This window comes from Zea mays, chromosome 2 (assembly GCF_902167145.1).
Source record: "Zea mays cultivar B73 chromosome 2, Zm-B73-REFERENCE-NAM-5.0, whole genome shotgun sequence".
In the NCBI taxonomy this organism is placed as follows: domain Eukaryota; kingdom Viridiplantae; phylum Streptophyta; class Magnoliopsida; order Poales; family Poaceae; genus Zea; species Zea mays.
This window is the reverse complement of record NC_050097.1, coordinates 38254256-38325579: the sequence shown is the minus strand read 5'-3', so window position 1 is coordinate 38325579 and position 71324 is coordinate 38254256. Positions and strand designations below refer to the sequence as shown.

At 47.1% G+C, this 71324-nt stretch overlaps 2 protein-coding genes across 6 annotated transcripts; one reads left to right on the top strand and one right to left on the bottom strand.

The window, feature by feature from the left end:
* The first annotated feature begins 41319 nt into the window (after positions 1-41319).
* On the top strand, positions 41320-45879 carry LOC103646299 (Steroid nuclear receptor ligand-binding). 3 transcript variants are annotated; one of them, XM_035965246.1, is made up of 11 exons: positions 41320-41696; positions 42029-42265; positions 42878-42986; positions 43086-43278; positions 43381-43517; positions 43788-44076; positions 44246-44352; positions 44430-44586; positions 44735-44933; positions 45057-45297; positions 45404-45879. In XM_035965246.1, exons 2-11 carry the CDS (start codon positions 42172-42174, stop codon positions 45651-45653), a joined length of 1776 nt encoding a protein of 591 aa, XP_035821139.1. In that variant the 5' UTR covers positions 41320-41696; positions 42029-42171; the 3' UTR covers positions 45654-45879. The 3 variants fall into 3 exon arrangements, with proteins under 3 accessions (XP_035821139.1, XP_008669252.1, XP_008669251.1); XM_008671030.4 differs by having other exon boundaries at positions 41320-41972; positions 42046-42265; XM_008671029.4 differs by having other exon boundaries at positions 41320-41972.
* LOC100383247 (uncharacterized) lies at positions 45718-56674 on the bottom strand. 3 transcript variants are annotated; one of them, XM_008670171.4, is made up of 7 exons: positions 56397-56674; positions 56247-56314; positions 52106-52367; positions 50643-51665; positions 47476-50250; positions 46708-46768; positions 45718-46166 (listed from the first exon to the last, which is right to left on the bottom strand). In XM_008670171.4, exons 1-7 carry the CDS (start codon positions 56629-56631, stop codon positions 46013-46015), a joined length of 4578 nt encoding a protein of 1525 aa, XP_008668393.1. In that variant the 5' UTR covers positions 56632-56674; the 3' UTR covers positions 45718-46012. The 3 variants fall into 3 exon arrangements, with proteins under 3 accessions (XP_008668393.1, XP_035821138.1, XP_035821137.1); XM_035965245.1 differs by having other exon boundaries at positions 56247-56309; positions 56397-56596; XM_035965244.1 differs by lacking the exon at positions 45718-46166 and adding an exon at positions 46180-46274.
* Between the last annotated feature and the right edge of the window lie 14650 nt (positions 56675-71324).

Sequence of the window (71324 nt, the reverse complement as noted above, 5' to 3'; positions counted from 1 at the left end):
TCGGTGTGTCCGTCGGTTCCCATTGGTGTCTTTGCGGGCTTGGCGTCCTTCATCCCAAACCGCTTGATCAAGTCTTGCGTGTACTTCGTTTGGGAGATGAAGGTCCCGTCCTTGAGTTGCCTCACTTGGAACCCAAGGAAATAGCTTAACTCGCCCATCATCGACATCTCAAACTTTTGAGTCATCACCCTACTAAACTCTTCACAAGACTTTTGATTAGTAGAACCAAATATTATGTCATCGACATAAATTTGGCACACAAAAAGATCATCATCACAAGTCTTAGTAAAAAGAGTTGGATCGGCTTTCCCAACCTTGAAAGCATTAGCAATTAAAAAGTCTCTCAGGCATTCATACCATGCTCTTGGGGCTTGCTTAAGTCCATAGAGCGCCTTAGAGAGCTTACACACGTGGTTGGGGTGCCGTTCATCCTCAAAGTCAGGGGGTTGCTCCACGTACACCTCCTCCTTGATTGGCCCGTTGAGGAAAGCGCTCTTCACATCCATTTGGAACAACCTTAAAGAATGGTGAGCGGCATATGCTAGCAAAATGCGAATGGACTCTAGCCTAGCCACAGGAGCAAAAGTCTCCTCAAAGTCCAAACTTGCGACTTGGGCATAACCTTTTGCCACAAGTCTAGCCTTGTTCCTTGTCACCACCCCGTGCTCGTCTTGTTTGTTGCGAAACACCCACTTGGTTCCCACAACATTTTGCTTGGGACGAGGCACCAGTGTCCAAACTTCATTTCTCTTGAAGTTATTGAGCTCCTCTTGCAACACCCAGTCCGGATCTAGCAAGGCCTCCTCTACCCTGAAAGGCTCAATAGAAGAGACAAAAGAGTAATGCTCACAAAAATTAACTAATCGAGATCGAGTAGTTACTCCCTTGCTAATGTCACCCAATATTTGGTCGACGGGATGATCCCTTTGAATCATCGCTCGGACTTGAGTTGGAGGTGCCGGTTGTGCTTCTTCCTCCATTACTTGATCATCTTGTGCTCCCCCCTTGATCACACGCCTCCTCTTGATGAACCTGTTCATCTTCCTGAGTTGGGGGATGTACCATTGTTGAGGAAGAAGGTTTATCTTGCTCCTTTTGTTCCATTGGCCTCACATCTCCAATCGTCATGGTGCGCATTGCGGCCGTTGGAACGTCTTCTTCATCTACATCATCAAGATCAACAACTTGCTCTCTTGGAGAGCCATTAGTCTCATCAAATACAACGTCGCTAGAGACTTCAACCAAACCCGATGATTTGTTGAAGACCCTATACGCCTTTGTATTTGAGTCATAACCTAACAAAAACCCTTCTACGGCTTTGGGAGCAAATTTGGAATTCCTACTCTTCTTCACTAGAATGTAGCATTTACTCCCAAAAACTCGAAAATACGAAACATTGGGTTTGTTACCGGTTAGTAGCTCATACGAAGTCTTCTTGAGGAGGCGATGAAGGTAGACCCGGTTGATGGCGTGGCAGGCCGTGTTCACGGCTTCCGACCAAAAGCGCTCGGGGGTTTTGAACTCTCCAAGCATCGTCCTCGCTATGTCTATAAGAGTCCTGTTCTTCCTCTCTACCACACCATTTTGCTGTGGTGTGTAGGGAGCGGAAAACTCGTGCTTGATTCCTTCCTCCTCAAGATACTCCTCCACCTGAAGGTTCTTGAATTCGGACCCATTGTCGCTCCTTACCTTCTTCACCTTGAGCTCAAACTCGTTTTGAGCTCTCCTTAGGAAGCGCTTTAGAGTCCCTTGGGTTTTAGATTTATCCTGCAAAAAGAATACCCAAGTGAAGCGGGAAAAATCATCAACTATAACAAGACCATACTTACTTCCTCCTATGCTTAGATAGGCGACGGGTCCGAAGAGGTCCATATGAAGTAACTCCAGGGGTCTTGATGTTGTCATCACATTTTTGGCATGATGAGAGCTTCCCACCTGTTTCCCTGCTTGACAAGCTGCACAAGGTCTATCTTTTTCGAAAGTAACATTAGTTAGACCTATCACGTGTTCTCCCTTTAGAAGCTTGTGAAAGTTCTTCATCCCCACATGTGCTAAGCGGCGATGCCACAGCCAGCCCATGCTAGTCTTAGCAATTAAGCATGCATCTAGACCGGCCTCCTCTTTTGCAAAATCAACTAAATAAAGTTTACCGTCTAATACACCTTTAAAAGCTAATGAACCATCACTTCTTCTAAAGACAAACACATCTACATTTGTGAATAAACAGTTGTTGGGGACTTGTTCTCAAATGCTATGAGTTAAGAACAAGGCAACATAAAAAATGTTAGTCGATTAAGTCCTTCGTCCTTCGGAGCATTATTCCCCTTAGGATATAATACTTTTCGGACGAAGGTTATAAAATGGGTACCTTCATAGATACACTACACAGTGACGAAGGATGAATTGTAAGAAATATAAAAGACAACATAAACAATTATATATTATTGTCATGTATGAACAGAAATAACGTTGAATTACAAATGTACCTTCAACTTGAAGGAGATGAAAGTACAAGCGTGACGCAAAAGCGAATGCCAGATCAGCGTGAACAGTACGGGGGTACTGTTCACCTATTTATAGGCACAGGACACAACCTATGCAAAATTACATTCATGCCCTTTACATTTGATAATAATTCTATTGTAATCTGTCGAGGTCTGAATAGCCTTTTCATCTCTAAGTCGGTTTCATTTTGTTGCTATCATGCCGAAGCTTTCCTGCTCACACCTTCGGCGCTGTACCAACCTTCGTAATATTCTGGTCTGCTGTGATACCGCCTTGAGTCCGAAGATGCCTGTTCACACATTAAACTCCAGAAATACTGTTAAAACCTGTTTTTTGAGGACCTTCGTAAGCCGAAGGCCCCCAACAGTAGCCCCTCGCAATATTAATTTATTTAAAATAATAAATTTAGATTGCGATATGGACGAAGGCTTTACGCCGAAGGTCCGAAAAAACACCTTCCCTTTGCTAGAATAGCAACATTCACTGACAAGCGGGGTCTTTCAATTTTCAACGCACTGGGTGTATAAATACGGTCATACCGCAAACTCATTTGGCACGCTCTCTTGCCACCTGCTCTTGCTCACTTTATTTTTAGCTTTTGTGCACTTAAGATTTGCTGAGCTTTTAGTTTTAAAGCTTCGGCTTTGAAAACAGTTTTTTAGTTTTTCCAAAGATGTCTGGAGATAAGAAGGCTTCTGCTGAGATGAAGCTGAGTCTTGACGAAGAGAAAAACTTGGGGTTTCTTATAGCGATGTCGAAGACCAACACAGAAAAAATCACCAAGGAGATTCTAGAAGGTTTATCTGAGGATACTGGTGACAGCGACAGTTATGATGTGGACAGCGGTGGTGAAGACTCCGAAGATCGTCCCTGGCGACCAAGCCATTCAGTTTATGGTAAATCAACTATCAAAGAGAATCATCTTATTAACATGAGAGGAAGGTATTTCCGGGATTTGTCCGTTGTGAGGGCCGACGAAGGGGAGAAGACTTGTCCACACCCTGAAGAGAATGAAGTTGTAGTGTTCCGAAGCTTTTTGAAAGCTGGACTAAGGTTTCCCCTGAGCAGCTTCGTTGTAGAGGTGTTGAAAATATTCGAAGTCTATCTCCACCAACTTACCCCCGAGGCAATTATAAGGCTGAATATCTTCGTGTGGTCCGTGAGAAGCCAAGGTCTGAAGCCTGATGCAAAAAGTTTCTGCAATATACACGAATTATCATACGAAACAAAACCTTGGGGTAAGGAACAGTATCACAATAATTTTGGCTGCTATAGTTTCGTTTCTCGGTCCGGGTCAAGCTGCCCCGTGCCAACCTTTCGGAAAAGATGGCCCGACGATTGGATGACAGAATGGTTTTATGTGAAAAATGATTTGAAAACACGAGAAGATATCAAAGGTATAATTATGCGCCCTATTTGGCAAAGCTTCGGCCTTCGGAGGCCGAAGGTTGAAATGAATGAAACTGCCGAAGAATGCCAGAGAGCCTTCGGTGTTATCTGTTCTTTTATTGGAACTAGAGATTTAGTACAAGAGCATATTGCCTTCAGGGTATGGCCGCTCGCGGAGAAGTGGGAAATGCCACAGGAAACCATAAAGGAGGCCGACGAAAGTGGACTTATCAGGCTAAAGTACACTTTTAAGTTCGGAGATAAATTCGTTGAGCCAGATGATGACTGGTTAAAAAGTATTGAAAATTTAAGTGATGAACTTCTTGAGGCTTATTCGAAGGCCGAAGATACTGCAATGTCAGCAGCCTTCGGAGGCCGAAAAAAGAAGAGGCTGAATCGGGTATTTGATGCAATCGGGTTTGTCTACCCTGACTATTGCTATCCCATTCGAAGGCTGAAGCGTCCCGATCCTCTGGGACTCAAATGTGATACAATTACTAGTCCCAGGAGGCTAGTAAACACATTTATACATCAGATGATTCCAGATCTGCTTAAACGAGACAAACCTATAAAGGTGGCGATCAACTTTAAGAGTTGGTCCACAACTCGGGACATATCATCAGAGTGGGGCTGAAGCAGCCCGATATACGCAGTGAAGCAAATCAGCGGTCCAACAGCCACAGGCAAGGTTGGGAACAGTCGTAACTCTTACCCGATCTCCTTTTTCTGAAAAACAACAAATAAGCAAGGGTGAGTACAAACGTACTCAGCAGCCCACCTTCACCCGCGGAATGGGGAAATCAGATATAATGCATGGAATATATGGAGCTCAGGATATTTTGCAGAAACAGCAATATTTTATGCAGAGTTGTTTTGAAAAACATTTTGTATTTTTGCAAAGCGCATCCTCTCCAAAAGGAGCAGGAAGTTTTTCAGTATTATAACAAAATCCCCTGGACTAAACCATCCAGGTATCTCAGCAGTTTCCCACTGGTTTTCCTTTTCAAAAACAACTACTGGACTTCCCGTCCACCATAGCTCACGGCTCAACCGCCGAACCTTTTTTAAAAACCACTTTTCAAAAGCATCTCTTTTTTTGGAAAACAAAACATTAATTGCCATACCATACCAGACTCGTCCATTCCTGTGGACACAGACTATTCGAATAGGTTTTCAAACTCTGCGCAGAGGTGTACACTTTACCCACTAGTTCGGCTCTGCGATCCCATGGCCAATGAGACCCGAATCCGACTCTCTTTCTTTCCCCGCACATCCTAACCTTAACGGTTATCCGGAAGGAGTCAGGCCACCACCATGTCCAAACCGGACAAAACTTTCCCCCTCCTTATCCTCCCGGTGCTCCCCAGCCTTCATAACCCTGGGGTTGGACCGTACGAGTTCAGATTGAGTGACTGCCCACACAGTCTCGAGTGGTTGTACTATTAAAGAGTACAGGTAGTGAAGATGACAAACCGGTCCTTATACGAGGGGATAATCCTTCTGCTCACGCCTAAACCAGCTGAGACATCACCTTAGGCCCTCCCCTAAACCAGGGAGTCCCTGATTATCCCACTCACAAGGTGATAAGGGTGAAAACCCTTTATCATACACATTTTGAAAAGCATTTTCTTTTGAAAACTCACACCCTTTCTCAAATCATTTGTAACAAATATATTAAGGAGTGATTGCGGCAAGCGGCTTGGGTGGCCATAATAACTTGTCACAAAATCATATCATGCATAAAATAACAGGCTGAGGGTTGTGGTTGAAAAACATAGGTAATTTATGCATCAAAGGGATCCAGTGAGCTTGCCGTGCTTATTCGGCTAAGGGGGAAGGGGAGCTCGCGGAACTGGCTTCTAGCTCCACTGCCTGGCGTAGACTTGCAGATCTGGCCTCCACGAGACGACACGAACGCTTCGATAACTATGCAACATGAACAAGCAAACATACAAACCAGCAAGTATACCAACAAATATTTAGTATAGTGGTCAGAATAGCGATATATGGATGGGTAGAGTCTTGAGTAGAATCTGTGTCATGTGGTGTTGTGATATTACTGGTGGTGGAGTGGAGGTGCTTACCAGGAGAGTGGACTGGAGGCGAAGCGACACTATGCGTGTAGCCGACAGAGCAGAGTAACTGAGTGGGTGGGGTGTTTGCCTTGGCTGAGGGTGTTGAGTGTGTGTGGAGAGGGAGAGGGTAGCTGGGTGTATTTATAGATGGGTGTATGTGGTGTAGCACAGTGAAGTTCACTGTTGGTGAGAATAGTGACGAATGAATCGTCTAACTTAGTATGAACAGGAGAGTTATAGGCAGAATATGGGACAAGAGTATTTTGGGAGTTTTCTGGAATATGGACCATGCTTAAGGGATGACATGGTTGGGTAGAGAATAGTTTGATAAGAATTTAGAAACGAGATTTATTGGAATATGAGTTTGGGAGCCTGGTTCGAAGGATTCTCAAAGTTAAGCGTGCTCAACTTGGAGAAACCTAGGATGGGTGACCAGATGGGAAGTTCCCTACTGGAAGAAAAATCACAGTCACCGGAGTTCGTATGACTGGAATATGGGTCTGGCTGGTCTTAGGTGGACTGGACAACATGATGGATGAGTAGTTGAAATTTGGGATAACTAGATGACCGATGAATAGTAATGATGATTAGTAACGATGAATAGTGGCGACGGAAAAGTAATTATAGATATCATCGATGAATAGTAACGATGATGAATAGTAATGGTAAATAGTAACGATGGTGAATAGTGTATGTGAATAGTAACGGTGAATAGTAACGATGAATAGTAACGGTGAATAGTGATAGTGAATAGTTCGTATGAACGAACGATGAATAGGAACTATGAACAAACGATGAACGATGAATAGGGAACTATGAACGAACGATGAACGATCGAATGATCGAACGAACGAACGATCAGAATTTCGGCAGCATAACGGCATGACAAAGATTATCTGGAAGAACGATGAATAGGGACTATGAACGAACGATGAACGATGAATAGGGACTATGAACGAACGATGAACGATCGAATGATCGAACAAACGAACGATCGGAATTTCGGCAGCATAACGGCAGGAAAAAGATTATTTGGATGAACGAACGGACGAACGATCGAACGATCGGACGAACGAACCATGAACGATCGGACGAACGATCGAACGATCGGACGAACGAACGAACAAACTAAGAACAGGGGGACGAACGATCGAAGAACAATCGAACGATCCTTGTGCTAGTGTGTGCTTGTGTGGAACATGGAGTGGGTGTGTGTGGGGGGGGAGAGAGTTGCCATGAAATGGCTTGGGGTGGGAAGAGAGGAGGCCCTTGCCCCTCTATTTATAGCCATGGTGGGGGGATTAGGGGGAGGGATGAGAGGATTAGTGGGAGGATGAGAGGATTAGTGGGAGGTTAGCATGTATTTGTCTTGTATAAGTGTAATTAGCTTGTAGAGCTCACCGTATGACACTGGAGGCATACGTATACGTATGGGCATGAGGAAAGTTATGAAGAAAATATTTGTAGGGTCTTGAAAAATGATTCTGAAGGTATTTCTCAAGAGGAAAATATCTAGAGATATATCTGTAGAATATTTGGGCAGTATTTCTGGAAAGAACTTGAAGAGGATCACTAGGGAAATATCTGGGCAGTATTTCTGTAAACAATTTGAGGGGGATCACTGGGGAAATATTTGTAGGATATTTTGAGGAGGATTTTAGAGAGAATATAGACCACTATACTTTATTTGTTGATATCAACTCGCAAACAAACATTTTGAAATGAAATTTGAAATTCATTTTGAATTTAGGGCGAGTTTGAGAAAATTTCAGAATTTGAATTTTTGGGATGCTACAAATCTACCCCACTTAAAAGGAATCTCGTCCTCGAGATTCGGTTTAGAAGGGTTATGGGTATAGCTTTACTTCAGCTACATATCTTCACTTTGCAACTCTTCGAGGAGATGAAACTTCAACAAAGTCTGGCCTTTGAGGAACATCTGGTTGCTGATTGAAAACACTGATTCTGGCTACTCAAAGATCATCTTCAGGCTTCTAGCTTTCGCTTGGCAGCTTGCTTATTGAAGGAGCATAGATGCCAACACACAAACCTTTCTCTTGCGAACTCCCACATGGATTCCTTCCTTGATTGTTCTTCTGGTGCTTCATCAACGGAACTTGGGTGACCACTTCTCATACAGAAACTTATAAGCTTTGGTGATCTGGTCCTCCACAAGCTTGCTACATGCCTTCTTATTTTTCTCCATGACAGGAACCTTATTGGAACACTACCCCACTTAAAATGAATGAGGGTAGATCTCTTGAATCTTGGGGATTTGAACTCCTTGAAGTACCTCATAACAAAGGTGTTACGGGGCCTTCTTCTCCTGTTGCTGCTTGAGCAGGCTGCGGAGAAATGACTGACACAGGGTTGATTCTGGGACAACCTTCTTCTCATCTTCTCTTCACTATCTTCTTTTCTCTTCTCACTTTTCACTTTTCACTGCCTCTTTCTTTCTCTTTGCTCTTCCCACTCGAGGATTCTATCAAAGAGTATTACCATCATACAGAGGAGGAAACCGAAGATGTTGAACCATATACAACAGTCTTCAACCCAAGAATCACCAAGCATTGTGATCTTAGGGGCGAGGGAGTGGAAAAATGGAGTTGCTTGCGATTTGGCATAGGGGATTTATCTGGAGTGTGCTTTTGCTTTGAGCGAGATGGGAGTTGAGGGAGATGGTGGGGGGGGGTTTTATAGGCGAGCGGGGGTGTTCGGTTGCGGAGCAATGGTGATGGAGTAGGTGCTACGCGGCAGCGGGTGCGATAAGGGGAGGGGGGCCTGGTGTTGCCGGCGATGATGGTGGCGGTGGGTGCGCTGCAAAGGTGGCGTGGGCGGCGGTAGTGCGCTGCAAAGGGGGGCGTGGGGCGGTGGTAGTGCGCATGGAGGCGGGCACGCGTGGGGGGGCACGGGTGAGTGGTGGGGTCGATGACCCTGATGTTTGTGGTCTCTGGTTCCAAGAATCTTTGCCTCTGTGTATGGTAATAACTCCTTCTGTCCTCTTTTCCTATTTACTTTGACTCAGGGGCAGTGCTTTGATTCTCACGGTCGGTCCTTTTGACTGAGCGGCTGGACTGACTTCTTCTGTAGCTTGTTCCAGGCTTCAAGGGTAAGCTTCCCGGTATCTTCTTGGGTAAGGCACTTTTTTCTTGAGATGGGTTAAGATGAGAATGGAAGCATAAGGTGAGGATTAGATCTAATTTGTGATCTATGTTTTTTAGAGAAAACCTTTCTTAAAAAACACACAAGCTCAGCAATGATAAGCACAAACAAATCGAATGTTTTGAATAAGGGAAGAATAGAGTTTTTCCAAAGCACGGACTACTCAGATTCGGGGGCTAAGCATAACTACTATTGCTTGGCTCCTGAATTGAGAACTATGCTAAATGCAACTTATGAGCACTAACGTTAAAGCATCACATATGCACTCAAATGGGAGGAAAACATCAAGCGAAATTCATTTTGAAATGCCCTAGGGGGCAACACAAATAGAGTTTTTTCAAAGCACGGGACTACACGATTAACTCTCATACATGCAGGGCTCTAGCCAAAGTGAAGAAAAACTCCACTACCCAATGCATGCAGAGGACTGGGCATACTAACTTCAGACCAGACAACTTCTCTTCTGGCAGGGCTGGCACACAACTTCAATCTGAGACATCTCCTGGATGGGTCAAGAGGGAGCTGACGTTGATGACTTCTTCTGGCGGCGACTGAGATGGCAGGACAGGGTCGAACTCTTCTTCAAGCGGGACCGACTCTTGTAGCTCCTCTGAGGGCGACGGTGCTGGCGGGGTGCTTGCAGCTTCTTCCTTGACCTCAAGGGATGGTGCTGGAATCTTCTTCATGGTGAGGGGCTCAAACAACTCTGGCGGGGGATCTTGGGAGGATTCAGGGTGCTCTTGCTTATCCATAGCCTGAGGGGAGACTGGAATTCCTTCCAAGACTATGGCTCCTTCCGGGAGTTCCCAAGCCTTCTTTTCTCCTCTGATAGAGACCGGGTGACCTTCAAGAATCTGGGGGTCTTCAGCTCTCCTGGGTTGAACTGGGTTGGATGGAGCAGGCTCTTGGATCCGCAGGGCTCTACGTTGGTTATGGGTTACCAAGTAGGCCTCCATCAACTTCTGGATGTGCTCATCCTTGGCTTGCTTTAGGGCTTCAACAACAATGACTTCACGACTTTCCAAGGCAGCTACACGGGCTTGAGCTGTGGTGAGATCCACATGGAGCTTACGGTTGAGCTTCTCTGCATCTTCTGCTCGAGCAATCATCTGACGGTAGTGCCGAGCCAAGAAATCATATTGTGCATCCAAGGTGAGCAGGTATGCAGTGAGGTACACGACTGTGGGGTCATCCTCAAGCAGCTGCTGCCCTTCCAATGCACGCATCCTGGCCATCCAAGCGGGACGGTTTCTTTGAAAGGGCGGAAAGAATCTGAGCGGAGTGTCAGCCACTTCTTCTTCATAGATCTGACACAGGGCCCTCAATGCCTTGCGAGCGACGACTTGGCAGGTGTCTTTGAATCTGTGCCCAGCAGCAGTGACACTCCATTCCACATGGTGTGGACTGGATCCAATGTATACAGTCATGACACACTTCTCTGTGCCATGCTCGACGAACTCACGACCATCATACTCTGGCTGGCTCCTGATTCCGAGGCGGACTGTGCATGCTCTCAGCAACTTGGGGAAACCATCTTCATTCTGGCAGAAGCTGGTTTGGCACTGAACCTCCATCTGACTTCTGAGAGAAGGAAAGGGGGAAAACATTTTTGAAATGAAGGGATGCGAGCAAGAATTTTTTTTAAGAAAATAGTTTGGACTCAAAAACTTTTGGATCAGGCTAAGGGTTACGTCCTGCGGCCAACCTAACAGCTCTGATACCACCTGAAGCGTCCCGATCCTCTGGGACTCAAATGTGATACAATTACTAGTCCCAGGAGGCTAGTAAACACATTTATACATCAGATGATTCCAGATCTGCTTAAACGAGACAAACCTATAAAGGTGGCGATCAACTTTAAGAGTTGGTCCACAACTCGGGACATATCATCAGAGTGGGGCTGAAGCAGCCTGATATACGCAGTGAAGCAAATCAGCGGTCCAACAGCCACAGACAAGGTTGGGAACAGTCGTAACTCTTACCCGATCTCCTTTTTCTGAAAAACAACAAATAAGCAAGGGTGAGTACAAACGTACTCAGCAGCCCACCTTCACCCGCGGAATGGGGAAATCAGATATAATGCATGGAATATATGGAGCTCAGGATATTTTGCAGAAACAGCAATATTTTATGCAGAGTTGTTTTGAAAAACATTTTGTATTTTTGCAAAGCGCATCCTCTCCAAAAGGAGCAGGAAGTTTTTCAGTATTATAACAAAATCCCCTGGACTAAACCATCCAGGTATCTCAGCAGTTTCCCACTGGTTTTCCTTTTCAAAAACAGCTACTGGACTTCCCGTCCACCATAGCTCACGGCTCAACCGCCGAACCTTTTTTAAAAACCACTTTTCAAAAGCATCTCTTTTTTTTGGAAAACAAAACATTAATTGCCATACCATACCAGACTCGTCCATTCCTGTGGACACAGACTATTCGAATAGGTTTTCAAACTTTGCGCAGAGGTGTACACTTTACCCACTAGTTCGGCTCTGCGATCCCATGGCCAATGAGACCCGAATCCGACTCTCTTTCTTTCCCCGCACATCCTAACCTTAACGGTTATCCGGAAGGAGTCAGGCCACCACCATGTCCAAACCGGACAAAACTTTCCCCCCTCCTTATCCTCCCGGTGCTCCCCAGCCTTCATAACCCTGGGGTTGGACCGTACGAGTTCAGATTGAGTGACTGCCCACACAGTCTCGAGTGGTTGTACTATTAAAGAGTACAGGTAGTGAAGATGACAAACCGGTCCTTATACGAGGGGATAATCCTTCTGCTCACGCCTAAACCAGCTGAGCCATCACCTTAGGCCCTCCCCTAAACCAGGGAGTCCCTGATTATCCCACTCACAAGGTGATAAGGGTGAAAACCCTTCATCATACACATTTTGAAAAGCATTTTCTTTTGAAAACTCACACCCTTTCTCAAATCATTTGTAACAAATATATTAAGGAGTGATTGCGGCAAGCGGCTTGGGTGGCCATAATAACTTGTCACAAAATCATATCATGCATAAAATAACAGGCTGAGGGTTGTGGTTGAAAAACATAGGTAATTTATGCATCAAAGGGATCCAGTGAGCTTGCCGTGCTTATTCGGCGAAGGGGGAAGGGGAGCTCGCGGAACTGGCTTCTAGCTCCACTGCCTGGCGTAGACTTGCAGATCTGGCCTCCACGAGACGACACGAACGCTTCGATAACTATGCAACATGAACAAGCAAACATACAAACCAGCAAGTATACCAACAAATATTTAGTATAGTGGTCAGAATAGCGATATATGGATGGGTAGAGTCTTGAGTAGAATCTGTGTCATGTGGTGTTGTGATATTACTGGTGGTGGAGTGGAGGTGCTTACCAGGAGAGTGGACTGGAGGCGAAGCGACACTATGCGTGTAGCCGACAGAGCAGAGTAACTGAGTGGGTGGGGTGTTTGCCTTGGCTGAGGGTGTTGAGTGTGTGTGGAGAGGGAGAGGGTAGCTGGGTGTATTTATAGCTGGGTGTATGTGGTGTAGCACAGTGAAGTTCACTGTTGGTGAGAATAGTGACGAATGAATCGTCTAACTTAGTATGAACAGGAGAGTTATAGGCAGAATATGGGACAAGAGTATTTTGGGAGTTTTCTGGAATATGGACCATGCTTAAGGGATGACATGGTTGGGTAGAGAATAGTTTGATAAGAATTTAGAAACGAGATTTATTGGAATCTGAGTTTGGGAGCCTGGTTCGAAGGATTCTCAAAGTTAAGCGTGCTCAACTTGGAGAAACCTAGGATGGGTGACCAGATGGGAAGTTCCCTACTGGAAGAAAAATCACAGTCACCGGAGTTCGTATGACTGGAATATGGGTCTGGCTGGTCTTAGGTGGACTGGACAACATGATGGATGAGTAGTTGAAATTTGGGATAACTAGATGACCGATGAATAGTAATGATGATTAGTAACGATGAATAGTGGCGACGGAAAAGTAATTATAGATATCATCGATGAATAGTAACGATGATGAATAGTAATGGTAAATAGTAACGATGGTGAATAGTGTATGTGAATAGTAACGGTGAATAGTAACGATGAATAGTAACGGTGAATAGTGATAGTGAATAGTTCGTATGAACGAACGATGAATAGGAAATATGAACGAACGATGAACGATGAATAGGGAACTATGAACGAACGATGAACGATCGAATGATCGAACGAACGAACGATCGGAATTTCGGCAGCATAACGACATGACAAAGATTATCTGGAAGAACGATGAATAGGGACTATGAACGAACGATGAACGATGAATAGGGACTATGAACGAACGATGAACGATCGAATGATCGAACAAACGAACGATCGGAATTTCGGCAGCATAACGGCAGGAAAAAGATTATTTGGACGAACGAACGGACGAACGATCGAACGATCGGACGAACGGACGAACGAACCATGAACGATCGGACGAACGATCGAACGATCGGACGAACGAACGAACAAACTAAGAACAGGGGGACGAACGATCGAAGAACGATCGAACGATCCTTGTGCTAGTGTGTGCTTGTGTGGAACATGGAGTGGGTGTGTGTGGGGGGGGGGGGGGGAGAGAGTTGCCATGAAATGGCTTGGGGTGGGAAGAGAGGAGGCCCTTGCCCCTCTATTTATAGCCATGGTGGGGGGATTAGGGGGAGGGATGAGAGGATTAGTGGGAGGATGAGAGGATTAGTGGGAGGTTAGCATGTATTTGTCTTGTATAAGTGTAATTAGCTTGTAGAGCTCACCGTATGACACTGGAGGCATACGTATACGTATGGGCATGAGGAAAGTTATGAAGAAAATATTTGTAGGGTCTTGAAAAATGATTCTGAAGGTATTTCTCAAGAGGAAAATATCTAGAGATATATCTGTAGAATATTTGGGCAGTATTTCTGGAAAGAACTTGAAGAGGATCACTAGGGAAATATCTGGGCAGTATTTCTGTAAACAATTTGAGGGGGATCATTGGGGAAATATTTGTAGGATATTTTGAGGAGGATTTTAGAGGGAATATAGACCACTATACTTTATTTGTTGATATCAACTCGCAAACAAACATTTTGAAATGAAATTTGAAATTCATTTTGAATTTAGGGCGAGTTTGAGAAAATTTCAGAATTTGAATTTTTGGGATGCTACAAAGGCAGAAGAGAAAAAACACAACCTCTGCAAAAGAAGAAGATGTAACTGCTCCTAGCGAGCCAGAACCGAAAAGAAAGAAGATAAAGGTCCTCACACATCGGCCGCGCCATATTGAACCAGCTTCGGTGCCTGAGTTTACCGGAGAAACTTCTTCGGCCACCGAGGCTAAAAAGCCAACCAAACCAACCTTGCTGCCAGAAGTTGCAGAAATGGCCGAAGCGCCAAAAAGGATAGAATTGGAAGAACCGAAGATTTTGCTACCAGAAACCGAAGAAATGACCGAAGCGCCATCCACAGAAAAAAATGGAAGAAGTGAAAAAACCAACTGAAGAAAAAACATCAGAAGTTGTGAGTCCTGCAGCAAATGTTGAGACAGTAAAAAATCAAAAAGTGCCAGCAGTGACTCCAAAAAGAAAGAGAATGGCTAATGTGCTAGATGTACTGGAAACAATCAAATCCTCAAGCACACCTCCGAAGAAGGCTGCTGCCATTCCTGAAACAACAACTGAAATTTCTGATACTAAAGCTCCAGAGCTAGAAACTGAAGCCGAAGCTGGGTCCTCAGAGCCCGCGAAGATAAAATCCTTGGAAACTGAGGAAGAAAAAATAACAAAGCCAACTTTTGAAGAAATCGGTGTCATTACCCCCGAAGCATCCTCCAAAGTCCGTGATTATATTGTTCGTCATGCTTCGGGGAAAAAGCTATCAGAAAAAGAAGAACAAGAGGCCCAGCGCTACGCCCAAAAACTGAAGTATCCAAAGGGGGCATTAATATTCAATGGTAGTGGAGAAGAAGACTTTTTGTATTGTCTCCCTGACAGCAAGGAGATTTCTGTCTGCCGGGAGATGAGCAAGAGCTTCGGATTCCCAACTTTAGAAGACGGGCTCTCGGTGCTGTCGAAGAACGATCTGGCCGACAGCCTGGCTTATAATAGCTTAAAGGTGCGACAAATGGGATCCTTATATTTTTTGTTGAGACCAAAATTTTTCGTTTGTTTAAATCTATTAACACACACAAATTTCTCTCTACAGAGCCTGATACTTAGCAATGCCCTCAGGGCACAGAAGGATGCTGAAGACGAAGGGTGTGCTATAGCCCTGAGCAACCTTCGTTTCGAAGTAATTGAACTGAGGAACGAAGGCCTCGGAAAAGATAAAATATTACACTCATTGATAAATAAAATAAAGGAAGACGAAGCTGCTTTTAAAGGTCAAGCTGAAGCTCAGAAGCGCGAAATGGAAGATCTTCGGAAACAACTGGCCAGAGCCAAGGAAGAACACATACTTGAAGAAACAAGGCGAGAACTCAACGACCAATGGGCAGATCACTTAGAAGGAACTGTTGAAGAGCTTCGTTCGTCCAAGAAGAGATGTTATAACAAATCTATAGAGTGTGTTAAGAAATTAAAAGCTAGCTTCGCCAAAGTCGGCGCATTCTCAAGCGAAGAGAACTTCACAAGAGGCAATCCCGAAGGTCCCATCGAATGGATCGACCACGAAGCTGAGGCCTTCGAGGAAATTTTAAATAGCCGCGGAGATATATGCGCTTTCTCGGGTGCCAGAGGGATTGCCACCATTTTAGAGAAAAAGGGCTGCGAACACGTAAAGATTCTAGCGCAATCCGAAGCTGCTTTGTCCTTCGAAGATGCAAAGGATCCTTCGGCCGAAGCTAGCTTGATCGGTGGAAAATTTTTCACCGATATCTGGGATAATGGTGGCCGAGAAATGGCCGGAGAAATTATTCGAAAAAGTCAAAAGGGCATTCATGATGCTAGAGAAATAGCTGAGGCTGCTGAGAAGAGCGCAAAACCCGAAGGTCAATTAGGTATTAACTAATAGTTTTTATTGTGTTGTAATTTTAGGTTTTAAGATTCGTTTGCAATTTGTAACAGCAAAGTAGCCGTATCCTGTCCTACTTCAGATCCTACTAAAGCGTCTTCGGGCCCTCAGCCGAAAGGAGACGACGAAATTAAAAAGATGGTTGAAGGTATTATGGACGAAGTCGTCAATCGGCTCCTGAACGAGGCTGCAGAAGTCGTGTTGAGAGAAGATTAAGTATTTATTGTAACAACTTCTAAAATGTAATATATTGTAACATCTTGTAACCTTGAATGTAATATACCTGTTTTTATTGCTCAATTCTTTACGATGCATGAAACTTTACACGTACCGCTTTTGAGTCTTTGACGAAAAAACACCTTCCCTTCTTTTCATGCTTCGTGAAGAAGAATTTTTCTTTGTCACAACAATATTCAGTGTTCTGATGAATAATATCCAAGCTTCGTGAAGATATTTTCCGAAGCTATACTTCCGAAGATCAATAATGTATCTCCTTGTGACATTATGATTTTTCCCTTTTCTCAAAACGTTCTTCTGTAGATTAATATTGTGTCCACCTCTTGTGCCATATGCAACATGATGTATGATGCTTATGCTATGCGAAATGATGCAATGATGTTATGTTATGTGAGGTAATGTTTACTCCGAAGATGCACACGCATCCCTGCAATAAAACAGTCTTTTTACTATAAGCCTCCCTTAGGAGCTTCTTCGCCTTTTACTTCAGCGGAATCAGCGTTTATTTTTCGCTGTAAGCCTCCCTTAGGAGCTTCTTCGCCTTTTACTTTCAGCGGTATTCACGTTGACTTTTCGCGCTTCGCCTTTTACTTAGGCGGTATTAGCGTTGACTTTTCGCTGTATGCTCTGCATTCCCTTTGGAACGACTTTGGAGCAGAAAACTTACACTGCGCTCCCTTTGGAACGACTTTTTTGTGACTTCGGCAAACTTACTCTGCGTTCCTTAGAACGACTTTTTGTTGCTTCGAAGAATTTTCGATAGTTCGAAGGTCCTTTTTGTTATCACAAGTCTTTCAACAATTTAAGCCTGTGAAGAAAATATATTTTCCTTGTGGGAATCAACGAAACTATTTACATGAAACCTGAACAATGTCCTTTATTACAGAAAATAAAACTGAATGAAAAAGATTGCTATTAGGGTAGGATATTTGTCAATAGATGTGCTTTGACTCTGGCACAGTGGTGTTGACTGTGCGAGCTTCGGACTGTTCTCTGAAGTCCCTTCGGTGTGGAGCATATTGGCTCCCTTCTGGCTGCTGGCCTTGTTGCAGCGGTGGTGGAGGCGGAGGTTGTTGCCAAGAAGCCTGAGGTTGACTCGCCGAAGCAACAGAAACTGCAGGGTGATTGCCTACATACTCTGGGATGTAAGGCGAATGACACGAAGCAGTGTGCATGACCTGCTTCGGCTGAGCCTGTTGTGCTGCCGCTTCGGCTATTTCTTTTTGCTTCTGGATGGTAACATGGCACATCCTGGTGGTATGACCTTTGTTCTCACCACAGAATAAGCAAAAGATTCTTCTCGGTTGATCGCCAAATCTTCCTCCGAAGCCCCTAGCGCCTCTGCCTCTTGGAGCTGGTGGTCGGAAGGAGCCTTGCTGTTGCCCCGAAGCCTGTGAGGAACATTGTGGCCTTTGCTGTTGGCTCCCTCTATCATCATTTTGTGTAGAGTTATGAATTGATCTAACGTGCCTCGGGTAGAACCTCCCTCCGAAGCCCCTGGTCATTTCAGAAAACCTGAAAGCCTCCTCCCTTCTTTGGCGAAAATCATTATCGGCGCGAATGTATTCGTCCATCTTCTGGAGCAGCTTCTCCAAAGTTTGAGGAGGCTTCCTAGCGAAGTACTGAGCTGACGGTCCTGGCCGAAGCCCCTTGATCATGGCCTCAATGACAATTTCATTGGGCACCGTTGGTGCCTGTGCCCTTAAACGCAAGAACCTCCGGACATACGCCTGAAGGTATTCTTCGTGATCCTGGGTGCACTGGAACAGGGCTTGAGCAGTAACCGGCTTCGTCTGAAACCCTTGGAAGCTAGTTAACAACAAGTCCTTCAGCTTCTGCCATGAAGTGATCGTTCCTGGTCGAAGGGAGGAATACCAGGTTTGGGCAACACTCCTGACAGCCATAACAAAAGATTTGGCCATGACTGCAGCATTGCCACCATACGAAGATACTGTTGCTTCGTAGCTCATCAAAAACTGCTTCGGGTCTGAGTGGCCATCGAATACGGGAAGCTGAGGCGGCTTGTAGGACAGAGGCCAAGGTGTAGCCTGCAGCTCAGCGGACAGAGGAGAAGCATCATCAAAAACAAAATTCCCATGATGGAAATTGTCATACCAGTCATCTTCGTTGGGAAAACCCTCCTGATGAAGATCTTGGTACTGAGGCCTTCGGTGTTGCTCATCCTGGGTAAGATGACGAACTTCTTCAGAGGCTTCGTCTATCTGCCTCTGTAGTTCAGCTAGCCTGGCCATCTTTTCTTTCTTCCTCTGCACTTGTTGATGAAGCATCTCCATATCTCTGATTTCTTGATCTATCTCGTCCTCTGGTGGTGTCGGGCTGACAGCCTTCCTTTTCTGGCTTCGGGCCTCCCGAAGGGAGACTGTCTCCTGATTGTGGTCCAGCGGTTGCAGAGTTGCAGCCCCAGTCGCGGAAGCTTTCTTCGGCGCCATAACGAAGGTTTATGATCGCCGAAGGTGTTCAGAAAACTCAAAGAGTGGAAGTGAGTTCACCGGAGGTGGGCGCCAATGTTGGGGACTTGTTCTCAAATGCTATGAGTTAAGAACAAGGCAACATAAAAAATGTTAGTCGATTAAGTCATTCGTCCTTCGGAGCATTATTCCCCTTAGGATATAATATTTTTCGGACGAAGGTTATAAAATGCGTACCTTCATAGATACACTACACAGTGACGAAGGATGAATTGTAAGAAATATAAAAGACAACATAAACAATTATATATTATTGTCATGTATGAACAGAAATAACGTTGAATTACAAATGTACCTTCAACTTGAAGGAGATGAAAGTACAAGCGTGACGCAAAAGCGAATGCCAGATCAGCGTGAACAGTACGGGGGTACTGTTCACCTATTTATAGGCACAGGACACAACCTATGCAAAATTACATTCATGCCCTTTACATTTGATAATAATTCTATTGTAATCTGTCGAGGTCTGAATAGCCTTTTCATCTCTAAGTCGGTTTCATTTTGTTGCTATCATGCCGAAGCTTTCCTGCTCACACCTTCGGCGCTGTACCAACCTTCGTAATATTCTGGTCTGCTGTGATACCGCCTTGAGTCCGAAGATGCCTGTTCACACATTAAACTCCAGAAATACTGTTAAAACCTGTTTTTTGAGGACCTTCGTAAGCCGAAGGCCCCCAACAACAGTTATATCCCATATTGCAAAGTTGACTAACAGACAACAAGTTATATCCAAGCGACTTAACTAAAAACACATTAGAAATAGAGTGCTCGGAAGAAATAGCAATTTTTCCTAACCCTTTCACCTTGCCTTGGTTCCCATCACCGAATATGATTGAGTCTTGGGGATCCTTGTTCTTGACGTAGGAAGAGAACATCCTCTTTTCCCCGTCATGTGGTTTGTGCATCCACTGTCGATAATCCAGCTTGAGCCCCCGGATGCATAAACCTGCAAGGCAAATTTAGGCTTGGGTCTTAGGTACCCAACTCATGTTGGGTCCTACAAGGTTAGTACAAATTGCCTTAGGGACCCAAATGCAAGTTTTATCTCCCTTGCATTTTGCCCCTAATTTTCTAGCAACTACTTTCATATCCTTTCTACAAATAGCAAAGGAAGCATTTAAAGCATGATATATTGTATAAGGTTCATTCATAACTTTCCTAGGAACATGAACAATATTCTTTCTAGGCACATGATGAATATTTTTCCTAGGCATATCTCTACCATGCACAACATGGGAACTAGAAGCAGTCATATCATAAGCATGTGAAACAACATTATTGCAATGAACATTCCTAGAATATTTCCTATCATTGTATAAGAAAGCATAGTTCTTTTGCACACTATTTGCCATAGGGGCCTTCCCTTTCTCCTTGATGGAGATGGATGCCTTATGGTTTGTTAAGTTCTTGGCCTCCCTTTTGAAGCCAAGTCCATCCTTAATTGAGGGGTGTCTACCAATTGTGTAGGCATCCCTTGCAAATTTTAGCTTATCGAATTCACTTTTGCTAGTCTTAAGTTAGGCATTGAGACTAGCCACTTCATCATTTAATTTAGAAATTGAAGCTAGGTGTTTGCTACAAGCATCGATATCAAAATCTTTACACCTAGTGCAAGTTACAACATTTTCTACATACGATGTTGATTTACTAGCTATTTCTAACTTAGCATTCAAATTATCATTTATGCTCCTTAAACTAGAAATTGTCTCATGGCAAGTAGATAGTTCACAAGAAAGCATTTCATTCCTTTTAACTTCTAAAGCATGAGATTTTTGAGCCACTACGAATTTATCATGTTCTTCATACAACAAATCCTCTTGCTTTTCTGATAACTTATTCTTATCATTCAAGGCATCAATTAATTCATTAATTTTATCAACATTGGTTCTATCTAGGCCCTTGAATAAACATGAATAGTCTATTTCATCATCATCACTAGACTCGTCCTCACTTGAAGAAGCATAAGTAGTATTTCGAGTACATACCTTTTTCTCCCTCGCCATGTGTGGGGGATAGATATCCCCCGGGTCCACTGAAAGGGTAAAAGACCTCACAAAAGGCCCAAGGGCCCAATAAATCATAAGGTCATTCTTTCGTGGGCCTGGGGAGAGACAACCAGCAAAGCAGAGCGACACGAGGCCGGACTGGAGCAAACCCGGACGACCCACAACGTCGAGCGAGAGACCGCAACAGAGATCCGACTTTCCCGCGCTGGAGCCCCCATGCAACGGAGCCGTGCGGGGATAAGTCGGCAGGGTTACATGGAGATAAACTCAAGCAGTTCACTATCTTTTAGCTACTCGTTGTTATCATATCCACATGTATTGCCCCACGATCGAGTATATAAGGCCTAGGGGGCCCCCCTTCAGATCGATCGACACTATTACTTAGCCACCCATATCAACTCTCTGCACTCTCAATTCAGGGAGCTCTCTTGTAATATTGCCCACCAAGCACACTCACCAGGACGTAGGGTGTTATGCATCACTAAGCGGCCCGAACCTGTAAATCTTGCCCACTGTCCCTCGTGCAATCGGCACGAACCATTTTGCTACAGTTGTCGACACTGTCCTACTCCTAAAAACACCTTGAGGGGCAACCACGGGTGTGCGGTCGGACCCAAAACACCGACAGCTGGCGCGCCAGGTAGGGGGTGTGTCGACGATCCAAGCTAGCTCAATGGCCGTCACCTTCTACAGCAAGATCACCCTGCGTCCCGGATCCGTATTCTGCTTCGGAACAATCTCATCCGTAGCGGATGAAGAGGGAACCCTACACCGCATTGCGGATCCGACGGAAAAGAAGTCTCCTCCAACAAACTCCAAAAATGCTGGAGAAGCGCAGCCTCCGACTTTCCGGAAAAAGATCGTCTCCGGAAAGTCAGGGACCGAGGGCCCGCTGACCCGGAGAACTCCACTGTCTACTTCCCCGACAAAAGAATGGACACAGATCACGAGGAGGAAGGAGACCAAGGGGAAGCAAGTCGTTCTTTCCGTTCCTCCGCCCTCAAAGGAGAACGGAAAGAAAGTCGCCGCGACGACAGTACCATTCTACCCCGACGTCCTCTTCATCGGGAGAGTGGAGTTGCCTACCGTCTCCGACGACGAGCCGACCGCACCCGGAGAAGAACCGCCTCAACGAGAATCCCGCCGATGGAGGAACCGACGCAGGAACATTCGACGACATCACGCAGCCGGAGAACGGGATCTGGAGCAGCCTGTCTCGTGAGACGAGGTCTCAAAGATAGGAGAGACTCCGGAAGAGCGCGTCTTCAGAGAACGAAGGAACTCCCGACGACGTGATCGCCGCCGGGCTCAGGAGCAAGCCGAGCAAGATGCAAGGCAACGCCGGGAGAATCCATTCTTCGGGCGCAACCTGAATCCCGACTTCGCCCGAGCTATGAACACGCCGAGCGAAATCGGAGGGGTACTAGCTCGGATAGCTGATGGACTCCCTCGGACTCCCGATGCTGAGGGCTACCGACGACTGTTCACCCAGGCGGCCAACCATCTTCTACCGCTCGCTCACCCGCCGAACGATCTACGACACGCCATCAACAGTCGCCGAGACGCGCGAAGCTCCATCAATGCTTCACGCGAACGTCGGCATGAGAACGAGATCCGCCGCCGGGAGGAATACGACAGGGATCATGGCATCCCAGCTCAAAGCCAGGCCACCAGAACCGAGTTGGCAACGGCCTCAACTGGCGGCACCACCCGGGGGCGGTCGAGGAACCACAACCACTACTCCCCTCCCCGGGACAGACATCATCCCCGACGACAGGAGGACACGTGCGGAGTGTCTGCTCTTACCCCGCGCCTTAGGGCCATCCAATGGCCTCCCAACTTCAAGGTATCCAATGTCGACAAATATGAACCTAAGCAAGATCCAGGGGGTTGGCTAGCCGTCTACACCATCGCTGCTCGAGCTGCTGGAGCGTCCGAAGACGTGATGACCGCATACTTACCCATTGTCCTTGGGCAAGACGCGCTGCAATGGCTGCGGCATCTACCCCGACACTGCATCGACGACTGGGGCGACTTTAGTCGACGCTTCACCGCCAAGTTCCAGTCCCTCTCCAACAAGCCGGCGCAACCGTGGGACCTCAAATCCATCAAGCGCCGGGGGGACGAGACTCTTCGGTCGTACCTCAAAAGGTTTCAGACCATGAGAAATTGTATCCCCGAGGTCACGGAGGCGGCCGTGATCGAGGACTTCTACAGAGGATCCAATGACTCGGCTTTCGTCCGAGCCATACTACAGAAGGCGCCGACTACCTCCGAGGAGCTGTTCCGGGAAGCCGACCTCTACATCACCGCCGACGAGCGGGCCTAGGACCTCATCGGAGGAGCAAAGCCCGCACCGGCAGCACCACGACGCAACGCGAACCAGCAACCTGACAAACGATGGGAGAAGAGGCCTCGCGAAGAAGTACACGCCGCCGGACCACCTGCCTCTCACGCCCGAGGAGGACCTCGTGGAGGCGAACGCACGCTGGACGACATCCTCGACGCCCAGTGCCCGTACCACAAGGACATGCGCCACACTCTTCGTAACTGCCGGGACTTCAAGCATTCCGTCGGACACGGCCGACCCTTCCAACCTCTACCTCCTCCTCCGCCGAGGGGAAGACCAGATGAACCACGACAACCCCATCAGCAGGAGGAGGGAGGAGGAGGAGGAGCTTTCCCACGCATCGACAGGGAGGTCAACGTCATCTTCGGCGGACATGGGTCGCAGGAGAACAAAAGGCAACAAAAGCTCAACGACCGCCAGATACTGGTGGCAACCACCGGTCCTCCCGCCCCATACCGGTGGTCGGAACACCCGATCACTTTCACTCGGGAGGATCAATGGCTCAACTTTGACCACCTAGGCAAATACCCGCTCCTCGTCGATCCGGTGATCCGAGAGAGCCGGGTAAAGAAGGTGCTAGTGGACGGGGGGAGCAGCATCAATGTCACCTTCCCCCGAACACTCCAAGGCTTGGGAGTTCACCTCAAAGAGCTCCACGAGTCGGACACCCCTTTCTTCGGCATCGTGCCGACGGAAGGAGAATACCCGCTGGGCCACATCTACTTGCCAGTCACCTTCGGAACTCCGGAGAACTACAGAACCGAATTCCTGAGGTTTGAAGTGGCGAACTTCGACTGTGGGTACAACGCCATCATCGGGAGGCCGGGGCTGGCCAAATTCATGGCTATCCCTCATTACACGTACATTATACTGAAGATGCCAGGACCGCAAGGAATCATAACTGTGCGCGCCGACTTCCAAGGCGCCGCAGAGTGTTTCCGAGTGGCCATCCAAGCAGCCCTCACCACCAAGCCGTCGACGGTTTCTTCAGCACAGACGAACTCTAAGCCTGAGGAGGACCTTACAGTACCGGCAAACGAAGCTCAGGCCGCGACCTCTATGCGGCCGACCGAAGAAACCAAGAGGATCAACCTGGGGTTCGCTGATGAACGCAAGACTGCCATCATCAGCTCCAGCCTGGACGACAAATAGGAAAGCGCGCTCGTCCAGTTTCTACAAGATAACCGAGATGTATTCGCATGGCAACCTGCGGATATGCCGGGAGTCCCGAGAGAACTGGCCGAGCACAAACTGAAGGTCTATCCCCAGGCAAGGCCGATTCGGCAAAAGCTACGTCGTTTCACGCCCGACAAGAGAGAGGCCATTCGCGCCGAGTTAGCTCGCTTGGTCGCGGCTGGATTTATTAGAGAGGTGTTACACCCCGAGTGGTTAGCCAACCCTGTTCTTGTACTCAAAAAGAATAAAGTGGATTGGCGCATGTGCGTCGACTATACTGATCTCAACAAACACTGTCCGAAGGATCCCTTCGGGCTCCCAAGGATAGATCAGGTGGTGGACTCCACCGCTGGATGTTCTGTGCTGTCTTTCTTGGATTGCTATTCCGGATACCACCAGATTAGTTTGGCGAAGGAAGATGAGGAAAAACAGCGTTCATCACTCCGTTTGGTGCTTTCTGTTATACCTCCATGTCGTTCGGCCTCAAAAACGCTGGAGCGACTTATCAGAGAGCCATCCAAACGTGCTTAGCCGATCACTGGGGCAAGCGTGTGGAGGCCTACGTAGATGATGTGGTAATCAAAACGGAGAATTCGGAAAACTTCATCGAAGACTTACAGCTGGTTTTCAACAGTCTGAGACGGTATAGATGGAAGCTTAATCCCGAAAAATGTGTTTTCGGAGTACCAGCAGGAAAGCTACTCGGATTCATCGTCAGCCACCGAGGAATTGAGGCTAATCCGGATAAGATTGAAGCTATCATGAAGATGGAAGCGCCTCGATCACAAAAGAAAGTTCAGCGACTTACTGGATGCATGGCAGCTCTGAGCAGATTTATATCCAGGCTGGGGGAAAAAGGTTTGCCATTTTACAAGCTACTCAAGAAGGTGGATAAGTTTCAGTGGACTTCAGAAGCACAGGAAGCTCTAGATGCGCTGAAGAAATTTTTGACAACGCCACCAGTACTGAAGCCACCCCAACGGGCTACGTCAACTCAACCAGCTGAAGATCTGCTACTGTATATCTCTTGCACGACTCATGTGGTGAGCATCGCGTTGGTAGTCGAGCGAGTAGAAGAAGGACATGCCTACCCAGTGCAACATCCTGTTTACTTCATCAGTGAAGTTCTAGGCCCCTCAAAGAAAAAGTATCCTCAAGTTCAGAAGCTATTATATGCAGTACTTCTAACTGCCCGCAAGCTACGTCACTACTTTGACGACCACAAAGTCATAGTAGTCACCGGTTTTCCAATAGGGGATATTCTTCATAACAAGGAGGCCATTGGCTGGATAGCCAAATGGGCTTGTGAATTGGGATCTCATGACATCGAGTTCCGACCTCGCACCGCCATCAAAACTCAAGCACTGGTTGATTTCGTATCAGAATGGACTGAACAGCAAGTACCAGATAACCCAGAGACTGCAGAAGTATGGCAAATGTATTTTGATGGCTCGCTGAGGTTGCAGGGAGCAGGAGCAGGAATTCACTTCACCGCACCTGGAGGCGAGCACCTCAAGTATGCCCTCCAGCTGCTATTTCCGGCCTCCAATAATGCAGCCGAGTATGAAGCTTTGATCCATGGATTGAACATCGCCATATCATTGGGCATCAAGAGATTGATGGTATACGGAGACTCTCTGGTAGTCATTAGACAGATAAACAAAGAGTGGGATTGTTCAAGCGATTCAATGGGAAAATACTGTACTGCCGTCCGAAAGTTGGAAAACAAGTTTGAGGGTCTGGAATTTCATCATGTAGAAAGAGATCGGAACACAGCAACCGATGTACTATCCAAGTTAGGATCCAGTCGAACTCAAGTCCCACCCAGAGTCTTTGTGCAAGAAATACTACAGCCGAGTATCTCAATGGATCAAACAGAGGAGTGCAACATTATACATCAACCCGAGCCCTGCACAGATGACTGGAGAAGGTCGATCATCAAGTATATAAAGAATGAGGAAGAACCAGACGACAAGAACTCGGCAGAGCGCATTGCCAGACAGTCGGCTCACTATACACTCATTGGGGAGACCTTGTACAGAAGGGGTGCGTCAGGCGTCCTCATGAAGTGCATTATCCCATCCACTGGGAAGCAACTTCTGGAGGAGGTCCATGCTGGGCAATGTGGAATACATGCAGCTTCCAGAACACTAGTCGGGAAGGTCTTCAGATCAGGATTCTATTGGCCAACAGCAAAGAATGACGCAGTCGAGTTAGTTCAGAGGTGCGAAGCTTGCCAATACTTGTCAAAACAACAACATCTGCCAGCACAGCAACTGCAGACCATACCAGTAACATGGCCTTTCGCATGCTGGGGACTGGATATGATTGGACCTTTCAAGAAAGCTCAAGGGGGATACACTCATGTATTGGTAGTAATCGACAAATTCACTAAATGGATAGAATTCAAGCCCATTGCTTCTTTAACCTCTGCTAAGGCCGTGGAATTCATACAAGACATAATATTCAGATTCGGGATACCAAACAGCATCATAACCGACTTAGGATCCAACTTCACGAGTTCAGAGTTCTTCGACTTCTGCGAGCAAAAGAGCATTCAGATCAAGTATGCGTCTGTAGCACATCCAAGGGCCAACGGGCAGGTTGAGCGAGCCAACGGGATGATACTGGAGGCACTCAGGAAAAAGGTCTTTGACAAGAATGAAAAGTTCGCAGGAAAGTGGATAAGGGAATTGCCCTATGTCGTTTGGAGCCTAAGAACCCAACCCAGCCGAGCTTTGCATGGAAACACTCCTTTCTTCATGGTCTATGGGTCAGAGGCAGTGCTACCCGCCGATCTCAAGTTCGGGGCGCCAAGGTTGATCTTCGAAAACATAGCAGAAGCTGAAGCCACCAGGCTGGAGGACATTGATGTACTTGAAGAAGAACGCCTAAACACGGTAATCCAATCAGCACGGTATCAGCAGACTCTAAGGCGCTATCACGACAAGGCTGTGCGACAACGATCCTTCTCAATAGGAGATCTCGTCCTCCGCCGAATTCTAACGGGGGAGGAACGACACAAGTTATCACCCTTATGGGAAGGACCTTTCATGGTAGCAGAAGTCACTCGGCCCGGATCGTATCGTCTCACTCAGATGGATGGCACAGAAGTTGGGAACTCATGGAACATAGAACACCTCAGGAAGTTTTATCCCTAGCTGTATTTCAAAAACTGCTGTGATGACGATGTACTCTGTAAAGTGGAAATATGTCGTCAATAAAAAAGATGTTTCAAAGATACTCAGTTCGTTTACGATTGACTTGCACGCTTACTTAACTCGGGGTGACCACTATGCCCTACTAACGGAGCAATCGACTTAAGTTGGCAGCAACTTAAGGCGGTGCAACATGCTCACGCTTACTTAACTCGGGGTGACCACTATGCCCTACTAACGGAGCAATCGACTTAAGTTGGCAGCAACTTAAGTCGGTGAAACATGCTCACACTTACTTAACTCGGGGTGACCACTATGCCCTACTAACGGAGCAATCGACTTAAGTCGGCAGCGACTTAAGGCGGTGCAACATGCTCACGCTTACTTAACTCGGGGTGACCACTATGCCCTACTAACGGAGCAATCGACTTAAGTCGGCAGCGACTTAAGGCGGTGCAACATGCTCACGCTTACTCAGCTCGGGGTGACCACTATGCCCTACTAATGGAGCAATCGGCTAAAGTCAGTGGCGACTTAAGCCGGTGCAACATGCTCATGCCTATGCAATTCAGGGGATGACTTCTATATCCCGCAAACAAATTTCATAATCATCGCGCGTCATTTCACCACTGCAAATCTACGAACTGATAAATTCTGAGACAATAAGAGAGTAATTATATCATTCGAATACTAAACTGATGTCCTCTAACAAATAATCAATCATGCTAACCGCGCACTCGAAGCACGCAAAATGTTTCTCTATTTCGCAATGTCTTTCTCAGGAGCGACCGACGAAGAAGGGTGACTCGAGGAATCAGGGGCAGCATTCACATCAGCCCTTATGTCTTCAGGAACAACCACGCCGGGTCTCCTCATCAAGATTCGTCCCGCCCGAATAGCCTTGTCCATGGCTCTGTCGCGCTGAGCTTTGAGAGTAACAGAAGTTTCTTCAGCAACTTTAGCAGCCAGTCGAGCAGTTTCTAACTCCTGGACAATGGATTTTTTGGAAGCTCGGAGTTCTTTGATGGTAGCATCTTTTGCTGATATCAATTGCTTGAGGCGGGTCACTTCGTCCGCAGATTCCTGCAGCTTACGGCGTTGATTGTCCAATTCCTCCATTATAAAGCGGTGACTCCTCTCCAAGATGGTCAGCGAGTTGCTAGAATCACGATACAATCTGTCAAGACTGTCACGAGAGGCAGCGAGAATACGTTTTTCTTCCTGCGAGCAAAAATCAACTCCTTCAAAAACCAAGCAAGTAATAGGAACACAGCAAGGCAAAGCACAGTTTTGTAAATTACCTTTTCAGAATCGAGCTGAGCATGAAGAGAAGAACTCAGTGCATTGGCGTCATCCAAAGCAGTAGAGACTTGACCCAGTTCAGTTTGGCTCTGAGAGTACTTCTCCTCGAAGTCAGCACACCGTTGGACCAATTCAGCCTGATCTCGGGAATGTTTTTCCTCAAGAGTTGAAATCCGCCGAGTCATTCCTAGCAAGAGATAATCAAACAAAATGGGGTCAGAAGGTAAAGCAGTCCACAGTGAAAGCAAAAAGAAGCAAAAAGGCACTAACCAGCGTTGGTTGCCTCCAATTCAGAGACGCGACGTTGAAGTGATATTGGATTCCAACATGCAAGAGATGAAGCTACTTCTGGGACGGAAGCACCCTGTAGCCTCAGCTGGCTAGCCATCCCGTCCACCAAAGCCTGATGAGGAAAACAGATGAGTGTAATGACAGCAGTTCATACAATGTGAAAATCAAGCTAAAATACATCACAGTACCTGGAGGTTGGAAAAGAACGAAGAGATTCCCAAATCAGGAGAGATCAGTTGATAATCAGGCGTGAGGCCACCACCCGAAGCAGCTTGCAATGAACCAGTAGGAATCAGCTTGGTGCCTTCAACAGAGCCAAACACTCGATCAGCGGGGATGCTGCCCTCTAAAGCGACTCCCTGGTCCATGGTTTGGGCTACCACCATACAGCCAGAATGTGGAGGAGATCCCGCATGAACATCCATGGAAGTACAGGAAGGAGACCCTGCCCGGGCACCCTCTGGGGCTGGGTCATAGTTTGCACTGCCCACTTGAGCCGGATCATCCCCGGCAGTACCCTCGGGGGCTGGGCAATGGCTTACACTCTTCACCTGAGCCAAGTCATCCCCGGCGACATCCTCGGGGGCTGGGCATGTGTCAGCACCATTCTTGAGGTCCAAGCTCTCTGCAATAACCACCTCTAAGGTTGACGGGCCCTCAGTTACTTCCATAGGACCAGGACGATCCAAGTCAGTCTCCCGACCCTCGAGATCGCGCTCTAAGGTCGACGAGGCACGGGATGACCTCAACCCAGCATCAGGCACGTCAGCGCAGGCTTCCATTGCACCATCATCTACTGGCTCCGATAACAAATCCTCTGGGACCATATCCTCAAGAGTCTGATCAAAGTTGGCCAGTGACAGTTCTTGCAGACCAATGAGGGCAGACAAAGCAGGAGAGGGAACTCCACTACTTTCACCACTGGCAATGAACTGCCGACTGTTTTTCCGAGTCAAAGGAACTTCATCTTCCTCCTCCTCGTCGTCCACGTTAGCAACACATGCAGCACACCCATTGGGATCAACAACAGATGGAGCACCCACATTAGGATCAGCAACAGAAGGGGCACACCCATTGGGATCAGCAGCAGATTGGGTACACCCATTGGGGTCAGCGTCAGTAAATTCAGTCACCGGCACTTCTTCAGCAGCAGGAACCGATGTACCAACGTCCCGATCCAAACTGGATACTCGCCGGAGGCGTCTCTTTTTCTTTTTCTGCTCATCAGCAGAAGGATCAGGTTGATTGGCTCGGCAAGGGCGCCTCGGGCGAGTACTGGTAGGCTTCTGAGTATCCAAAGTTGTATCAGCCTCTGGGAGGGGCGCCACTACCAACGCCCCAGCAGGAGCAGCGTCAGAAGAGTCCTCGGCCAGCAAATCAAGCATAGCGCTTATCTCTGCATCACTAGGGTTCAGGGGCACCTCAAAGTGGACTTGCCGTTCATCATCAGGAATCTCCCCGAGCGAGGCAACCAAGACACTAACTTCTTCAGCAGAGGGTCGCACTCTAAGACCCAAGCTGCCATCAGTGGCAGGTGGATTCGACACAAAAAAGGTGAAGGCTTTGGAAGGAGGCAGGTTCCAGGCCGAGTACGCCACTGGAGCACCAACATTTGACACTTTACCCCTAAGGATCATCTCTAGTCGACTCACCAAGTCTGCAGAAGGAATTCTTCTGTTAGTAACCCGAGTTGAGTCGGCTAGCCCTCGATACAGATAAGCTGGGTAGGCCCTGTCTTTCAATGGCTGAATATTCTTGAAAACAAAATCAGTGACCACAGCTTCAGCAGTCAGACCCCTCTCTTTCAGCAGTCCAACTTCAGCTAGCAACACACCTGCCTCATCTACCTCCTGATCTGTGGGAGACTCGGTCCAGCTTGGGGTGCGAACGTCCGGCTGTCTTCCCGACCGGGAGGGGAGAGAATTCCCATAATTCTCAACCATGAACCACTCCAGGCGCCATCCCTTAATACTGTCCTTGAGAGGGATCTCGAGATATTCAGTTTTCCTCCCGCGGCGCATCTCCAAGCTGGCACCTCCGACCAACTGATGTTGACCCCCGACCATCCCAGGGCGACAATGGTACAAGTATTTCCACAGACCGAAATGCGGCAGCACGCCAAGAAAGGCCTCGCATAAATGAACGAAAATGGAGATTTGCAGGATAGAATTGGGATTCAGATGGGTCAAGTTGAGGTGGTAGAAATCAAGGAGGCAGCGGAAAAAGGGAGAAATAGGAAGGCCAAGACCGCGGAGAAGGAAAGGAGCATAAACAACGGACTCATGGGTATCCTCAGTCGGGACAGTAACCCCATGGCAAATCCGCCAAGAGCAGAGTTCTCGCGGAGGAAGAACCCCGATGGACACGAGATGGAGGAGCTCGGGCTCAGAGATGACGGACATGTGGTTACCTGCGAAAGGCAGTTGGCTGTTGGGGTCGATTGGAGGAATCACCACAGCAGACGAACTCGAGGCTTTCCTTTTGGGCGCCATCTCGATTCTACCGGCGAGCAGAGTGGGAGGCGAATTGCAGAGGGGATTCGGAAGCGAGAAAGCAAGAACTAGGGCACGGAAAGCAAAGGCGGCTAAAAGCACAGCACTTATGGGATATTCTCGAGCCAGATACCGTTTCAAAAAGTGCCCAGTCAGCACCCGGCGGTTATTTCCAAAACACCGGCGTGCCACGTGATCACCCGGCAGTTATTTCCAGAACACTGGTGCGCCACCTCATCACTCGTCTATCATCCTCAAAGTGGCCCATGCAGCCTGCTATCACTCGGCGTTACCTCTAAAACGCCGACATCGTGTCAAGTCACTCGGCATTACCTCTAAAATGCTGACGTCACCCTCTAGTCACTCGGCGTTGTCTCTAAAACGCTGATATCGTGTTCAGCCGCTCGGCATTACCTCTAAAATGCTGACATCGCCCTCAAGTCGCTCGGCGCCGACATCGTGTCAAGTCACTCGGCATTACCTCTAAAATGCTGACGTCACCCTCTAGTCACTCGGCGTTGCCTCTAAAACGCTGATATCGTATTCAGTCGTTCGGCAGTTATCTCTAAAACTCCGATATTGTGTTCAATCACTCAGCAGTTACTCTAAAAAGCGCCGACACCATCTACAAAGTTACTCGGCGGCTATTCCTAAAAGCATCAGTTTGATGTCCGAGTTATTCATTTACTGTCTCAAAAGAATCAACTTCACAAACGAGCAATACAAGTCATAAAGGAGAAGCCAACATCATTCTTTCATTAAAAGGGAAGATAACGCACTTACAAATCAACTCTTTACGAGCTGATACTTCCCTACTACTACTACATTACATTACTACTACTACTACTGCTACACTACACTATACTATTCTACATTACTACTACATTATTCTAACTATATTATACTAATATCTAAAAAACCAGTGGCATCTAGCCACTGGCCCTGTTGCTGCCGCCGCCGCTGCCACCCCTGGTGCTGCCCCTGCTGCTGCCGCCCCGGTTGCTGCCCCTACTGTCACCGCCATCACCGTCCTTGCTGCCGCCGCCGTTGCCCCTGCCGCTGCCACTGCCGCCACCGTCACCGTCGCCATCGTCGTCGTCGTCGCCGTCGTCGTCGTCGTCGTCGTCCTCGTCCTCGCCGCCGCCGTCCGAGTCCTCCTCATCCGAGGAGTACTCCGACTCATCCGAGCCCTCGAGCCCGGAGCGCTCGACGGCCCGGATGTACGTCCAGACCTCCGCCGCGAGCCCCTGGGAGTCGTCTGAGTCATCAGACGACTCACGCAGGGGGACGGGAGCCAGAGACCCCTCCGACTCAGAGGAGAACTCCTCCTCTGAGTACTCCGAGTCACCAAACTCCTCCGATGGAGGAGTTGGCTCACGCTTGCGCTTGTTGTTCTTGCCCATGGTGGAAGCAGAAGGGAGAGAAGAGAGGGAAGCAGCAGAGAACAGCGAAGAGATGTGAAAAAGCCAGAGAGACAACGTCGTTATTTATAGAAGGAGAAGGCAACCGCTCACCTCCAACTACGGTCACTGAACAGTCGCAAAGCATTCAATAAGCACTTCAACCCGTCTGAAGACACGTCAGGCGGCTGACGCCGTTTCACGCAAACACAACACCCATTGGGACTCCAGTCAACAGCGCGGAAGATATGATTACACCCGCCGTCGCATCACATTACTACTCAGAAGCAGCCGGCTAAAACACTCAGCGTACCAAGTCGTCCCTTGCCCACACCCATTGGGGGGGACGCCCAGGAATTATCAGTATATTTTTCAAAACGGTCACATCTGTGCAGGGCATGCAGTGAATACCTCAAGACAAAAATGAGATATCAGTAAGGATCAGAGGAAAGCTAAATATAGCCAGTAAAGTACAAAGTATGGCCGACAGAAGCGATGTGAAGACTAGACAGAGAACGTCCATCAAACGTCCAATCAGTCGCAGAGCAAATAAATTGCACTACCTAGCAGGATATGGATGGATTGCGAACTCGGCTGCTAAAGACAAAATATATGCTAACCTCTGAAGCAAAATATTGATGACATAATGCTGACCTCCAAAGCATAATGCGAATAGCCTCATGACAATTTCTACAAACAGAAAGGATAATTTTCAGCAAAGAGACACAAAAGGAAGACCTTCGAATGGATTATCCTCAAAAATCCATTTGAAGGTCGGGGGCTACACCCATTGGGTGCACCTCCGGTGCACCCCATGGATTATCATCCCAAGCCAAGATAGTGCCGACTTCTAAGGCGTGGGACAAGATTAAAAGGCCAGCCCTCAACCAAAACGCAGGAGCACAAATGGAAATAATTTCTGGGGAAGACCTTCGAGTAGATTATTTTCTAAAATCTACTCGAAGCTCGGGGGCTACACCAATGAAGTTTAGAATCCCACGAATTGAAATGCCGACCTCTAAGGCACAAGCACGAAACTAGGCCTTGGTCTACGAGTGATCAAAGCAGGAGAAGACAACAGGAAGTCATTTTCTTCAAATCACCTACAAGCTGGACCTAGGATCTTTGGGCTGATTACCTCTAAATTAACCCAAAGATCGGGGGCTTGTGGGGGATAGATATCCCCCGGGTCCACTGAAAGGGTAAAAGACCTCACAAAAGGCCCAAGGGCCCAATAAATCGTAAGGTCATTCTTTCGTGGGCCTGGGGAGAGACAACCAGCAAAGCAGAGCGACACGAGGCTGGACTGGAGCAAACCCGGACGGCCCACAACGTCGAGCGAGAGACCGCAACAGAGATCCGACTTTCCCGCGCTGGAGCCCCCATGCAACGGAGCCGTGCGGGGATAAGTCGGCAGGGTTACGTGGAGATAAACTCAAGCAGTTCACTATCTTTTAGCTACTCGTTGTTATCATATCCACATGTATTGCCCCACGGTCGAGTATATAAGGCCTATGGGCCCCCTTCAGATCGATCGACACTATTACTTAGCCACCTATATCAACTCTCTGCACTCTCAATTCAGGGAGCTCTCTTGTAATATTGCCCACCAAGCACACTCACCAGGACGTAGGGTGTTACGCATCTCTAAGCGGCCCGAACCTGTAAATCTTGCCCACTGTCCCTCGTGCAATCGGCACGAACCATTTTGCTACAGTTGTCGACACCGTCCTACTCCTAAAAACACCTTGAGGGGCAACCCCGGGTGTGCGGTCGGACCCAAAACACCGACACCATGAGGCATGTATGACGCTCGTTAGGGAAGAGGGCCGATTTGTTGAAGGCGGTGGCGGCGAGTCCTTCGTTGTCGGAGTCGGACGACGAACAATCCGAGTCCCACTCCTTGCCAAGGTGTGCCTCGCCCTTAGCCTTCTTGTAAGCTTTCTTCTTTTCCCTCTTGTTCCCTTGTTCCTGGTCACTATCATTATCGGGACAGTTAGCGATAAAATGACCAATCTTACCACATTTGAAGCATGAGTGCTTCCCCTTCGTCTTGTTTTTGTAAGGCTGTCCTTTGTGTTCCTTAAGCGCCGTCTTGAAGCGCTTGATGATGAGGGCCATCTCTTCATCATTGAGCCCGGCCGCCTCAACTTGTGCTACCTTGCTAGGTAGTGCCTCCTTGCTTCTTGTTGCCTTGAGAGCAATGGGTTGAGGCTCATGACTTGGACCGTTCAACGCGTCGTCCACGTATCTCACTTCCTTGATCATCATCCGCCCGCTTACGAACTTTCCAAGGATCTCCTCGGGCGTCATCTTCGTGTACCTAGGATTCTCACGAATATTGTTCACAAGATGTGGATCAAGGACGGTAAAGGACCTTAGCATTAGGCGGACGACGTCGTGGTCCGTCCATCGCGTGCTTCCATAGCTCCTTATCTTGTTGATGAGGGTTTTGAGCCTGTTGTACGTTTGAGTTGGCTCCTCCCCTCTTATCATCGCGAATCTCTCGAGTTCGCCTTCCACCAACTCCATTTTGGTGAGCATGGTGACGTCGTTCCCCTCGTGTGAGATCTTGAGGGTGTCCCAGATCTGCTTGGCATTGTCCAAGCCGCTCACCTTATGGTACTCGTCCCTGCACAATGAGGCTAGCAACACAGTGGTAGCTTGTGCATTTTTATGAATCTGTTCATTTATAAATAAAGGACTATCCGAGCTATCAAATTTCATTCCACTCTCTACTATCTCCCATATACTAGGATGGAGAGAGAACAAGTGACTACGCATTTTGTGACTCCAAAATCCGTAGTCCTCCCCATCAAAGTGTGGAGGTTTGCCAAGAGGAATGGAAAGCAAATGTGCATTTGAGCTATGCGGAATACGAGAATAATCAAAAGAGAAGTTTGAGTTAACCGTCTTCTTTTTCTCGTAGTCATTGTCGTCGTCCTTTTGGGAAGAAGAGGATTCATCGTTGTCGTCGTAGTAGACAATCTCCTTGATACGCCTTATTTTCTTCTTCCTCCCATCTCTTCTTTTGTGGATCGAGCCCGAGTCAGTGGGCTTGTCCTCCTTTGGATCATTGACAAAGGACTCCTTCTCCTTATCGTTGACCACCATCCCCTTGCCCTTAGGATCCATCTCTTCGGGCGATTAGTCCCTTTCTTGAAGAGAACGGCTCCGATACCAATTGAGAGCACCTAGAGGGGGGGTGAATAGGTGATCTTGTAAAACTTAAAACTTAACACCACAAACTTGATTAAGAGTTAGTATAATGAAATCAAGTGAGTAGAGAGGAGAGCTCTTGTGAAGCACGATAGACAAGATAAGGACAAGCACAAGAGACACGAGGATTTTATCCCGTGGTTCGGCCAAGTACAAAACTTGCCTACTCCACGTTGTGGCGTCCCAACGGATGAGAGTTGCACTCAACTCCTCTCAAGTGATCCAATGATCAACTTGAATACCACGGTGTTCTTTTCACTTTGCTCTTTTCCCGTTTGCGAGGAATCTCCACAACTTGGAGTCTCTCGCCCTTACAATAAGAATCAATATGAAGCACAAGAGTAAGGGAGGGAAGCAACACACTCAAAACAACAGCAAATACGCACACCCACGATCAAGACATGAGCTTAAGACAATATCTCAAGGTTCTCACTAGAACAGAGCCCAAATCACTAAGAATGACGAACTAGTGCGCAAGAGTGAAGTGTGAATGATCAACAATGCTCAAAGGTTGCTTGGTGTCTTCCTCCATGCGCCTAGGGGTCCCTTTTATAGCCCCTAGGCAGCTAGGAGCCGTTGAGTGCATTCCAGGAAGGCAAATCTTGCCTTCTGTTGCCTGGCGCACCGGACAGTCCGGTGCACCACCGGACACTGTCCGGTGCGGATTTCTTTCCTTCTTTGGCGAAGCCGACCGTTGGCGCACCGGGCACTGTCCGGTGCCCCCTTCCGACCGTTGGCTCGGCCACGTGTCTCGCGCGGATCGCGCGGCCGACCTTTGGCCCGGCCGACCGTTGGCTCACCGGACAGTTCGGTGAATTTTAGTCGTACGCCGTTAATCACTTTCCGAGAGCAGCGAGTTTGCCTGAGCCAGCCTGGCGCACCGGACACTGTCCGGTGCACCACCGGACAGTCCGGTGCACCCAGACAGAGCTGACTATGGCTGAACAAAACCATCTTTAATTCCAACTTGATTTTTCCTGTTTCCAGCACTTAGACACAATACATTAGTCTCTAAAACAATGCACTAAGTCTGAGAAACATACCTTTATACTTGGTTTGTACTTTGTCCACCATTTAACACTTAGGCACTTGTGTTGGACACTAAATCACCAAAATACTTAGAAATGGCCCAAGGGCACATTTCCCTTTCAATGGGTAAGGTAAATATAGGTAGGGTTGGAGAATTGTTCCTATAACCTAAAAAAATGTTTTGCTGTTTTTTTTGTTTTTTTCTATTTTTAATTTGCCGAGTGTTTTGCAAAGTCTTTACCGAGTGTCCGAAAAAAGTACTCGGTAAAGAACCCTTTGTTGATAAAATATTTGCCGAGTGTAAAATAAACTTTGCCGAGTGTCTTAGACACTCGGCAAAGAACGCGATTCCGGTAGTGTTGAGAGCGGACAACAACCATGACTGTGTCCAACCATTCCCCATTTATATACTTTTCTATTGTATTTTACTATATCTCTTAAAAGATACTCCTCCTTACATATAGATCATCTTCAATTATTTCTGCCATACACCCACCACACACACATATACCAGTTATTTGATATCTTTAAATCATTTTTTTAATTTAAAAACATATAATATTTGTATTACTATAATACGTATAGATGGCTAAGTGGAGCGTGCTAAATAGATCGACACTAAGGATGCCACGGTCCATAGTGCTTCGGCACGACACGAGCACGATTCATATAGTGCCAGTGCCGCCATGACATGAGTCTAGTGTCACGATTAGACCGCCACCCCAGCATGATGGGCTGGCACGTGCTGTGGTCAGTACGATTAGGCACGACTTAGACCAACCGATGTGATTGTAATGTGTGCATGTGAATGTGAATTATGGTTTGTTATGATTTTAAACAAAAAATCACTTTATAATGATATAAATGTTCAATTTTTAAAATTATATATATAATCTTAAAGATCTTCTATATTTTTAAGCTCTTAAAATAAAATAGTGTATGGGTTGACATGTGTGTTAGTGTCTTATAGTGCCGGCACGACACGATTAGGCACTATAGTATAGTTTCTGGTCCGATAGTTAGGTGCTAGTGTTAGTGTCATACCGAACGGTCCGTTTGGTCATCTATAGATAATATGTTTTATTATCATGTTATAGAGCTTAAACCTGATTATTACCGTAAAAACTATATAATTAAAATATAAAGAAAGTATATTGCTCACCCTAGATAGAGTTTTAGGGTGGTCTCAACCGTTGCCGCTACGAGCCCCTCCTACCTCTGCCTACATAGGAGCCCGTAGCTAGCAGCGCCTTTAGAAGCCACCTGCCCAACTGGTATGTGCTCACTCTAGCAAATGATATTTTATGGTTATAGTGGAGTATAAAAAAGAATTTAGATAAAACCGCTGCATAAGATAAAAAAAGTAGGAGATGTCATTATGATGACATGGCGTAAAAGTGTGATATAGGGGTCCAAATTTAGAGGAATCGCTAAAGACAAGCTTATCTATCTTCCTCGGTGAAGCTTTGAGGTTGGACAGAATTTCTTCCAAGTCCTGCTACGTCTGGTGAGGTGCGCGTGGCTCGGGGTTAGACTTTAAAGTTTGGCCCAGACTATTTAAGACCGACACGACACAGTACAAAAATAAAGTCAAAAGCATGGTCCAAATAGTTATAAAAAAACTAGCGTTGAAATAGTTATTTTATGCTATGTTATTTTTTCTGTTCACAAAAGTTATAGAAATGCGTTGAAATATATTGTATGTGTAGTGGGCAAACAGATATATCCGTGGATATCCATTACCCGCGGGTAACAGATGTGAATACTATTTTTTTATTCGTAGCGGGTAACGGGTATGAGTTCGGATATCGGATATAAGTCGCGGATCTGGATGTCCAGAAACACTATCCACGATAGTTTCCTACTCACATCCAGCAAAGTTGAAGGCCCATATGAATTGAAGAAAAATGAATAGGATCAAAGATACTGGTAGTGGTAGGTGTTCTTTCTGTCTCGGTCGCTGCATGCGACTGGCTAACAAAGGAAGATGACAGCGCTGAAGACAGCTCTCAAAGAGGCCCAGGTATTCCGCTAAGGCCATGTTCGTTTTTATCAAATCTACGGGGATTGAGAGGGATTGAATCCCCTACAAGTTAAAATCCCACTCAATCCACTCCAATCCCCCTCAATCTCTATGGATTAGGGATGAAACGAATAAAGCCTAAACTGATGTGTGCTGTCTTGCGCCGGGATGCATACATGAGTACGTAGCCACGGTTGATCGATAATGACGCGACATCCGATCAGAAACATCTAGACTGCTGTACGGTTGTTCAGCTGCCTGCCTCTGATGCATCGCAAATGGATGCGAAAACGACGGTAACGGGTGCGCGGACCGTGCGTGCATGGGAAAAGGGCGGGAAGGAGACGACGACGCGGAGAGGCCGCGTTTCTGCCTCTTCTTTCCTGCGTTGCGGCCTTGCCAGAAAAGAGAAACAGTGGTGTACGGTTAATTAGTACCGAAGCACATGAAAATATCAAAATAAAAAATAGCGTCTTTAAATTATAGAATAAATCTAAAAAACATATGAAGTCGTAGATTGTTTGACGTCTTATGTTTCACACGAACATATATGATACATAACGTTGTCTCCGTTTTCTTTTCTTTTTCAAAAAATGGTCAATATACTAATGAGGTATTTAGGATGACTCCAGGTTTGAGCTTTAGTGTGGAGCTGTAGTATTATACTAATTTAAATGGTTTTAAAAAATATTTTTATTTTAAAAATTAATTAAAATGACTTATTTAAATATATTCATAGTCAAAATTAAATCATATCATAGTCAAAATTGAACAGAAAAATGATTTAATTCTCTCCAACTCCGTTTTGAATCGGTCTAACCGAATAAGTTCTAAATGTAGTTATATGAGTACAAACTTTATGTACAAACTATACGACTTGATGATATCTAAACTTTGCAGTTTTCAACTTTTTAATTTGAGTTTGTTTAAGGACCCCGAATTCACATTTTTTTATGTTATCGAATTTTGAAATTCGAATTTCACAAACAAAATTAATGATTTTGGATGGAGACATGCTACGTACCAAAGTTGGAGTGCTCAACACGAGCTAAAACTTTGTAGCTAGTTTTTTTTAATTGTTTAGGGGTAAAATATTCAATATAACATTTCTATAAGTTAATACAAAATTATAGCATCATGCATATACTTGATCGAGTGAAGCAAATGGAAGATCCAAGCTTGGAACATCACGATCGCTCAAAAAAAACCTTAGAGCATCTCCAAGAAAATGCAACCATTTTTTATTTCTTTATGTTATAGTTTACTATTTTTTGGGATTTTTTTCAAAACAAGTCAACCATGCCCTAGAAATTGTTTTTCAAGTGGTTCAAAATTGTTTTTTTAGATATGATTACCTGAAAATGACTTGTTTCTATGATCAATAATTTGTAAATTATCTATCGGTAGTTAGGTACAAATAATATGTCACTTTAAAACTGCACGATGTATCTACAGGTACAAACTTAATCAAAATGCTTCTAAAAAGTGTACGGAGTATCTATAGATAGGTACAAATAATATGACGGTTTAAGGCACATTTGTAAAAAAAAATTATGCAATTTCTATGGTAATTAAGTGCCTATTAGATATATCATGAAATATAATTTTATAATGTACAGAAATGATATTTTATAAGTTTAGTTAAACGTTTTGATTGTTCCACTAAGGACAGGACTAGAATTTCATCGGACATTGACCTGTCTCTTTCACTTGGATATACTACCTCGAAGGTCTGGAACAATCGAATTTTTGCGACGCAAATATTCTTACAATTTGTAATCAGAAAGAGAGGCTGGCAGGTGGTAGTCTCGTTTTTATTAAAAAAAAAAGAATTCTCGCAAGAATAAAGTACTGTGTCTGCCAAATTTGGCCGAAATTGTTTCATGTGAAGGGCCGGCCTACTCACACATTTCCCAGCCGTTGGTTTAGAAAGCGTCTGCCAGCGCCGCCGTGCCGTGGCTACTCTGTACTCCGGCCCCCATCCGCAGCAACAGCCCGCGCAGACGCAAAGCGTCAAGTCAAAGACCCTGACGATAAACATACAAAAGCAGAAGCCAGGCTTACCTGCCCAGCGCGCTGCGCAATCGCCGCCCTCCTCCCCTCGCCCAACGGCAACGAATCTGCCTGCCTTCCTGCAGCCTCACCGGCTCATCACTTCGTCAGCCATCTTCACAGCCCGCCTGGCGCCCCCCAGCATCAGATTCCCCTGCTAAACCCTCCTGTTGCGGTTTCTATCTGGTCCAGATAATCACTCCCTTCCCTCCAATTATTTTTCCACTGCTCGAAGGCCCGGGGCGCCCACCGGAGCCAATCAGTTCCGTTCACCTTTCCACCGGAATCCACCCCACCGCCACCGGTGGATGATTTGATGGAGTTGCCGTTTTGCGGACCGTGGTAACTACTCTCTCCCACCACCAACAATCAAGAGTCCGCTCTCCTCCAACCTCCTGCCAACAGCACGCCTGCCTCTCTCTCTCTGTGTGTGTGTGTGTGTGTGTGTGTGTGTCACCGAGGGTCCGAGGCGGTCCTACTCCCTCTGTCTTGGTGTCTTCTTGCGCACGCCGCTTGGTGGTTCTCCTCCTCACGGTTCCATCTCCGGGTCCTTGGGTCTGGATGGAACTGGAGACACGGTAGAGGAGCCCGCGGTTTCCCTTTTCCCCTCCCAACAAGGTATTCCTGGGTTCTTGCTTGCCTTTCGAGCTCTGCGGGATTGACAATTCTGACAGGACCGGCGTGGAGGAAGGGTTGATAGGGAGGATTTTTTGGATTGATCTATAAGCCTTTTGGTGGCTAACGGTTGGGAGCTTTGGAGGAGAACTCGAGTCCTTGGGCTCTAGGTTGGTCTGGACGAGGCCGGAGGAAGTTGCCAATGGAGCCGCCGACTGGGTTCTGGGCCTCGCTTCTGAGCTTCCTCAAGTTCCTCCCCTACTTCTGCGGCCTCCTCGTCCTTGGACTCATCAAAGGTGACGTGCTGTTCTGTCTCTTCCTCTCTGCTGATTTCAACCCATGCATCCAGTTCGAGTTGATGCTGAAATGGGAGGGCTGTCAGCGACCCTCCTGCGACCTCTGCCTTTAACAGGGGAGAGTGCCTCTCTCGACTTCCCGTTTTGCTCGTAAAGGGCTGCCTGGTTTAGAGTTTCCTCCCTGTTCTTGGAGAAATTAGTTAGGACCATTTAAATAATTGGTGGGCTGTCCTTTTTTCGGTTAGGCTCTTCTTTGACTTGAACTAAATGTTCATAGTGGGGCAGGATAAGACCCTGTTTGAATGAACCAGAGCTAATAATCCCCGGACCGGACCCGGTTTCATTAGGACGAGAGCCTGTTGTGTAAGAGTTATCATATTCCTCAAGCTTAGGTTTCAGTCCAATGTCTTTGGCCTCTTGACTGCTTGTTTACGAATGCAAATTCAGTTATTTACTCATGTACTGCGGTCAGAATTGCAAGTACCTGCAATCGAAAGGCTAATGCAATTTTGGAGATGAAATGATGGAACATCATATTACTACAAAAACAATGATGGAATGACACATGGTATACGGTATGCAGTTCTCATTTCACAATCTTTGATCTGTCAGGTGTTTTGTTGTGCCCTTGGGCATGTCTGATTATGGCGATTGGAATATCTGCCCTGGTCCTGGGCTTATGGCCTATGCATCTGATTTGGACATACTACTGCATTGTCAGGTACTGTGCATGTTTTCTGCAGTTCCATGTTTTGGCAACTTTATTATATTACTAACTGAAAGTGCTCATATTTTGTTTCCTCCATTTTTCTTTGGGCAGAACCAAGCTGGTTGGACCTGTGGTAAAGCTTCTGCTTCTTATTGCTGCGACTGCAGTCTTGATCATATGGTTGATAATTGGCATCCCGGGAAGCATATTTGCTGGATTGGTATATGGTTTTCTAGCACCCATAATGGCTACATTTGATGCTGTAGGAGAAGGCAAAGAAAAGCCATTTGTTCATTGCTTTGTGGTAAGTTTTTCTTTGTATGAGTCGTTTATGTTTATCTCTGTCGCTATTTAATTTGTTAGCATATCTTTTAGAGGTTGCTTAGCTTGGTATTCTGAACTGTAGGATGGAACATGGAGTACTATCACTGGAAGCTGTACAGTAGTCAGGGACGTGAAAGATTTGCTTTTCCACTCCTATTTTTCACTTATGGATGACCTTCGTCTTCAGAAACCTCCTGACGGGGAGCCATATGAGATAAGGTCTGCATCCTGTTGTCATAGACTTATGTTGTTACTTTTTTTTTCTCTTTTCTCCTTTTAGCATTAGGCCTTCAGCTTTAATGTGCAAGAATCACTCTTTATGCTTGGCTTGAGATAACACTTGCAAGAGAGCATGCGTTCAGACATTCATTTTGAATAATATAATCCACCATTCCAGTGCTTTGCATTGAGATGGCACTTTTTCTGATTTTCTTTTCATCTGAAGAACAATGTATAATAAACTGACATGCGTGACTTTATTTTTCCCAGATTGCTTGATATTCCTGGTGCACTAATAGCGGCTGCATTTGGGCTTCTACTTGATGGAATAATGTTCACATTAATTGCCTTCTATAAGTGCCCCGTGATGCTTTTCAAAGGATGGAAACGACTGATCCAGGACATGATTGGGAGAGAAGGGCCCTTTCTGGAGACTGCTTGTGTGCCATTTGCTGGTCTTGCTATTCTTCTTTGGCCATTTGCTGTAGTAGGAGCCGTTCTGGCATCCATACTCTCCAGTGCCCCTTTAGGTGCTTATGCTGCAGTTGTAGCTTATCAGGTATAGTAAAATTCCCCCTCTTTTTTCTGTGCACTGATGTCAAACAGTGCATACTTTCATCACATCATTTGTTCAGCAAGCAATTCCACGTTACAATGAGTATTACTGTATTAGCTCATTTAACATGTTCCTGTTGAAGTCATGGAGCTTGATCTTGTTCATGTCCCAGGAATCCTCCCTTATCCTGGGAATTGCCTATGTGTTCTCGTCGGTGTCTATATTTGATGAATACACAAATGATGTTCTTGACATGGCGCCTGGTTCTTGTTTTCCAAGGTAAATTCATACTGGATGCCTTTGGTTGGTACGGCAAACAATTCGAAAAGTCTTGTGCTAACTTTTGAAATCTCTAGATTTAAATATCGGAAGGGCAAAGATGAGTCTTCACACGGGCACAGTGTTCCATTATCCAGACCAGCCTCATTCAATAGGGAGAAGCAAGAAGGGAAAAGGCCTCCGTCTCGTGTTACTTCATTTAAGAACAGCATTGATGATTTCAATCCATTCAAGGTGATTCTCCTTCTATTAAATAGTCAGGCTGCAATGCCATTGCTTAGACCAGTCTTAATGGGAGTGCATGCTTTTAGAGTAAGGTCACTCACTATGCAAAACAAATTGCCTCCAGAGCACTATATAACTGAATGGTATCATTATGCAGCTGCTGGACCACCTATTTGCCGAATGCAGGAACCAGGGGGAGGATTTGGTTAACAGAGGAGTGATAACAATGAAGGACATTGAAGAAACGAAGTCTGGCAAAGTTGGCAGCGGTGTTCTTAATGTTGGTCTACCAGCGTATGTTATTCTTAATGCACTCCTTCGGTCTGCGAAAGCTGATTCTGTCGGGCTAATCTTAAGTACGTGCACAACAGAATTAGGTCTTCTTCCATTTTAGCTGTTGTTATGAGTAGCTCCTTTTTTTTTTGCGCGAATTGTTATGACTCTGGCTTGATGACCTGCTTTGGGGAAAAAATATGCAGGTGACGGCTCTGAGATTACATCTGACAATAGACCTAAAAACACCATCTTTGATTGGTTCTTTGACCCTCTTATGGTTATAAAGGAACAGATCAAAGCTGAGAATCTCACTGACGAAGAGGAAGAGTATCTGAAAATGCGAGTGCTATTGGCTGGTGATCCCAGTCGCCTGAAAGGCTCTCTGCCTCATGTTCCATCCTTGACTGAACGTAAAAAGGCAGATATAGACGCATTCGCTCGCAGGTACCGTATCTCGTCCTCCCCCTTAACAGCAATTTAGCCTTCTTTGCTTTGTGACGGCGATGCAAACATCCACAGTTGATAATCTTTTCACTCTGCTGCTGCAAAGGTTGCAAGGAATCACAAAGTCGATATCTAGATATCCTACATCAAAGCGCCGCTTCGACGTCCTTGTGAAGGCGCTCTTGTCAGAGCTGGAGAGGACGATGGGCCAATCTGGCAATGGATCCCAGTCCCAGGCGCAGAGGCTGCGAAACTCGGTAGCCCGGATGTTGAGCCAGAAATCTATGGGCAAGACTGCCAACATTAGGGATGAAGACCCAGAAGCGCAGATGACGAGACTGTCTCGCACCCCGTGATCGTCTGTTTGTTAGTTTGACGATGCCGTATCACATGCTATTCCAGCCTTGTACAAATGATGAGTAGATAGAATGCTGCGGCTTGAACTGATGCTCTTACATCTCATGTATGATCTGTATATTTTAGGCACTATATGTATCGTGTATGCAATGTTTTTTTGCTCCCGAAAAGAAAAGAGTATGCACAGAGGAGAACAATAAATAAAAATACGCAATCCTCAACGGATAACGCCGGCGCGCATGTGTTTTAGACAAATTGTGGGAGGTTAAGCTACAGCAATTGCAAAGCACACCGGCTTTGGGGCTCGCATGAAACTTGCACCGTATTAGGTGGATAATTGCAAAAGGTTGACGCATGTTCAACCCCGAAGACCATCCGTGGGCTGGCTATCAGGCACAATGGTGTCATCATCGTCTAACAGCTCCTCCAGCTTCTTTCTTGCCTTCTTATAGCTACGGGAACCACGGAGGATGGAGCTAATGTGCAGACCACCTTTGAGACTCTTCTGAGATCTGAACGAGTGCGAGAAAATCGGATTAAGGTGTCAGTAAGCTTCAGCTGACGCCAAGGAAACAATCATGACTGTTTCTAACTCAGTTCCAAAATAGGGGATTCTGAACCTGGACAACACGGGTAAGTAGTAGACAAACAATTTTATCAAACAAGTCATCACTGTATGGTTGTTTTAACCAGCTAAGGTTAATGAATGAATGAATGTTTAGTCTAAAACAAATTATATTTTGGAACGGAGGGAGTAGATAGTATCAGAACATCTTTCCCCCTAGACATGGTATGTACTAGGTTTATGTTACTATAAGGCTATCTCATTCGTCATTCCCTATCCCACCTCCTATTTTAAACTCCACTCTAAACAATACTATTTACAATGCAAAACAGTGTTTTACACGACGATTTGCTGGACACAGCCTAATGCCTACCATGCAACTCGTCCACATTGTCGCAAGCTGATACAAGAAAACAGGCATTTCTCTAATAGCTATTTTCTCACTTTGCGGGTAGCTATTTTCTCACTTTGCAGGTCAGAGAACTTACAGTGATATGGCCCCATCATCATCGGAAGCCTCACTTTCATCATAGGCTGTAGATGAAATACCTGTCAAAGGCAAATTTGTTAACACATGTGGACAAGGAATCCATGATATCTCATGGGCAGGGGCAGACCCAATCACCCAATGCCCCACATAAGTGAGGTTTCAGGAAGGGGTAAACTGAGACAAGACTTTCCCCCGCAAATATGGAGATGCTGTTTCAAAATCGCAAACTGGTGACTCAGTGAGACAGGTCTCACTAATTCACCAAGTATGCCCTTCATCAGGATATCTGATGTCATTCTAAAATAATCCATAAACAGTTTAGTTGAATAATGGACCTGTAAAACATGCTGTGAACAGAGTAGATTGCTACCAACGTTCTTGCCCAAAGTTAACTTGAACTGATGAACTTTGTAATCAATTAGACTACATCAGCACCAGAGATATTAATGCAACATTCCGGAATGGGAAATCTAGCATTTTCAAGCATGGCATTGACAGAGGAAAAGAAAAAGGAACTTATCAGTGCAAGAACATCCAATGAACATGTGAATGTGACTATCCCTACTAGATGTGGGCTGATCCACATTCTAAAAAAGGCAGCAATTTTTCACCAATTTTGACTGCAGCAAGGGTAACCACCCCCAAGAAGCATAGATAGATAAACAACCAAAGGGAAGTGAGGTTAGAAATCCCAAGGAATAAATTAATGCATAACAAAGTGCGAACGTGATCCTATTCCATGTGACACTCTCATTAAGGTTCCCACCTGAGTCAGCAGAGGTAGATGAACTATCAGATGATCCTTCCATGACAGTTGTGGTGTCCAATTCATCACCACAACCCTCCCTGATAGAGTCATTGGATATTGCACCAGAGACTATTTTCCTACTCGCTTTTTTGGAGTTTCCACTGGTCTCTTGATACATTTTACTTGGGACTTTCTGGACTGAAACTTTATATCGGTTAGCACTTTGTGGCATACCCTCTGTGCTGTCACTTGACGCTCCTGGGCTCGTGGAAAAATCCTTCATAAGGTTGCTTACAGGCTTAGGATTTGGAGCCACCTTTCCCTTGATAGTAAACTCATCAGGCTTTCTAATCTTAGCATGGGGCTTTGGCTGAGAAGTGAATTTCCCCACTTCTTTACTTATATGTGCATGATCCTTTTCAGTGAGCAACTTGTTTTGATCATCATCAACACTCTGGTGGAGATTCTTCTCAGGAGTATGATTCCAAGTGGGATCTTCTCGTCCATGTTGCATTATACTGGCATTCTGAGTAACTTTACTGTTGCTCTCTTTTCCATTGTCCTGACCCGTCCTTTCATTTTGTACAAAAGAAATAAGTGATTCTTGGGTACTAATATCAATTCCTTGATTATCACAATTAGAATTGTCCTTTTCAGCAGTAGGTACTTCCATATTAGCTTTGCCCTTTCTCTTCTTCTCCTTGCCGTCATTCACATTCTCATTTTCTATGTTCATGCTTTCTTTTGCAACAGATGACACAATAGCTTTGCTGGTACCAAAATGACCAGTTAAGCTAGCTTTCTCTGAGGGAAAAGATTCTAGAATGTCATTTGGTTCAATGCTACTAGTACCTTGCTTCCATTTCTTCTTTTTATTCTTCATTTCCCTTAAAGGTTCATCTTCATTGTTTTGCTTACTTTCTGCAGCAATTGATGGATCATCATTCATATTGCTGCAGCTAAAATGATCGAGGAAATTGATTCCATCATTAGCACGATGAAAAACGGTGTGGTAATCAGGTTTAACAGCACTAGCAGAACTTGTAGTGCTAACTTCCCTTTCAGTCCTGCCGTTCACCAAATCTGCAGTGAAACCATGTTCCAGGGCACAATCCTGACTTTGAAGTTCAGAATTCGAAGATGTTTTCCTTTGCTTTTGAGAATTAGTGTTGGCAGATTTGAGAACCATTGCATATTTCTGAACTTCATGCAAGGTTGGAGTTCCTGCAGCATTTTCATTATCATGGGTTTCAATGATGTCAGTTACATACACACCCTGGTTGTCCTTAGTTGTGTGACTATCCAGCCCATGAGTAGAACAATTAGTTTTTCGTATTTTAGGAGTCGGTATCTGAGAAGACTTGCCTTTCTGCTCTACTTCCCCAACAGTGCTTAAAGGAGTGTCAACTACATAACCTCCCTGAACCAAATTTTCTTCTGCATCATTTGTTTCCTTCAATGCCAATGTATCACATACCTGCTTAACAGAGCCCTTCTTCCTTTGACGCTTAGTGGTTTTGCGCTTATCATCAGCTTGTGCAACCACATTTCCAGTTACTATATCCTCAGGATCACTTGTTTTATCAGCAAACCTCAAAGAATCAGATTCTGTTAATTCTCTATTAGCATCTTCTTCGGATACACCACTTGATTGATGAGAAGAGTCAGTCATGGTTGATAGCACTTTCGATTTTTTCCCCTTAGACTTCTTTTGTCTAGGTGAGCTAACAGGAGAAGCAAAGTGAACCGCTGCAGGGCATTTTGGAGGTAATGCTGCAGTAACGCTACCAACTTTAACAGCAATGGATTCAGGAACTTCTAGTCCATTCTGATTGCTGCCTAGGTGAGTTTGTCCTGGTAAAAGATCTTCATCCAGATCCTTACTTAAGCTGTCTTTAGGTCGTAGATCTGCCAATACCCCATCAACAATATTTGTTGCTGCTACATCTAGACTTCTACTAAGCTTCATGTGCTCATTAACTGTTTCTCCTTCTATAATGCCCTGGGTTGTTTGCTTTGCATCTATTGGAGCAGCATCTGTACATTGTATCGAGTTTTTGTTTGTTACAAATCCAGAAGATGATGTCAGATCTTGACTAGGATTCATACCCTTTAAGGATTCTGAGTGGCGTCTTCTTTTTTTCTTTTTCTTTCCATCACCACTCGGATTTTCTACTACATTTGAATCTCCTTGATACACAATGTTTGACATCTGCTGCACAGAAGGTTCATGGGCAATCTCCTTTTTAGTAGAAACAGTATCTTGTTTGGCAGCATTTTCACTATACATATGATCTTTTTCACCAGTGGCATCCACGGTAGGCATGCCAACAGAACCAACCTTTGATTTTTTGCCCTTCTTCACTTGAGAAGTAATTTGATTTGTGTGCCTCTTGTTAGAGACATCTGTACTTCTGCCACCTTTCTCCATGTGGCTTATTTCAGGTACAGCTTCATTATGACATCCCTCATTGTGTTGTTTTTTTTCTTCATGCTTGTCCCCTCTATCCAAAGGGACACAACTTTCTTTTGTAGTTTTTCCTTCAATAGCTACATTTTCACTTGTAGAATAAATGGCATTTGCAATTGAAGGATCCTTACATCCCTTGAGAGAATGACCAAACTTCTCTTGTTTACAGATTAGATCTATAGATGCCAGAGCATCGCTCACAAACTGAACACTTTTGCCCCCCTGGTTTGCATCATTAAGTTCTGATGATGAAAGACGACAGCCAGATTCTTCGACTATAGTTTCATCTTTGCCATTCAATTCAACATTATATGCTTCGTCGCCTGGATAAAGAAAAATAAAAGGAAATCAGTACCCCTTACGTTTAACAATGAAAATACTCTCAAAATCTGCCATTAAGAAGATAAATAAGGTGAATTTATAATTCTATATATGACATTCGAGGCAACTATAGAGCGTGCTGGGAGTTTTGGCCAGAAGGGGAAAATGTATAAACAAAATTTCCATTAGTTGTTTAGCTCAAGTATCAAAGCCATGCAGTTAACACCAAGTTGCATGATGAAATATATCAAGCCTATCATAAATATATTTGAAATTGAATTCAAGCATAACGAATGTCGTACCTCATGGTAGACTACAAACATTTTTCAGTAATGTAACCGCATACAAATATTATTGCTCTGTAGCCCTAGGCTGTTATGAGGCAGAACTTCACCTGTGGATCTTGATAAGTCTGCTGGGGCTGCCCCAGGCGATGGTTCTGTCGTTATTTGAGTAGAAACAGATTTTGAAGGGGACAATTGACGCTTTCTCTTTTTCTTCTTCCCAGCAGCACTTGGGTTTTCTAGCTGGATGGACTCCTGATGTAAAGTGTCATGGACTTGATGATTCGAAGTGTTTAAAGGTTCCCTAAGAGAAGCAGGGTCTGTTTCCAGTAGATGCCTACTTGATGTGTCAGGAGAACTAGTCCTAGATTTTTTGTGCTCCTTTTCTTGTGAAAGATTATCCATTGCAAGTATATTATGAATCTGTATCCCAAGGCTGTTATTAGGCAGACCTTCACCTGTGGGTTTTAATAAATCTACTGCCGTAGCTGATGGTTCTATTGTCTCTTGAGCAGAAGCAGATTTTGAAGGGGACAATTGACGCCTTTTCCTTTTCTTCTTCTTTCCAACAGTGCTTGGATTTTCTAGCTGGATGGACTCCACATTGAAGGTTTCATGGACTTCTTGATGATTAGAAGTGTTTAAAGATTCCACAAGAGTAGTACCTGTTTTCAGTAGGGACGTACATGATGCGTCAAAAAAACCAGTCCTAGATTTTTTGTGCTCCTTTACTTGTGAAAGAGTATCCTTTGATTGTATCTCTTCCAGCAGTTGCTGCTCTACCCTGACTTGCTTTTTGTCAGAAACATCATCACCAACGCCATGGTCTCGACTTGCATGTAGCTCCGCCACAGCATGTGACATATTACTCTCATTTGAAGATTTATCAACACATGCCATTGATGTGGAACTAATGTAGGTGCCTTCAGCTTGATTAGCATGTTTTATCTGGCCACTGTAACTCTTCGCTTTGTCAATAACTTGATCAATTCCTGCTTCTGCATCACTGTCCATACCCACTGCTTTGTTCTTCAGTATTTCAGTATTTAGCTGTGATGAGGATGGCACCAAGGTACAATTGGGCAATGCATCATGTGCTTGAACATTATTCAGCGTGGTGTCATCATTACCACCTTCAAAATAAGAGATAATTCGATGACAGCAGCTAGAGGTAAAGGACAAGAGAATAACTGATATTATAAGCTATGGAAAAGCAGGCAGCTTGAACCTCACACCTCAAGGGTCAAGACTCAGGACAACTACTAACCACATGCTGTTTCTACAAAAGGTTGTGTATGTGCCGAAGAGAGGTTTAAACAAAGAGAAACTCCTCAGTAGAATAAAATGGCTGTGTAGTTTTAGCATCTGCTGGGTCATAAACACCTTTAGACTGATCTTGATGCAAGGGACATGCATAAAGATTCTTTTTGGAAATATGTGAACTTGAATATCCAGTTCAACTGGATTGTGCACTCAACCAGGCATATTAATAACAAGAAAATTAGGAAGAAAGAATATTAACTTGATATGCTTCATATGCCAGAGATAATTCCTTAGGGCTAATGGTTTTTACCTTCAAGGTCTCTAGGGAGCAAATCACAAGCAACATCTGATGCCATCACAGGCAGCTCCTTAATATGGTTCTTTACATGAATTCCAAGACTAACATCACTCAATCTTTTATCATCAATTGCTGGAGCATCTTGGCAGCAGTATGTGGCTTCTGTAGCCTCTGCCATATTGACGTGAAGAAAGCACCCACCTTCAATTTTGGTGAAGGAACTCATCACTGTCATTGAATCAGAAAGGCGATACAGTACACCCTTCCGCCGGACCTGGTGAATAGCAAACACTTATATAAACTAAGATATTCTTTTGCAAGGTTTTGGTACGATTAGATAGAAATGCTAAATTCCTAGTTATTCCCTCAATTATCAATAAGTGACATCGAGCTCATGTCTTTGATTTACATTATAATTTTTCATATATCTTAAGAATCGTGTCCATCAGAACTTGACCTTCCAAAATTTGTATCAGCTAATCCAGATTATGAAAGTGCAATAAGCTGACAAGTCTGTTGACTTCGTTACTGTGAGGAACCCTAGGGTTCTACCGACGTGAGGAGGTCTCCCCTTGGCCGGATCTGACCAAACACCCAAACACACAGGTATGTGGCAGTATGGTTTCTCTTCTATTTCATTTCATGCCTTCTCCATTACAAATGCTCAGATTTATAGCAGCCCAAAGTGGGTCTAACTGCTAATCAGTTATTACAGTTGGATTAACAGCTAGATGACAGATCTAATCAGTTATTACAGCTAGATGCCAGCAGCTTACAGCTGTATTACTCTAACCCCTCTATCCTCCTTCTTGCCCTCTTGTTACCTTGTCTGAATCTATGCATTCCTGGTAGGGTCGTGACAATCCGCCCCCCCTTGAAAGCTTGCTTGACCCCAAGCAAGGGCCTTTGGAAATCTGTTCTTGGCCACAGTAAAATCCTCCCAAGTAGCACATGATGATGGTAACCCAGACCATCTGAGTAGCACTTGGACCACAGCCGTGTTGCCTGTCTTGACCATTCTGCGATCCAGGATCTCAACCGGAGCCAGAGTTCCCCTAGGCACCATCCACGATCCTGACACAAGCAAGGACAGTAGGAAAACGAGCCTGCATGGCATAAAAATCCCTCCAAGTAGATAACTCCAGCAACATGCCTGACTCTCGGAACACAACCAGCACGATTGTTGCATTGCCCTTTTCCCACCAAACCTGTGGTTGAAGATTTCCTCACCCTCATATGCCTTGGCTGAAAATTGCAGGCGGTATGCCATTGCCCAACTATTGCCAACACTTTGTATGGTCGAGAGTACCTTGTTCTTTGAACACAGAACTGTCAGCAGCCTGCTGTTGTATCCAAACAGCCACCCATAAGTCCTCACTCCCTTTGATCACAGGGACTGCCAACACCAAGACTGCATACCTATACAATGAGTTAAAGAAGTAACCACCCATGGAAGCCTGATGCAATGACCCAATAGGAAAGTGCTGCCCTTGTCGTGTTTGTCGGAAAACTGGACACTGCCTTACCAACTGATCAACACCGGTTTTCAGATCTGTCCACCTAAATAAACTCTTGAACCAACGATAAGGAACAGCCCTCTGTCCTGAGAATACAGCCTGACATGAAATGTGACTAGTCACCCTAGACCACAGATCCTGAGCATAATCATCAGTCACTATGTTCTCCTTGCCTTTATCATACACCATTCTGAACTGTAAGCTCATTAACTTGTTCATGGATTTTCGTTGAATGTCCAATTGTGACTGAACTGCCATACCACTGTTTCCTAGGCTAGAAGCAGGTAGCCACCCTTGTGTTAGCTCAAATATCACATAATGAACACTGCCATTGTTCTGCCTCCCATAAAAAATCAACACAAAACCAGACCCATGTGCTTCAAGTAGCAAGCTATTGTTAACCTTTAGAAGCTTCACAATGCATAAGATGTCAGTATCAACCAAACTGAGATCTAGCATCTCTTCAGGGTGGTACCCCTGGGATGGTGTTATGATCAGCACCCCTTCACCTGAATGGAAAACATTGAGATAACTCCTTTCCACAACCATATCTCTAAGTAAACCTCTGCGCATACTCAGGTTAGATGAAAACTCCTCATCCCACTGAATTTTACTAAGAATTTCATCGGACAAACCTTGACCATCACAAATCCACCTTACTGCACTCATAACTATCACCTGCACCAAATTCCCTGCTACTTCTTTTCCACAGAGCATTTCCTCTTCCCCAGTCCCACCATCTGCTAACTCAACCTGCATCACCTCATCCACAGCCCCTTCTTTAGATACCACAAAGTAATCTTCCACCTCTTCTTCACTGATTTCTCTAACCTGTAGTATCTCCCAATCCTCATCATCAACCTTAGGGGCACTTATAATCTCGCCTGCACCATTAGTTTCATGGGTTGATTCTGAAACCAAATCTTGAGAAAGGATACCACCAGCACTAGTAGCATCAACATTTTCAGCATTCTGCTCCTTCTCAGGGCTTTCCTCAAGCACACTGATAACACTAGCAGGAAGAAGCCCCTCCATGCTTCTACCATTCATAACCATAGCAACTGCCATACTTGGTGGGTCAGACTTGCTGGTCTCATCTACAACATCACCCTTCTTCTCAGCCAATTCTTCTAAGGCTTCTCCACCTTGAGCAAGTTGCTGCAGTAATCCCTCATGTGTGTGAGTTTCAACTTGCATCTCCCCGTCCCATGCCACTGTAAGACCCATTTCACTAGACACTGGGTATGTACTTGCTTGCTGTGGCATTCCAACAAACATCCATGGGACATTAGGTTCAACATCCTGCTCACAATTATTGTGCCACTGATCACCTACCCCATGAGCTAGCTGTTGCACTAGGCCATGTGAATCTGAACCAAATACCCTACCCCATACCATCTTCTCAGCAGACTTTTCACCGAACACTGAGAAATTGGTACCTCCAAGTATCACTGGAACACAGTTGTGACTACCATGCTCCTCCGTCTTCCTCGCAGTAACCAGTTCCGCCTGGCCCTGCAGTCTGTGTTGTCCCACCTCCCAATTCTCGAGTTGGTGGTCTAGCCGGTCCAGAATGCGCCACATCTTCTCCCACCTCTCCTCCTCCTTCTGCGAAGTTGCCATCACTTCTAGAAGAAATCTTGTCTGTGTCGCAGATGGTGTTGATGCCGCTGCCTGTTGGAGTCCAGCTCCAATCTTCCGATGAAGAGCACTTCGTCTTCTAGTCGTTGTCTTTCCCAGCAGCAAGCTGGTCTCCTTCGTCACACCACGCCGAGGATTGACGGCTCTGATACCAATTGTGAGGAACCCTAGGGTTCTACCGACGTGAGGAGGTCTCCCCTTGGCCGGATCTGACCAAACACCCAAACACACAGGTATGTGGCAGTATGGTTTCTCTTCTATTTCATTTCATGCCTTCTCCATTACAAATGCTCAGATTTATAGCAGCCCAAAGTGGGTCTAACTGCTAATCAGTTATTACAGCTGGATTAACAGCTAGATGACAGATCTAATCAGTTATTACAGCTAGATGCCAGCAGCTTACAGCTGTATTACTCTAACCCCTCTATCCTCCTTCTTGCCCTCTTGTTACCTTGTCTGAATCTATGCATTCCTGGTAGGGTCGTGACAGTTACAGACTTCCAAAGTTACATCGACTGACTTAGCATGCAGTAGATTATGTACATATGAAACAAAAGCTTGCACGCATGTAGTGCAGTAGATAGTAATTCCACTACATTGTACTAAAAGACGATCCTACCTCTTGCATTTCAGTATTCACATTGATAGAGGTCAAAATACAACAAAACAGATGGCAGATGACATGCAAGAACCACCCATCCGTTACTTAAAGCTACAGCACTGTTGATGTTTATGGAGAAAATCACATTCGCAGCCTCGTAGGGCCTCTAGGCATGACAACTAGCTCAGCATGCAACTCCCAGTCTCCTACCGACTGAAATCGCCTTAGCACCCAAGAAAGCTATCGACAAAACCAAAGGAACAATTACTTGACACCAAAACATAAATAACTCTACCGCCAAACTAAAATGCGTCTATGCGATCTTCATGGGCTGATTGCAACCACGAAACTTCACTAAAAAAAAGGAACACCGATCAGAGCTACGAAACAGTACCTGGAAGGACTTGGTGATGACGGGGCCAATGTCGGGGAAGGCGGCAGCGTGCTCCGCGGCCACCTGCGCTGCGCATAGGCCAACACACCAATCAGTTCCGTTGGGCACTCGCGGTACGAAGAGGCGGAAGAAGAGGCGCGAGGGGAGTACACTTGAGGCCGCGGATGCCGGTGTCCGGGGCGACGAGCAGGGCGAGGTGGGTGCCGAGATCGGTGTCAAGGAAGAGGGAGATGGGGGCGGCTCCGCCTTTGCGGTGTGCCATTCGCGGCCGCGGCGACGGGGCGGCGGCCATAGCGAGCAAGCGGACGCCAATACCAATGAGGCGAAGGCAGGGGCGAGGGAGGCGGGGAGGCCCGCCGAGGGGCCGAGACCGTGAGGGTCTCATGGAGTTTTATGGTGCGTTTTAGGGCATCTATTTTTTTTATCACGGACGTCGGAAGGCTTACTTATTTCTTTTCTTTTCTTTAGGGCACCTTTCGGAAGCATTTTGGATATTCAATTTTCTTATCAACAACGAATTTGAACCTCCACAGTATTTACACCATATTTTATGTTGGTTATTAATTACACATATATGGTGTTTGGTTCACATATTTATAATGTTAATTGTAACGATAACATTACACTATGTTTGTTTAAGTCCAACCGTAATCAAATATCACACTAAAAATAATATCGTCCTATTCAAACTTGTCACCGCTGCTAATTGAACCAAACGGTATCATAATGTGCTTAACCTCGCCGATATCTTCTGCAAGCGTATCAAGAACGCAAGTAAGAATGAGATAAACATAATTTGAAATTGTAAATACAATATAAGTCGATATGAATCAAAGTCAAACGAACAGGCTATATTTTAATTGGACAAGAGACCCAAGATTTTTTTTATGTAACTAACCACCATAGGCAAACAAGATGAGGAACGGGCCCTGTTTGGTTAACAATAGTTGATCTTGACTATACAGGCACAACTAACCATGTTTGTTTTATGAGAAAGCACAGTAAAATCTTGAAACGTCCAATAAGTAGTCTTTTGGATGTATACTTGTCGGCGTTTCGGACCCGGGGGACCCTCAACCGAGCCGACCAGTGAATTTTATCGCTGCGTGCCCCTGCCCAGATGGGTTGACGCAAGATGGAACACAAGGGGGAATATATTATCTCGCACCGGGGGATGCTTGTAGTAGGGGTTACAAGCGTCGCGAGAGAGAGAGAGGGAGCCAGTTCGTTTGCTCGTCCCTCGCGCGACCCCCCCCCCGCAGGAAGGCCCTGGACCTCCCTTTTATAGATGCAAGGAGATGATTCAGATGTACAATGGGGGGTGTAGCTATGCGCTAACGTGTCTGGCAGAGAAGTGTCTGAGCCCTGTGTACATGCCAACTTGGCTGTCGGAGAAGTGCTTGAGCCCTGTGTACGTGATAACGTGGCCGTCGGAGCCCTGTGTACGCGATAACGTGGTCGTCGGAGAAGTGCCTGAGCCCTGTAGAAGCACAGTTGTCGGTGCTGCTGGGATCCTGCTGACGTTTCCTTGCTTCCGTAGGGGGCTGAGAACCACCGACGTCATGGACGCACGTGGGGAACCATCATTACCTGTTACCGGGGTGAGCCAGATGGGACGCCGATCTTGTTCCCTCGTAGCCTGAGTTAGCTAGGGGTAGGGTAATGATGTATCCCCCGTGGCGCGGTCGGTCCGAGCCCAAGGTCGGGCGAGGCGGAGACTTCCCCCGAGGCCGAGACCGGGGTCGGGTGAGGACGTGATTCCTCCCGAGGCCGAGGCTGAGGCTGAGGCCGAGTCCTGGGGTCGGGCGAGGCGGAGACCTCCTCCCGAGGCCGAGGCCTAAGGTCGAGCGAGGCGGAGCTTCCTGTTGCGCCCGAGGCTGAACTCGGCTGTTGTCAGTCTTACCCTGGTGGGTGGCACAACAGTCGGAGCGGGGCGAGCGACGTTGTTTTCCTGTCAGGTCGGTCAGTGAAAGGGCGAAGTGACTGCGGTCACTTCGACCTTGCCGACTGAGGCGCGCGTGTCAGGATAAGGTGTCATGCGATCCCCGCATTAACTGTGCATGCGATACGGTCGGTTGGTGAGGCGATTTGGCCAAGGTTGCTTCACAACGAAGCCTGCCCGAGCTGGGCTTCGGGCAAGTCGAGGGTGCGCCCACCGCCTGAGGAGGCCCTCGGGTGAGGCGTGAATTCGTCCGGGACTACTGTTCCCGCCCGAGGCCGGGCTCGGGCGAGGCGAGATTGCGTCCCTTGGTAAACGAGGCCTTGACCTGAACCGCGTCCATCAGTCTTTGCGATTTTGTGTTGAGGGTGGTTACCAGCCGTGTTTAGGAGTGTTGGGGGTACCCCTAATTATGGTACCTGACAGTAGCCCCTGAGCCTCGAAGGGAGTGTTGGTACTCGCTTGGAGGCTTTGCCGCATTTTTTGTGAGGGGATGGCCTTTCTCGGTTATATTTTATTCTAGTGGGTGCGCGCGAGCGCACCCGCTGGGTGTAGCCCCCGAGGCCTCGGAGGAGTGGTTTGACTCCTCTGAGGTCTTAATGCTTTTCGTGATGCCTCGACCGGCCTGGTTGTTCCCTCATGCGGCCTGGCCGTAGCCCGGGTGCATGGTCAGGTTCCGAGTTTTTAGGCTGGTTTGTTGACACTGTCAACAGTTTGGTCGTAGCCGGGTTGCGAGAGCAGCCCCGAGCCTCTGCACGGAGCGAGAGGACGATCAAGTACTGTCTCGACTTTTATTATATGCCCCTTCGTCGCCTTTTCGCAAGGAGGAAGGAGGGGAAAGCGCCATGTTGCCCTCGTAGGGCGCCGAACATGGTGTTTCCAGTGAGTTGCTAACGGGTGATCCGAGTGGATGCCCGTGCCCCGTTCGATAAGGGTCGGCTAGTGGCCTAGAGGCGCGCTCCAAAAGTACTTGCAGGTGATTTGCCGGACCCAGACCCATTCGATAGGGTCCGAGGGCTCGATGCCTCCCTCCGGCGGGATTCCGTTACAAAAATCGTTCCTGCTGGTCTCGGAAATGTCCTAGGGTACCTCGGGAGCGTAGCCCGAGCCTCGGCCATGTAACGGACGTACCCAGGGTCATCCCTCACTCTGCGTGCTCTGGGGCGGCTGTCGAACCCTTCCGAGGGGCCAGCCTTCGAACCTCTGATCAGTAATGGGCGTGGAGCCCGAGTGCTCTGGGGCGCCTGTCGAACCCTTCCAAGGGGCCAGCCTTAGAACCCCTGATCAGTAGGAGGGCTCGGGGCCCGCTTCCTTCGCTGAGAAGGATCCTTTTCGAAATATCCTCTTTCCCGGTCCCTGTAACAAGAGAGAGAGAGAGAAAGAGGAAGAGGAAAAGGATATGAATTTAAATAGTGTGGCGCACCTTTTTTGACGCGGTCATTATGGCGGAGGTGAAACGACGCCCGCTTCGCCTGCCAAAGGTGTTGCTTGCCCTGCCGAGGAGTTAATGCGACGGGACGGGCGATTCGCGGGGCGGCCGCGTGCGCGAGTCGTTCGAGGAACGAAACACGGGCGCGTCGTCTTCATGTCGTGGGAGAGGGCTCTCCTGCCGCTTCAGGAGGGGACGCGAGCCTGCAGGCGATTTGACCGCTGCTTCCGCTCGTCTGTTGCCGCAATTACTGTCAGCCCACTTTTGGCCATATCAACCGTCGCGCCTCCTCCTGCGGCTGACTGACCCGTGATCGTTGCACTTAATTGGCACTGTTGGGTCACGCGCAGGGCTGCCTCGAGTCACGGCACTGGTTCCGCAGTCGAGAAGACGCGGCATTGGCGCAAGTGGCGGTGCGGTTTCTTGCACGTAGTAACCGGCGCGTCGGTTACATGACGTGTGGGCCTGGGCCTCCATGCCGGATGCGACGAAGCCGAAAGGGTGCACAATCGCGGTGCGGTTGCACGCCACTTGCATGGCAGTCCGCCCTTTCGACCACTGGTTTCGGCGAGGATGGAGGAGCGCTTATAACCGCGGGGCAGTTACATGCTCCGCGTGCGGCGGTTTGGCTTCTTCCGTTTCGGGTCAGCTTGCATGACGTGTGGGACCCAGCCCCCTTGTCGTAGGGGGAGGACCCTGGAGCATGTCGGTGGAGACTTTGCCCGTGACGCTTGGGGATGCGAGTGGGGAGAGCCGCCTTTAAAAAGGGATCGATCCCTAGGCAGTAGCCATGCCTTCGCACTCCCCTCGTGCATCGCATCCTTCCACCTTTCGACCCCCAGATGGGGAGCACCCGCGTTGCCCTCCTCTTGCTGTTGTTGGAGGAGCGCGACCTCGCAGGGGTTGGCGCCCTTCAGCCATCGCTCGGCTTCAAGGATTTTCATCATGCAGCCCGGCTGTAGTCCCTCACCAATGGTCATCCGTAGGGATGACCACCAGCCTTGTGGTGGGGAGAAGCAAGCTGGGCTGCGGCCTCTGCCCCACCCTCAGCTTCAAGGATGTTCATCATACTCGTTGTGGCGGAGGGTGAGCCGAGCCGGGGTTCTACCTCCCGCTTGGGCCGGCGACCCGCTTCTTCCTCCAGCATTCAGGGGAGAGGGGCATCCTCCAGCTGTGCAGAGGAGGCGTCCTCCAGCCATGCGGGGGAAGGTGAACTGCTACTGCCTGGCCAGGGTGCAGCTGTCCGTCCTCCATCCGGGCGACGGTCGCGCCGTGCGCAGGCGGCTGCTGTCGCCGGTGCTGAAGCGGTGGCCACCGCTGGAGAGGCTTCCCACCGCAGCGGTGGTTGCTTCCGCCGACGAGACCGTTAGTGCCACCTGCGCTCGAAGCCTCCGGCTCTTTGGCTTTAATGGCTGGTTCTCGTCCCTCATGAGGGGACATGAACGAGGGCCTTTCAACAGTAGCGTTGGCCCTGAGGCCATCGCTGCTGTTGTCTAGCCGTACGAGACGGAGGTCGTTGTCGCGCTGCTGGTGCAGTGGTCGCCGGCGAGCCACCTGGAGTTTGTTATCCCGCAGGCCTTCCGGTGTGGAGGTTGTTCATACCTACGGGAGTAGAACCGGAGTCTCGTTTGTAATGGTACCCTGAGTATGGGTGTTTGTTCATTGTGGCTGTCGAGGCCTGAACATCTGGCATTTGAGTGTAATGCCGTGTTTCTTCCTCATTTCGAGCACTAGGACTCGCCTGTCGGCTAGCTGAACCACTTAGCCGAGCATGAGTTGCCTTGCGCGGAAGGTGACGAGTGAGGTATCTGTATCCCGGAGGCGTAGGAGTCCCTCGGCTCGATCGGCCTTGCCGCTCAAGGCCTCTCTCGCTCAGCTTTAGGACATTCGGCCGCTCTGCGATGAGCTGAAGCCGGAGGCAGCGGTGTCGGTGTGGACGGAGGCGGTGTCGGCTCGAATAGAGGCTTCGTCAGCCCAGGAGCAGGTGGCTTCCTAGGCCGAGGAGGTGCAGCGGCGGCGGCTAGAGCTTAGCCAGGTCATCCACGAGCGGGACCAATCCCGGAGTCACGCCGCCGAGGCCGTGAGCCGGGCTGAGGTCCTCGGGGGACAGCTGGCTGAGGCTACGGAGCGGCTAGCCGGGGTGTCTGCTCGGGCCAGAACCCTTGCGGAGAGTCTGGCCGTGAGGGCCCAAGCGCGGTGCTGGCGTCCTCCTTCGAGGTGGAGATCCTTCCGCCCGTGTCACCGTCTGAGGCTGGGCCAGGTTCCGCCGAGGGTGGAAACGTCGCCGAGGGTGCTGCTGCTCCCCCTGTTTATGTCTGAACCTGCAGGAATAGTTTGTCTGTAGTATGCGTATGTTTTTTGCGGCCGCTGAGGCCTAAACATCTTATTATCGTGTTATAAAGCTGCGTTTCTTTTCCTCTCGTTTTGAGTATCAGGACTTGTTCGTCGGTAGCAGAATCACTTATCCTAGTGAGAGTTACTTTTCGCGGAAGGTGATGAGTGAGGTATCTGTATCCCGGAGGCGTAGGAGTCCCTCGGCTCGGTCGGCCTTGCCGCTTACGTGCACTCTCACTCGTTTGCAGGATTCTGTTATCGATATAGTCGAGAAGGCACGAAAGTCGTTTTCTACCCGAGCGTTTGGACTTGTTCGGTAGCAGGATCGCTTATCCAAGCGTGAGTTACTTTTTGCGGAAGGTGATGAGTGAGGTATCCGTATCCCGGAGGCGTAGGAGTCCCTCGGCTCGGTTGGCCTTGCCGCTTACGTGTACTCTCGTCGTTTTTAGGATCCCGCTATCGATATAGTCGAAAGAACGAAAGTCATTTTCTACCCGAGCGTTTAGGACTTGTTCGATAGCAGAACCGCTTATCCGAGTGTGAGTTACTTTTCGCGGAAGGTGATGAGTGAGGTATCCGTATCCCGGAGGCGTAGGAGTCCCTCGGCTCGGTCGGCCTTGCCGCTCAAGGTCCCTCTTGTCGTTTTTAGGGTTCCGTTATCGATATAGTTGAAAGTCGTTTTGGTAGAAAACTTTTCCAAGGAAAATTTTGACGCAGAGGGGGTTCCCCCCTTCTAGCCCCCGAGGGAGGGTCAGGCTTTGCCGAGGCAAGGCTGACCCTTCCTTGACGGTTAGACTTTATTTACGTATGTAAAGAAAAACGAGGTACATGAACGACTTGAAACATTTTAAGGGTAGAAGCGACATAGCTGTTGGATGTTCCAAGCGTTGTTGTAGACCTCGCCTTGATCATTGGCCAGCTTGTATGTCCCGGGCTTCAAAATCTTGGCGATGATGAACGGCCCTTCCCAGGGAGGAGTGAGCTTGTGGCGTCCTCGGGCGTCTTGCCGCAGCCGAAGTATCAAGTCTCCCACCTAGAAACCTCGGGGTTGAACCATTCGGGCGTGGTAGCGTCGCAGAGACTGCTGATACCGCACCGAGTGTAGTAAGGCCACATCCCGAGCTTCTTCGAGCTGGTCCAGTGAATCTTCTCGGCTGGTCTGGTTGCTTCGGTCGTCGTACGCCTTTGTCCTCGGGGAACCGTATTCTAAGTCCGTGGGTAGGACAGCCTCGGCCCCATAGACTAGAAAGAACGGTGAGAAACCCGTGGCTCGGCTTGGTGTCGTCCTCAGACTCCAGACCACCGAGGGTAGCTCTTTCATCCACCGCTTGCCAAACTTGTTGAGGTCGTTGTAGATCCTCGGTTTAAGTCCCTGCAACATCGTACCGTTGGCACGCTCCACCTGCCCATTCGTCATGGGGTGAGCTACGGCGGCCCAGTCCACACGGATGTGGTGGTCCTCGCAGAAGTTCAGGAACTTCTTCCCAGTGAATTGTGTGCCATTGTCGGTGATGATGGAGTTCGGGACCACAAAGCGATGGATGATGTTTGTGAAGAACGCCACCGCCTGCTCGGACCTGATGCTGGTTAGGGGTCGGACCTCGATCCACTTGGAGAATTTGTCGATGGCGACCAGCAGGTGCGAGAAGCCCCTGGGTGCCTTCTGCAAGGGACCGACGAGGTCCAGACCCCACACGGCAAACGGCCAGGTGATGGGTATTGTCTGCAGGGCCTGAGCGGGCAGGTGCGTCTGTCTTGCGTCGAATTGACACCCTTGGCAGGAGCGTATAATCCTAGTGGCGTCGGCCACCACGGTCGGCCAGTAGAAACCTTGTCGGAAGGCGTTCCCCACGAGGGCTCGAGGTGCTGCATGGTGACCGCAAGCCCCCGAGTGTATCTCTTGCAACAGCTCTTGTCCTTCGGCGACGGATATGCATCGTTGGAGAATGCCTGAGGGGCTGCGGTGGTAGAGTTCCTTTTCATCACCCAGTAAGACGAACGACTTGGCGTGCCACGCCAGTCGCCGAGCTTCGGCCTTGTCGAGGGGCAGCTCTCCTCGGAGGAGATATTCCAGGTACGGGGCCTGCCAGCTCGGGTTTGGCGTGACCCCATTCCGCTCTCCCTCGACGCGCAGGGCCTCACCCTCGGCGGCCGAGGGTACCTCGGGCTGGGCCGAGGCCTCCTTGGGCTCGGGCGTGTCATCGATCTTGACGGAGGGTTGATGTATGTCTCTGGAGAAGACGTCCGAGGGAACTGTTGTCCGCCCCGAGGCTATTTTAGCCAGCTCATCCGCAGTCTCATTGTACCGTCGAGCGATATGGTTGAGTTCCAGCCCGTAGAACTTGTCTTCCAGGCGCCGAACTTCGTCGCGGTAGGCCTCCATCTTCCGGTCGTGGCAGTGGGAGTTCTTCATGACTTGGTCAATGTGTAAGTGCAATCAACCCCAAGTGAGGGTTTTGGTGATTTAATGACAAAACAAATAAGGGTACTAACGGTTTTTGTTCTTAGTGTATGATTAGAAGGAAACAAGAACTTAAGGAAGCACCCAGGACTTCATGCAACGGACGTATAAAAATTTATGTAAAATCTTGTGTTGCATGAAGTAATTCTTCCTTGTTCTTTTCCACACAGGTATAGGTGTTTGCTATAGCTCAAGTCCTCTAATTCAAAAGCTATTTTTGAAAACCAAAAATCACTTTAACATTATTTGGTTGACCATGGTTAGGGTTGAGAAACCTAGAGTGTTCTTGCTGAAAAGCAGCTGAACTTCTTCAACTGCAGCTGAGCTTTCCAGCTGAACTTAACTTCAGCTGTGATGAGCTTCTTCAGCTGCAGCTGAGCTGGACTTCAGCTGAGTTGAACTTTCAACTCCAGCTGAACTTCAACTTCAGCTGTGGACCTCTTTGACCATACCCAGCTGAACTTGCCCCCGGGCAGCTGAGCTGGGGTTTTCTCTCCAAAACTCTCTGGTCTAGACCAGCTGAACTGGTCCTGGGGGGCAGCTCAACTGGTCTCTGACCCTCTGACTTCTGATCTACAGTCTGCCAGTTAGACTGACAGTCAGGTCGCCAGGGGTGTCAGGGGGCAGTTCAACCGGTCCTGACCTGTCTGACCCGCCTGCAGGTCAGTCTGCCAGTCAGTCTGGCAGTCAGACTGGCAGACAGTCTGCTGACCTGTCAGGGGGCGGTTCAACCGCCCTAGGGGGCGGTTCAACCGGTTTTCGGCGTGGTTTCTGGTCAAACGACTAGTTTTTGAGCCGTGACTATAAATAGAACCCTCTCTCTCTCTCTCTCTTCTTCAATACGGCTGAACACTCACTCATTTATTGCTCACCTAACTTGAGACAAAGCACTCATCTCTCCATCTCTCTCACACTTAAATCTTCCTCAAGATTCAACCTTGTTGGAGGAGCTCTTGGGTGTGAGGTTTGTGCTTGTGCTCACGATTTAGTTTTCCTCTCCCATCTCTTTTACAAAGACTTGAGCTTGTGCAAACCCCTCTTGTGCTTTCTTGGTGTTCTTGAAACCCTAGGTTTCAAGATCTTTTGAGGTTGCTTGGGAGTCTCCAAAGTTGTGGACGACCCCAAGAAGTTTGTATCACCCGCTCTTTGAGCTAAGATAAGAAGAGATTGCCTTGACCTTTGTGGTCGGCTTTTGGAGGATTAGGGTTGAAAAAGACCCGGCCCTTTGTGGGCTCCTCAACGGGGAGTAGGACACCTTTGTGGTGTGGCCGAACCTCGAATTAAATCTTGTGTCTTGTGTTCTTGCTTGTTTTAACTTGAGATATTTTTACTTGCAAGATTGACATAAAGTTTTTTCCGTAGAGTTTATCTAGAAGTGAAATAGCCTTTACATATTCATCTTTTCATCCCAACTTAGCTATATCTTACTTCTCACAAGAACTCGCGAAATACTTTTTCGAGTAGATTTTAGTCTAAAGTTTATAAAACAGTTGGATTGGTTCAGAGTGGTTCAACTTGCGCACGTAGATGTTGAACCGGCCTGCACCAGTCGAACTGTGTATTTAACAATCTTTCGAAGTTTGTTGTGAAAATTTTCAGATTAGCCTATTCACCCCCCCTCTAGGCTACTTTCACAATGACAAGCTACGAGTCGCCACGAGCGTTGAGGCGCCGAACCCCTAGCTCGACGGCGATGCGCAGCCCGTTAACCAAAGCCTCATACTCGGCCACATTGTTTGACGCCGGAAAATGGAGGCGTATCACGTAGTGAAGATGCCTTCTGAGGGGTGAAACGAAGAGTAGGCCAGCGCCTGCTCCGGTTTTCATGAGCGACCCGTCGAAGTTCATGGTCCAAAGCTCAGCCTAGATCGGAGCTTCGTACCTATTCACCCCCCCTCTAGGCTACTTTCAATTGGTATCAGAGCTTCATACCTTGTTTTACGCTTAACCGCGTGAGGAAACAATCATGTCTACTCAACGGGACCATGTGGATCCTCTCCTCGAGGAAATCCCCATCACATCTTCCGGTGAGGAAGTGGACCCCAAGGTCCTCGACCTCGCCATGAAGATTGCCGAGAAGATGTTCCTCAAAATGAAAGAGGAAGATGCTAAGAAAAAGGCCGAAGAAGAAGAATCAAGAAGAAAGGCCGAAGAAGATAAAGGTAAAGGAAAATTTGATTACAATGATGATCTAGTGGATCTTTTGGTGTCGAAGGTGTTGAGCAAGGTAAGTCTCAACACCGAGGGATCATCTACCAAAAGCAAAGGTAACGAATTTAGTAAAGTTCAATTCGATTACTCTAGAAATTTTATCCCCAACTTCTCTTCCGCCCCACTTGGAAAGTTACCAACTCTTAGTGAGTTGAACTATGACGAGTGGGCCGACAAGATGAAGTCGCATTTAATCGGTGTGCATCCTAGTCTTTGGGAGATTGTCAATGTAGGTATGTTTAAGCCCGCCCAAGGAGAAGAGATGACTCCGGAAATGATGCAAGAGGTTCATCGCAATGCTCAAGCAGTGAGCATAATTAAAGGAAGTCTTTGTCTGGAAGAATATCAGAAAGTTCAAGGAAGAGAAGATGCCCGTGACATTTGGAATATTCTTAAAATGTCACATGAGGGAGATCCCAAAGCTAAGAGATATAGAGTTGAAGCTTTGGAGAGTGAGCTTGCAAGATATGATTGGACAAAGGGTGAGTCGCTTCAATCACTCTTTGACCGGTTGATGGTGTTAGTAAACAAAATAAGAGTGCTTGGGAGTGAAGATTGGAGTGACTCCAAGGTCACAAGATTTTTCATGAGAGCATATAAAGAAAAGGATAAAAGTCTTGCAAGGATGATTAGGGATCGTGATGACTATGAGGATATGATGCCTCGTCAATTATTTGCAAAGATTCAACAACACGAGTCCGAAGAAGCCCCTATCAAGACAAGAGACTCTTATGCCTTGATCACTAATGAACAAGACAACCCCAAGAAGAACAAAGACCACAAAGCAAAGAAAGTGGTCAAGACCTCAAGTGATGAAGACACAGCTATGTTCATCAAAACATTCAAGAAATTTGTAAGGAAAAATGACAAGTTCCAAAGGAAAGGAAAGAAGAGGGCATGCTATGAATGTGGCCAAACCGGTCATTTCATAGCGGATTGTCCTAACAAGAAGGAACAAGAAGCCAAGAAGGAATACAAGAAGGACAAGTTCAAAAAGGGAGGCAAGACCAAGGGATACTTCAAGAAGAAGAAATATGGTCAAGCCCATATTGGTGAAGAATGGAACTCCGATGAAGAGAGTTCTAGCTCCGAGGAAGAGGAAGTGGTGGCAAACGTGGCCATCCAATCTACATCAAGCTCGCAACTCTTCACCAACCTACAAGACGACTCCTACACTCCAACTTGCCTCATGGCAAAAGGAGATAAGGTAACCTTATTTAGTAATGATTTTCCAAATGATGATGATGATGAACAAATTGCCATGAAAAATAAAATGATTAAAGAATTTGGCTTGAATGGATACAATGTTATCACCAAATTAATGGAGAAGCTAGATAAAAGAAAAGCAACTCTTGATGCTCAAGAAGACTTGCTTATCCTTGAAAAGGAAAGAAACCTAGAGCTTCAAGAATTGCTTCACAATAAAGATGAAATGCTAGATGTCTTGACTAAGGAAGTATCTTTAGTCAAGATAACTATAGAGAATAAAGATAAAGAAGTAATTAATATGAAAACCTCTATAGCTAATCTTGCAAATGAAAAGAATGCACTTGAAACAAGCATGTTAAGCTTGAATGTTCAAAATCAAGAACTTCAAGTGCAACTTGAAAATTGCAAGAACATCAATGCCTCATATAAATGATAATTTTTGCAAACATTGTGCCAAATATCATGCTTCTTGTTGTCTAACTAACCATGCAAGGAAGAATAGCCCACAGGTGAAGGTCAAAGGAATTTTGAAAAGATGCTCAAGCAATGATGTAACACCCTGAATTTGGGGGTATAAAATTTCTTTGCTCATACTCACAAATTCAGGTGTTACTTCTCTTTTCACACTCTTCCCAATCCCCTCTTTCTCTTTTCTATAGAAGAAAAGTGGCTATTTACTTTGTGTAATTATAGTCTATTAGACTAAAACTCCAAGGAGTATGTATTGTGGCATCATGTCAAACCCTAAATTTCACTTTTGTTTGGTGCATAATGCTTGGAAATGCTAATTTGAATTTGTGGCCTATTTGGATTTGAATCAAATAGAGTAAATAAAAAGAAAAGGGAAAACAAATGCCAGAATAAAAGAAAAAGGAAAGAAGCCCACATCCCCCGCCCCCTCGGCCTTTCGGCCCATCAGGCCCATCCCGCGCGCGCCTTCCTTCCCCCTCTCCCCTCTCTGCCCTGGCGGGCCCGCCCGTCAGCGCGACCGCCTTCCCCGCGCCCGCGCCCGCTTTCCCTGCTCTCTCTGCTCGCGGGCCTGAGCTGTCAGCTCTTCCGTCTCCGCGTAACCGTCGCCCCGAGCCGCGCGTGCCGCGGACTCCGCGCCCACATCGCGCGTGGAGCTCGCAACCACCTCGCCCTCAGCCACTTGAGCCCAGAACCTCGCTCGCCCTCACCCCCTCCCTCATTTGCGCACCTGCAGGCCTCCTTTCCACCTTCCCCCACGCTGCTCACACGCCAAAGCGCCGCCGCCATTAACCGCTGCCGCCCGAGCCCGTTTCTCCGTCGCCGTTGGAGCCCCGCCGTGCCTTCTGCCACGGTGAGCTTCGCCCCGACGTCCGCAACCCGGGACACGCCCCAATTTCCCCTCTCCCTCCCCGAATTCCTCTGCCCGCGCTTACCCGCCGTTCTCTGCGCAGCCGCCGTGGTCCGCCACCGTCGACTCGGGTTGCCGTCGCGCCTTCGTCGCAACCGAGGAGTCCCCGGAGTTCGCCTTGAGGTAAGGAACCTCCCCCCGCCCTCTCCCTTCCTTTTTATTGCCCCCGCTGCGTTTAATTCCTCGCCAGAGTCCTTCAGCGCCACCGCCGAGCCGCTTCGCCGTAGGCCGCCCCCCTCCAGTGCCCCTACCCCGACCTAGTCCCCATCGAAAGGTTCCCTGCGCCCTCCCCAACCTTCCCGGCCGTCCAGGTCGTCCCAAGGACCCGCAGAGCCCCCGCGCCCCTCGTCTCCGGCGAGTTCTCCGCCGCGGGAACGGGTGCCGCCGCCTCTGCTAGCCGGAGGGGAAGGCAGAAGCCGGCCGCCAGATCTCAGCCATCCAGCTTAGATCAGACGGCCCTGTTTCAAATAGGCCGAGCCCAACCCTAGCCGTCCGCATGAGATCCAACGGCCCAGAGCCGTTCCCCCCCTGCACCCCGCCTTCCTGCCATTTGGGCCCCGCCTGTCAGCCGTCCGCCCCGCGCTGCCCGCCCGGCCCCGCCTGTCAGCCGTCCGCCCCGCGCTGCCCGCCCGGCCCCGCATGTCAGCCACTCACGCCGCCGCGCGCTCGAGCGCCCGCCCGCGGATCTAATCTCGGGCGTTGATCCGAGATCCAACGGCTATAAGAGCCCGATACCCCTTCGCCCGCGCATTTTCTTAAAGAGACCCCCGCCTTTCTGCAAATTAACCCGCCGTCCCTGGATCTTCGCAGTTAGGTCCTCAGACCTTTTATTTAATTCAAAATAAGTATTTAAGGCATATTTTTAATCCCTAATCTTGTAAAATCCATAACTTTGTCATATGAACTCCAAATTAGGTGCTTCAAATTGCAAAATGTTCATAATATTCTTATCTATCTATTTAAACAATGTTTTCCTGCTGTTTTTATGTCCTAAATAATAGTTGATCATTAGAGTAAAATTAATTTTATTGGAACCTTATTTGAGATAAATAGAAGATAGTAGACTTTAATAAAAGTTGGAGCACCTAAGTTTATGGACTTAACACCATGTAATGATTTAACCCCACCACTGACTTAGATCTGGTTAGTGGATAATGAATCACTTTGTATAGTCATCTACCCTAGACCTAGGGAACACCAGATTGCCAATCATTTTCTACTGTGAACTTGTGATCTCTCTGCTGCATATGTTTGGTATATTGCTTTTGTATGTTATTTTCCCCAAGTGCATGGAATGAATGATTACTTTACGTAGACAACGGGCAGTCTGTGTTTCCCGAGGAAGTTGCAGAAGAAGTCCCTGATCAGCAGTTTGGTGAAGGCAAGTGCCCTCTGACCCATTATGTCCTATTCACTTATAACTTACTATCCCGCATTACTTACTTGAAACCTAAGGATTGACTAGCTTTACACTTTACTTTATCCTTGATGACCTTTTGGGTTGTTATGGTTAGCATTTTGCTATTGCCTTAACTTAATCAATGAACATGATGTGACTATTTATGATACGATACTGTTATCCTGATGATATTGATGATCTTGTGATACTCTAGGGGGCTCAGGCTGTTTCCTGAGTACCTCTCCGTAAGGACCTGTTCGTTGAGAGACCACCCGGGATAACAGTGCAACCATGAGGGTGAAATGGGATGCCCTTAGCTAATTAATTAGAGGAACTAGAGGTGTAGTTGCTTTGCCGTCGTGCCGTCAATGGGGTCCAGGCACAATGCTTGCTCTGCCGAGGCTGAGTGCCGAGGTTCTTTCGTTTTGCTTTTTGTTAGTCACTCTCCTGCGGGGAGGGGTACTGTGTTTATCAAACTGGAGAAACCTAACGGGCAGCTATAATCTCTAGGGAATCTTTGTAACAGCTACGTAGTGATCCCCTGCCGGACCACCTAGGTAGTGGTCAATGGGGATTAGCTCTCCCCGGGTAGAAAGGGAATCATGACTCATGGGTAAAGTGTGCGACCTCTGCAGAGGGTAGTGAAACTGATATATCAGTCGTGCTCACGGTTAAGAGCAGCTTTGGGATCCTCTCTGATTAGAGATACTCCGGATAC

Excerpts from the sequence above, each read along its gene's own strand:
- LOC103646299 (XM_035965246.1), top strand. The coding sequence starts at position 42,172 with ATGGAGCCGCCGACTGGGTTCTGGGCCTCGCTTCTGAGCTTCCTCAAG. Across the intron at positions 44,077-44,245 it reads CTGCAGTTGTAGCTTATCAG|GAATCCTCCCTTATCCTGGG; the intron begins GTATAGTAAAAT and ends TTCATGTCCCAG. Across the intron at positions 44,353-44,429 it reads CCTGGTTCTTGTTTTCCAAG|ATTTAAATATCGGAAGGGCA; the intron begins GTAAATTCATAC and ends TGAAATCTCTAG.
- LOC100383247 (XM_008670171.4), bottom strand. The coding sequence starts at position 56,631 with ATGAGACCCTCACGGTCTCGGCCCCTCGGCGGGCCTCCCCGCCTCCCT. Across the intron at positions 52,368-56,246 it reads TCATCACCAAGTCCTTCCAG|GTCCGGCGGAAGGGTGTACT; the intron begins GTACTGTTTCGT and ends GCTATTCACCAG. Across the intron at positions 46,167-46,707 it reads GATGATGGGGCCATATCACT|ATCTCAGAAGAGTCTCAAAG; the intron begins GTAAGTTCTCTG and ends GCACTCGTTCAG.